This window comes from Calonectris borealis, chromosome 4 (assembly GCF_964195595.1).
Source record: "Calonectris borealis chromosome 4, bCalBor7.hap1.2, whole genome shotgun sequence".
Lineage (NCBI taxonomy): Eukaryota > Metazoa > Chordata > Aves > Procellariiformes > Procellariidae > Calonectris > Calonectris borealis.
In genome coordinates this window covers 49,904,546-49,976,109 of record NC_134315.1, presented here as the reverse complement: position 1 = coordinate 49,976,109, position 71,564 = coordinate 49,904,546, and the positions used below count along the sequence as shown (strand labels likewise).

The 71,564-nt window shown below is 39.2% G+C and overlaps 3 protein-coding genes across 15 annotated transcripts in view; 1 reads left to right on the top strand and 2 right to left on the bottom strand.

Moving 5' to 3' along the window:
• Positions 1 to 4,455, bottom strand: part of TMEM154 (transmembrane protein 154) — a 19,283-nt gene extending 14,828 nt beyond the window's left edge. Inside the window, exon 1 of one of the 2 annotated variants that reach the window (XM_075149495.1) lies at positions 3,906 to 4,455. In XM_075149495.1, the coding sequence (XP_075005596.1) occupies positions 3,906 to 3,972 (67 nt within the window). In that variant the 5' untranslated portion in view covers positions 3,973 to 4,455. The remainder of the gene's footprint in view (positions 1 to 3,905) is intronic. The other variant, XM_075149496.1, reaches the window with a different exon arrangement.
• An 18,129-nt stretch (positions 4,456 to 22,584) lies between these two features.
• On the bottom strand, positions 22,585 to 24,271 carry TIGD4 (tigger transposable element derived 4). Its single transcript, XM_075150585.1, has one exon. The coding sequence runs from the start codon at positions 24,150 to 24,152 to the stop codon at positions 22,614 to 22,616; it is 1,539 nt and encodes a 512-aa protein (XP_075006686.1). The 5' UTR covers positions 24,153 to 24,271; the 3' UTR covers positions 22,585 to 22,613.
• A 550-nt stretch (positions 24,272 to 24,821) lies between these two features.
• ARFIP1 (ARF interacting protein 1) lies at positions 24,822 to 69,336 on the top strand. 12 transcript variants are annotated; one of them, XR_012673546.1, is made up of 11 exons: positions 24,822 to 25,038; positions 29,483 to 29,562; positions 34,409 to 34,510; positions 44,084 to 44,198; positions 46,933 to 47,028; positions 48,479 to 48,588; positions 52,440 to 52,661; positions 56,110 to 56,267; positions 59,271 to 59,445; positions 67,238 to 67,404; positions 67,735 to 67,818. XR_012673546.1 is itself a non-coding variant. In XM_075149492.1 (11 exons), the coding sequence occupies exons 2-10, from the start codon at positions 29,485 to 29,487 to the stop codon at positions 67,283 to 67,285; spliced, it is 1,104 nt and encodes a 367-aa protein (XP_075005593.1). In that variant the 5' UTR covers positions 24,822 to 25,038; positions 29,483 to 29,484; the 3' UTR covers positions 67,286 to 67,290; positions 67,735 to 67,794. The 12 variants fall into 12 exon arrangements, 11 of the variants coding, with proteins under 11 accessions (XP_075005593.1, XP_075005589.1, XP_075005587.1 ...); XM_075149492.1 differs by having other exon boundaries at positions 67,238 to 67,290; positions 67,735 to 67,794; XM_075149488.1 differs by lacking the exon at positions 67,238 to 67,404 and having other exon boundaries at positions 44,084 to 44,192; positions 46,933 to 47,004; positions 67,735 to 69,336.
• The last annotated feature ends 2,228 nt before the right edge of the window (positions 69,337 to 71,564 follow it).

The window sequence follows — 71,564 nt, the reverse complement described above, 5'->3', positions numbered from 1 at the left end:
ACGAGAGAGTAACGAAACAAGAAAAGGCTGTAAAGCTGTGTATGCTGGAGCAAAGTTACCATATCTTATATCACTCTGTTCCATACACACATTCCTTCGGGTGGTATAGTCATACGACTCCACGTGGTCCGTGCGATCCTCTCTCCTATTGCTTGACTCATCCCTGTTCTGTTCCTCTCCCTGCATTTCACGTTGCTGTACGAAGGGCCGTTCCTTGCCACGGCCAGGGCTTGCCCAGCTGCCTGTTGCGGCAGGTCCCGCCTGTCAGTCTGGCTGGAAGAGGAATCCTTAAAAGCCTGCAGGCTAGCTGTCGTGTGCATACGCTCTTGATGAGGGAGCACAAACGTTTCGGGACGGCTAATCTGTAGACAAGATCCTATTAAAACGGGGTGCTTAGAAAGTGTTATCTAGGTATAACCTGAAAGAGGAAACAACTGTTTAAGTTCATTTCTAGACGATGGAAACGGCTTTCTCCTCACTGTACTTCCATCCAGCTGAAGTGCCAATGTGGCAAATTCAGTCACGCGTCTTAAAGCCAAACTGCAAACCTGCAGCTTCATTTCTCACCCCCAGTACTAAAGGTTTTCCGGACCAATTTATGCATTTAGTTGCATCTACTTAATCTCGTGGCCTTCCAGCTCTGCGTCAGCAACACCCGTGCGACCTCACTGCGATGCAAATCTCTTGGTGCTCCTTGCTGTCAGGAGGACCCTGAAATTAAAGATTCAAAAGCTCCGAGGGCTCTCCAGCTGTCATAAAATCTCTTGAGGGAAAATAGACTGGGGTCACTGACGGAAATTTCATATACAATCTTGCTGATGTAAAGGAGAGATTTTCTGAAATACCCCTGAAGCACTTGAATAAAACACAGTGGAAGTTTGCATGTGGGGATAAAAGGGATGAATAGGAGTAAATATGTACAAGGAATTGATGTATTCAGTAGAAAGGGTTTTTCATCCGCTTTTTAGGGAGCTGCACTTTGGAAAGAGAGGATGTAGCAAATCCTCATTTCTTATATCGTTGCTTTGCTAGAAAATTGTAACAGGTGACTCTGATGGGTTCAAACCCATTCCCGGGTTCATCACTGTAGGGGGAAGAGGTCAAAAATATCACTCCCTTAGAGAGCTTGGCCTTGTAGGGGACTTTACCTAAAAGGCACTTCTCTGCCAAAGAAGGAGCTGCTGCCTGTGCTCACAGCACAAGCTGCTGAATATCTGTATCTCTGATAGCAACGTTTCTTTGAGTGACAGCTCAAAACAATAAGGCAGAGAGACAGCCAAAACAAAGCACTACCTGCAACCATCCCAGCTCTTCCACTTAACGACCTTACGCGCTTTACTGCTGCTGGCCCTCACGCACTTTCTTCTCCCCACGTCAGACCGCTTCTGCTGCCATTTCCCGCGTGTTTCACGGTGCACGGAGGGAGACGGCCTACCCTGGGAAATGCCCATAGGGTCAGAGCCTTTTCCTATATGCTATAGTAAGGGCCTTAATACTTGTTCCTAGGGACAGGTCTCTAGGGCTGCTGCGAGGCTGAGCGGCGACCACCATCACCAGAGCAGGGAGGGCCACTGCTGGCCCTCAGCAGGTCACCAGTGGGGGCTTTCTGCCTGCGTAAAGCAAGGGGATGGGCAAGGGAGAGGGGACTGGTGCAAACGCCGATGCCCCCTCAGTGGGGAGCTGGGAGAGGGCCAGCACCCAGAGCTGAGACCTCAGGCACGCTCTCAGAGCTACCGGCTTAGAGTAATTGTAGCATAGCTGGGAGAAAACCGCCTGTTAATCATAACCCAAACGGCAAGGCTAGGGTTTTACAAGGCTCCAGCAAGGTATGGGAACAGGACTTACAAAGGCTTCAATCTGTCTATGCTGCAAGATTTAATCATGCTCTTATTGCCTATTTTGTAAATGGTTTCTAGACAGTAGAGGTGAGATCTGGGAGATCCCCAAGAGCTTCTGCCCCCCTTCTCCAGCAGACCACTTCAAAGGTGAGGACTGTGTCTGGGACTGGAGGAAAAAGGAAAAAAGCTCCTGCCCTGTTGATCTGTGAGCAAGCAGGGGTGAGAGCAAAGGATGCCCCCGGCAGGCTGCCCTCAGCAGCGGGGCTCCCGCCCCACCACTGCCTGTGGGGTATATGAGCCCCTACACAAACTCTTCCCCCTCCAGTTCAATTTCAACCCCAAGACCCACGTTCACAACTTTGCCCCTCCCGCCCTTGCAGTCAGAGGAAGCCCCAGGTACATTTTGGGGCTGGTTGCACAAACAAAAACTGCCTTTGTGTGGGGAGCAAGGGTCCCTGTCTTCTCTGGGCGGTGCTCTCCTCCCCTTGCCCAGCAGTGGGGGGCTGGCTCAGGAGAGCCGGGGCTGACAGGGGCCAGGCAGAGCTCTGCCACGACTGACTCACTCCCATGGAGGAACCGTTCCAAAATCAACCGAGGTTTAAAAGTGGACCTACCGGGAGGAAGCCTCTAAAGGCAGTGGGGAGAGGGTTGGGGCACCTGCTATGTGACATCTGCCTGGTGCTTTGTGCAGCCTTTAATGCCTACCGCGAAGATGGGCACGGGGGCGCCCAGCCGTGGGCTGGGAGGGTGGGGGACTAAGGCGTCCCTCCGCCCTGTGGAGATGGTGATGAAATGCTAGCCATCAGTACACTGCAAATGAGCTAAAGAACCCGGAGCCTGATCACTCTGCGTTGCTTGCGTCATGCCCCTCCGTTTCCCTGGGACCTCTGTTTTGCTCTGTCCATGGCGGGATTTTTTCCTCTGACTGCTTTGATTCTGAGCGACGTTCACACTTGCAGCATATTTTCCTATTGTGTCTGTAACGCAGCAGGGCAGTAGTAACGCAGACAAGACCAAACCATTTTATACCTCGCTTAGCTCACTCTTACAGCTAAGCAAGACTCCTAACCACGAGCAGCTCGACAGCACGCTGGGAGGCAGCAGCCCAATTTTACACCCTGCTTGTAGTACTGGTTTTCAGGGAAAAAAATACCCATACCAAACCACCTATTTCACCAATGCATTTTAAAACCTGAATAGAAGAAGCCCAGTGATAGCTGAGAGTGACCATCCTCTCCCCCTGCTTTCTGGAGAGCTCCCACTCACTACAGCAGCACAGAGGCAGCAAACACTTCTAGTCCATACTGAGGCACTTCGGCACTGATTTGTTTGACACCAAAAGGCATATAAGTACCGCCTGGCAAGGTTTTGCTAAAAGAGCTGCCTGTCTCGCGCAGTCGCTGGCTGCCAAACTACCAGTGGAACAAACTACCCCCTGCGAACGGGTGAGAGCCTCTGCAACAACACCCCAACGCTTCAGCATTTTGTCACAAGCAGCTTTTCCACTCACGGTTCTTCCCTTCACAAGGTCAGGACCTAAATCCACAGTGCCGATCACTTTGTTCTGCAGCTAAGAATTCAAAATATTTGTCTCCGGAACCGGCTGTTCTTTTGTTAAACCGGTTTCAATGCACCAGGACTACGGAAATCGGTAGTCGGCTTTTGAATGGAAGCAGTGCCCCGTCTTTAACTTTACTATTAAATGCTGATAGTATGGGTGTGGGGTTAAAAAAGTACAACAAATAATTGAAATTAGAACCAAAATGCCTGGTGGGCCAGCATGGAAACTTCGGTTCCCTACACACCTGCAATTTAGGAAATGTAGGAATTGTAGGATTCGGTTGCTGCTGTTCAGGGTTAGGTCTAAAGAAAAAAAGTCAAAGCTTTGAAAAAGTCAGGCAGCTGCAAACAGAGAGGGTAAACAGAGCTAAAAGAAGCAGAGAGCAAGTCCCCACAGATCTTCTCCTAGCGCTCAGTTCAGAGGGTGTTGCCCTCCGACTCGGTCCCACCGCTGCAGGCACGAAACGCGGTCCCACCTCGGAAGGCGAAAGGTGCTTTCTTACTCACCGTTCCCGACAGATCCTCCGGCCAGCGACAGGGCAGAAAGCAGCGCGATGAGGTTTTGCTTTCGCATGTTACCTTGGCGGTGCTCCCACCCGAGGGGTGCTCGGGCTGGCTCCCTGCTTCACCCGAACATTTACATTTCCTGTTTCCTGCCGGGGTGCATCTGAGCCGCATTTCTGCAGGAGATGGACTCTCTTTGATGGGTTTTAGGAAGTGATGTAATTCCGTCTGGGCCTGTCAAGCGAGCAATGATTGCAAAAGAAAGAAGAAAAAAAAAAAAAAAGAAGTTGCTCTTCAAGCACTACCTCGGCTGAAGCACCTTTATGCTGTAGGTGAGCACGCTCCTACTCTCCTCTGCTTTTTTGACTCCTGACGTTACTACCATCTGTCTTCAACTACCTGCAGTGTCATGGGATGGACATCACACAAATACAAACCTGACACAAAAGATCATTTATGTGTGTTAGCAGGAAGGTTTTAGGTTGCTTTTCAGGGTGGTTGAGCAAGCAGATTTCAATAATGCCTCCCCCCTTGCTTTGGTTTTCAAGCTGTAATTCTCGCCCCAGCACGGTGGGACACTGCGTGCATTTCTGATCCCAAAAGGCAACCCCCAAGCGGGGCTGTCTCCAGTAAACAGGAAAAGTGGCTGGTTCACTTGGCAGCCTGTAACTAAGTATTTTGGGCTGGTTTGAGCTCGAGAAGAGGAAAAAGCAGAAAACCACTTCATTTTTTGTTAGGAGCAGGTGGTTTAGCTGGAAAGCACTCAGACACCAGTGTGAAGACAGCTGTAGTTGATGGGGGACAGAAGGTCTCGAGCCCCACCAGGATGCAGTGCCTGGCGTGGGGGTCCACGGTGCCACGGTTGACGGAGGTGGCAGGTAACTCCTGCCTCCCTTCCCCCCTCCCCCTGATTTTCGCTCCCCCCCCAGCGGTCTCTGGCTGGGTGTGCGGACCATGGGGCATGGCTGCGCCCCCCCCCCGCTGCCCCGTCCTCAGCGCCCACCGCCCCACCACCGCCCGCTCACTCAGAAACACGCGAGGGTTGACCAGGGGCTTCCACGTATCGCCTGTTGCTGGGTAAGAGCAACGGCGGAGCTCAACATTAAAAGCAGTATTTTCAATCTTCTTGCTATATGGGCTCAGAATTTGGACCTGGATCTAAACCATACCTGTCCCCAAGCAGGCCGGGTGGTTGGACCGTAGGTTTGGTTTGTTCCAATGTACGAATAAGTGCTAGGTCTAAAATTCATCCCTCTGAGTCCAAGAGAGTCTGCACCCCAGATTTTCCTCTAGAGCATCCCAGGTTTGAGCCATTTTAAATACTTGCATAAAATTTTCCAATAATAAACTAAGGAAGAAGAGACGTATGCTGCCAGTGTAGCAGCTTCATGGTACTCCCCCTAGACATCAGCCTGCGTCAAAATGTGATTTCTGGTGAATTAACTGAAGCTGGCAATGGTGAAACTTTGTGTTTAGATTGGTGGGAGCCACTGAAGTGATCGATTGTTGCTCTCCTCCTGCAGCTAATAATTTCTTTTAACACACTGATGCTTTTATAGGTCATCAGTTATAGTTTCTTAGCTTGAGCAGCTAAGAACTAGGTCAGTGATTCATTTAATGACCAGCTTGTTAATAGATTTAAAACACTTGAATGATTTAGTTAACTAAAAAACTGGTTGCTTAGTATTGGCAATGTATGTTTATGCACTTCATCATAGAACAGCGGGGGAAAAAAGCAAAGCAAAGTTACAACATTGCAGCTACAAGAAGATAAGGAGGAGCTCTGAGTTATGAAACTGCTGAGTAACTAATTAAATATTTCTATGAGATATTCTTTAATATGATGTCATAGCCATACATGATAATACTTACCAGACAGAAGTGTTAGAAGTGAGACTTGCAAATTCTTTTAAGATTTTCCTGTTAAGAAATGACAGAAGTTCCAAGTATTAGTAATAGAGTCTAGTTGATATAGATACTTTCAATTATGAAAGTCCAGAAATTGAGGCTACCCAGGCATCTCCTATGCGCTCAGAGGTGCCGTGGCTTTGTCTAGTCCGGCGATAGGAAAACCGATTATCAGCCATTGGGGCAGCACGGGCAAGGAGGGTCTGTGTTTTCATAGGCCCTAAGGCTATTACTATTGTCCAGGCTCAGCTTTTCTTAGCTTTAGTCAATAGCAGGCAAAGAAGACATGCTTTTTAACAGTATTTTTATCTGTCATTGATTTCTGCATAAAAGATGTGTTACCTTCCTTGCTAAACTACTATCCATCGTATTTGAGAAGTCGTGGCAGGCCAGTGAAGTTCCCACTGACTTTTTAGCAGGGCCTGTTGCGACAGGACAAGGGGGAATGGTTTTAAACTAAAAGAGGGGAGATTCAGACTAGATATAAGGAAGAAATTTTTTACAATGAGGGTGGTGAAACACTGGCACAGGTTGCCCAGAGATGTGGTAGATGCCCCATCCCTGGGAACATTCAAGGTCAGGTTGGATGGGGCTCTGAGCAACCTGATCTAGTTGAAGATGTCCCTGCCCACGGCAGGGGGGTTGGACTAGATGACCTTTAAAGGTCCCTTCAACCCAAACTATTCTATGATTCTATGATTCTATTCTTCCCCATCTCCTTCACGAGTTTGCCACTCTCAGCCTTTCTAATACCACATGGGCTGCAAACATGTTCTCTCAGTTTATCCTGGTTTTGGCTATTTTGCCCCATTCTGTAGACGTAGCCCAACTCACTCATCCCTTACTAAAACATAAGCTTAGACAGAAAGACTGGAAGGGAAAAGAGAAAAGGACTTCTTGTTGGTTTTGTATCTTTGCTGCATTTTTATCTCCTATCTCTAATGTACAAGACTATATCCTTTCCTCTTTTCCCTTCCAGTCTTTCTCTATAGGTTGTAGCATTTCCCACTCGTATTCCCATCAACTATTTTTGACACACGTTCCGCTAACAACTCATCACTGCCCCTTGAGAGCAAAATACACACCCACACTGGTGTGTACCAAATTAATGATTTCTAAGGCAAATTAAAGTCACAACGTGACTTTGTGCCACATAACATTTTAGTTAAGACTTTAGAGTGATACAAAGGCAGCCTGGCAAGCATTTGACTATTTTAATTTAAAAAAAAAAAAATTGTAGAGAAAGAGGAACAAGATATTTTGGATGCTGAAGAGCTGGACTGTCAGAGAAGGGCAGTTACCTCGGTCCATCCCCACCACTGCTGCGATCGTGCTCCCCCTGAAGCGCTCCCAGCGGGCTCCCTTTCGCCTGCCTGGGAAGCCAGGTTAGTATCTTTGCCTGAGTCATCTTCCTCAGCCGCATGCTTCTCTCTTCACAGTAGAAATACGGAAAACAAGAGCTATAGTGACAACCTTGCTGCAAAACAAACTTGTGCATTTGGAAATCCAGGTGGCTTCAGTCACAGATGATTTTTGTAAGAGGGGTAGATTGTATCTGATAATTTCATAGGCCTTAGTGTATTTACTAGGATCCACAATGCACCTTAGCACAAAGAAATGTCTTTTCACAGGTGAGGCAACTAAGTTTCCTGGGTGTTTTCAGCATATGTTACCCAGCTGGAAACATCTGCGCATGCTTTTGGTACTGTTTCATTGATTTTTATGTTATAAAGGGCATTTCTGACCACCTAGCTAGGCTGTTTGCTAATGTTCTTCCCTAATCAGAGAAAGGTTTGCATCACTGAGATTACAGGATGTCATCAGTGCGACATTTTCAGAAAAACAGAAGTGTTTTGTAATGCTGCAGCCACTTGACTCACACTCTTCTTGTTCCTTTTTCCTACGAAAACTCCAACAACAACAACAACATCAGCTGAACTTTTGAGAGTGATGGAGCAAGTTGCTGGTTAGTTATAGGGTTTATATTATAAACTCCTGCTAGTGCAGCTTGTCTGACGCAGATGTCAGCAGCTAATCTGCCTGCTCTGAAGTGCAGGCAGGGGCTAGCGCCAATCAAGTTCTGCTAGTCCCTAAATGACTTACTTCTGCCTCTGACATATGTTGGGAAAGGAGAGAGAAAATTTTCCCACAAGTCACCATGAAAGAGCGGGAAATTGCACTGTACTGCAATTCACTGCAGCATAAAAAAAAAAACCAAATCCCCAAAGCAAAGGAGGGTGTGCAAAGCCCACGGGGATCTTCTGAAGCCAGCCCAAGCGCTGGCTGCAGTGGTGCTTCTGCGGGCTGCAGAGATAAGTAAGACTTGCAGAATCAAGACTAAAATCTACAGCATCCTTGTGTAGAAACCTCACGTGGATCTGGAACCGCATCCACAGTTGTACTTGTTTCAGAGCAAGCTTTGCCTGCGTGAGTTGCAGAGTCTCCAGCAAACTCTCTCAATTCTGGATTATATGAAAAACAAGTTACATTTTATTTCAGCTGCAGAGGTGCTCAAGAAAAAGATTTATACCTTTCTGAAACCAATGCCACCAGTATAAATTAGAACAACACTTAGAACAATGAGATATTCACCCTAACTGGGTATCGTAAAACAACAAAACTAAAATTAGAGTCATACTAAAAGCATAAACCCAAATACCTGCCTGTTTTAAGCACCTCTCTGCTTGAGAGGGCTTGTAAATTTCTGCTTTCTTTTATTGTCTTTTTCTTTATTTTCTTCCTACACGCAACACAGGCCATTAAATCATGGCTGTAACATTTTGGAGACTTCAATAGGAACAGAAAGAAAATACAAAACTATACTTGAAAATATCCGGACATTTGTATTAAGTTTCCTTTAACAAAATGAAAAATGGATTCAAAGAGAGACTTCTAACATTGAAAAACTCCTCTGAAATGAAAAAGACTGCAGGGTGCAGCTAGGGCACTGGCAGACTTTTGTCCAAGTATAGCTGGACACTTCGTTTCTGCTCTTTTTTTGGACAGCGGTACATGGTTTTTAAATTTTGCACGTGACAAAAGCTCCCTAAGTTGTTTGTAACTTGTGTAAAATCCTAAAATAGATGATGCCTGTATTACTTTGTAGTACTGACTGTGTTTTGAAATACGCTTCCTCCTGGGGGCTCAGCTTTACTTTGGGCAAAACCCACAGCTGAAGACTGCACTTCTGAAAGGACGACGTCTGGCCAGCAAAGGCATCTTGTTATTTGGCCGCTAGCGAAACACAGCCTCGTATGTGATGCAGGTAGTCCCAAGCAGTGCCTCCGTATAGACTAGTGCGGGGTTTGCCCCTGAAATCCTTCACCCGCGATCTTCCAAGACTCCTACCATTGAAATCTAGGTCTATCTTTGTCTCAGTGCGGGCTGGATAAAGGTGGGATGAACCCCCCAAAGTACAGCTTCAGGGTTTGTTTTTGGGGAAAGCCTGTGCTTATCTCAGCGCTACCAGGTTCATGTTCCCTTCAGCAACTAAATAGTAAGGGCTCTGTCCCACCTTTGCAAGGTCTGAGGGCTCCCGAGCTCTGGCAGCAGCTGTGCACCCCCACCGCCACCTTCTTCTGACCCCAAAACTGTCTGGTTTAACATGGAAAATGTAGGCAGTCGGGCCAGGAGGCTGTGCCCCACTTTATTTCAAAACTGTGCAGAGCACCCTCTGAAGCCATGAGCATCTCGGACCAGCAACCAAGGTCTGCCTAATGCAATTCTGAGAATCGAGTTTTCAGGCAGTTCTATGAATTCTGACAATACTGCTATCGTGACAGAAACTTACAATTCATTAATCTTATCTATTTTGATCCTTCGAGGCCAGTGATGGAATGAAACTGAAATAAAAGGCATCAGTTTTCAAAAGGACTTGGGTCACTTTCCTGATCTTTTATGTATGAATAGAGCAGGGTTTCACTTCTTTGTGGAGCAGCACAGGGGTTTATTAGTTAAAGGTTTGTCTCATTCTTTGAAAATAATTATGTAAATGATGTATTACAATGCTTAGGGCCTAAGCTGGAATTAGAGACTGAGTGCTTTAAATATAAATTTTCTGCAGGGTTGCAATGTATCCCAAACACCTTTGGTATGAACAATCCAAGGTAAACTAGTTTAAGGAACAAATGGCTCATCAGGGAATTGCAATTCTGTTGGCAGGGAAGGTCCCCTTCCACTCCCCGCCAGAGGTTTGGGAAGACGCCTGACCAGAAGTGGACCCCAAAACTAGAGGTGCATGTGTATGGACGTAATAAGCCACGTCTTGTGCTCAAATGCCAGTTCGGAACAGGAGCTGACTGTAGTCTCCAGTATCAGGAATAAAGTCGTCTTGTATGGAAATGACTGCGTAGGCACAGGAGGGGAGCAGACCTCGCAGTACAGACAGATACAGGATGGACAATAAAATTGTAATGCTAAAAAGAGTAGCTCTGCAATTTGGAAAAACACTTCAGAGAATGGAAATTTTCTGTGACTGCTCCTGGGAGCAAAAGCAGAAACGCTGCCCGGGTATCCAGCGCAAGGATCAGAGCCCTGTCTGGCCACGGGCTTTCATGTGCCAGCTCAGTTAATAGATGCACAGTCAGCCACCTAAAGGGGGAAGAAGCCGTCGGCCGGTGAATTATCTTTACATGAAACGTCAGCACTGCGTGTCTTACACGGAGGTGCCTACTCATTAGCTGTCACTTTCAAGTCAGTGGTAGCTTAAGATTTGTCTTCAAAAAAAACCCACAGTGCTCTATAGAAATTGAAACATTTTTCTTAAAGGGATAATAAAAAGCGAGATTGATGAAGAAAAGGATTGAAAAAACAAACATAAATCTGCCTTGGGTGTATTCATTGGTGAATTTAGTAAAATGAAGCTAGAGAAACAAGGTACTTGAGGGAAAGTAAACTAGATGTTTTTAAACCCTTCTTATTTTTATTTCTAGGGTGCTTCAACTGACTGACCGAAGGTTATTTTCTCAGCTGTGAATGATTCATAAGAGAATAAAATCTGAAAAGCACATTCTTGCAGTAATACCCTACCATAAAAAACCACACAAGCACATCCAAACTGTAATGTGAGTACTAAGATTTTTCCAGCCACACCTTGAGTATCTGAGGACAAACTTTGATGTCCTAAAATAATGCTGCTTAAATGTTGCTTAACACTTTTTTGGGCTGTGGCAGCTCTCATTTGATCCTCCCGTCTAAGTCCCTTTCTCTATTCTTGAATTAAAATGTTCTTTACTTTTTCCTTTGCATATTTTCACTGTAATTACTGAACTTTACTTCACAAATAGCTAATATAAAGTCCAGGCTAGAAAGAAACATTAAAGACGAGCTTTTTTAAAGCTACTTAGATATCTAAAGATGCAAATAAGCACTAACTACTTTCAAGAATATGGATATCTGATCTGGGGCAAGTTTGGTTCCTAGATACTTTGAAAAAGTGTATTTTCCTAGTTGATCATTTAAATATCTTTAAAAGATTTAACCCAAGTGCCCAGTTCTAGTCTAGTGTTATGAGTCGCCCTTTAAAATCATGGAGGCAGCCTCCAGTCCTGTCTTAGTCCAGCTCTGCAAAATTGTGCACGTATTTAAGCATGTAAATAGTCCCAGTGGAATCAAAGAGACGACATCCGGCAGAAGACCAGACAGATGTTAAAGGGAAAAAGCGTGATAGTCTATAAAGAGATTGTATTTATAACGCGTATACAAGCAAGAGGCTAAATTAAGGCTGTGTGGATGGCTTTCAGCCTGCGTTTCGAGCGTGTGCTTTTTTAACTTTAGGCCCCTGTACGGAGAAGTGTCGATGCTCCTGAAGGCATTTTTGCCCGCTCTTCTATGCCAGTGGAAACTAGGCCTGAAGCAATGAAGCATAGGTGGCTATTTTAAAATGGACCTAAGTATATTTTTGAAACACGTTTTTTAAAAAAAAATGCAATTAAAGTATTTTCTGTGGCACTATATTTTTAATACTAGTTTGACCATCACAGGTGCTAGTACGTGATACGTCCCTTTGTCAGTGTGATCGTATTAAGCACACAGATTGCTAACTACGCGTTTTCTACAGTCTTTGCAATGCCAAGGACGCTATTTCAGGAATTTGTAAACTTCTGCATGGTATCTGAAATCCGGAAAGTCACGTACTTGCACCCTCATTTTCAGTAGGCAATGCGAGTAGTATCTTGCCTACAATTCTTATTTCTCTGAAAACAGTGCCCTGTCCCAACACCCGGCCTATTTAATCACTGACCAGCTCTTCATGCAGGTGATAATATTTTTTTTGGTGGTATTTTACTCATCCAAAATGCCATCAGTCACAACCCAGGGAGGGATATGCTGAGTGCAGTAATGGCAGAAAGCACCACTTCTCAGCACCCTGTGTTTAAATCTAACTTTCAGTTCAGTATAGCTGACTACAGTGCTGCAAAAATAAATCAGAAATTTTGCCTTGTCTTTTCTGCTACTTTATTTTTGTTTCTTTCTCTCTGAGATATGCTTTTCTTCATTCCCCATGAGAAACTATGCCTGTTTATTACATGGTTAAAGTAAGTTTATGTGTTTATTCACTTCATTTTGTCTGAATATACAGAATGGCTTCATATTTAAGTTGCAATATAGCTGTCACTTAGTGAAAACTTAAGAATTTGATTAAGTTGTGCAAGTGCTGAGCTTATCAAAATGTCACTTCATGAAACCTCATGAATTTGTATAAATTGTAGAAACACTGAGTTTGCCAAAATACAAGCAGCTGCCTATGGCCCCCTCCTCCTGCTTGAGTCTGGTAGGGAGAGAAATCCTTTCCAAACAGCTGGCTTGGATGTGCTGTATTAAATGCGTGTTATTTTCAGGTAGATCCGTGTTTGGACTGGTATCTGTGACAGCAGTGCAAGTCGGCACACCTTCATTAGATATTTTTGGTTGCTGTAGAGAGCTGTGACAGTGAAATATACTTCAGTATGGGCTAGCAGCCCAATTACGTACCCTAATGGCACTATACAAACCAATACCCTTTGACTCTTATGGCTCCTTTTGGATGTACCTATCCATGCCAACATCACACCTCCATGCCAAATGTAGGCGCACCAAGTGTGGTGTGAAGCGAGAAGTTCCTGCATCTGACAGGCTGCTACCTGGCCTATATGCTGCTCTCTGAAGATTGATCTCCTGTCAGAAGGTACCATTTTTATACTTGGGTGTACCCTGTGTACGAGGTAAGCAATATTAAAATTCTGCGAGAATTGGCATTCGTCTAGTTACAGGCAGCTGCATCAAAGAGGTCAATGCTAATGGCTGGTAATGAAACCCATGACGGAGAGAATCGTAGATATGGTCCTGTAGGAAACAGAGGCTTCCTGGAAGCAAATGTATAATTCCTCTGTTAATGCATTTTGATTCTGACTACTTAATTGTGAAGTTTTACGTCTCCTACCTTGTCTGCAAAGGTCAATCCACACATAGCCCGAGTCTACAACCCCCTTGAAATCGGTAAGGGCAGATCTCCGCCTGCTATAAATTCTTATAATCGTATCTCCACACGGAGAGAGGAACGTGGAGTGCATTTGAGGGCCGCAACTCATTCTTTTCCCATTAGAGCTGGAAATGCTTTTAGAGAATGCAAATATCTGGCACTCAAAAAAAGCAAAAAGATGCCCGCCAAATATAGGAGCTATATTTAAAACCAGTAAATCAGGCGGGTGGATGGAATGGAACTATCTCAGGTTTCCAAACTGGGGGACTGATCGGATTGGGGAGGCAGCTGACGGGGAATTCTAAATCTCCGAGGAGCTGGAATGGCAGACAGGAAGAAGAGTGCAGGGTGAATGATGAAAAGCAAACCAGTACCTGTGTCGTGGTTTAACCCCAGCCAGCAACTAAGCACCATGCAGCCGCTCGCTCACTCCCCCTCAGTGGGATGGGGGAGAGAATCAGAAGCGTAAAAGTGAGAAAACTCATGGGTTGAGATAAAGACAGTTTAGTAAGTAAAACAAAAGCCATGCACGCAAGCAAAGCCAAACAAGGAATTCATTCACTGCTTCCCACCGGCAGGCAGGTGTTCAGCCATCGCCAGGACAGCAGGGCTCCATCACGCGTAATGGTTACTTGGGAAGACAAACGCCATCACTCCGAACATCGTCCCTTCCTTCTTCTTCCCCCAGCTTTATATGCTGAGCATGACGTCATATGGTATGGAATACCCCTTTGGTCAGTTGGGGTCAGCTGTCCCAGCTGTGTCCCCTTCCCAACTTCTTGTGCACCCCCAACCTCCTCGCTGGTGGGGTGGGGTGAGGAGCAGAAAAGGCCTTGACTCTGTGTAAGCACTGCTCAGCACTAACGAAAACGTCCCTGTGTTATCAACACTGTTTCCAGCACAAATCCAAAACACAGCCCCATACTAGCTACTAGGAAGAAAATTAACTCTATCCCAGCCAAAACCAGCACAACCTGCATTTCTGCTTTCTGAAGATGTAATCTCACAAATATGTGTCTTGCCTGAGGAGTCGGCATCCTCGTAAGAGGCTGGCTCAACCCACTCGGGAGGCAGAGCAGCAGTTACACCTCCCGCTGGCTGGAGCCTAAGGGCTGTTTTCTGTACATTGCAGCATTTCCTCCTAATTCTTGCAGACTAATATGCTGGCAGAGCACTAGCCGAGCTCCCCACAAAGAAGGCCATTCAAAATGATCATGCTACCCGCTGTGAGACTGCACCAGTGCAAGCCACTGGGTTCTCCCCTCTTTGAGATGAGGTGAGAAGATGAAGAAATCCAAAGGAAGTTTTAAATTCATAAAGCTCCCTAATCCCCATTCTAAATAATCCCTTAGGAAGCTTACGTTAATGTAAATTCCATATAATCCCATTGTCCAGGATGGTATCTGCCATCCCAGTATTAGCCCTTGACAGATCAACATTGGCATTTAAATAGGAATATGGATTTGGAGTTGCACATGTGCATTAAGGCTGGCTATAGATAATGGTGTAGGTATTGTTAGGGAATTATCAAGTCCTGTTATTTTCTTAAAGCCTCTTAGTTGCTATTTAGCCATGAATATTTGAGATGCAATCGCAAGAGGGTTTCTAACCATCCAAGCATTAAGTTTGCCAAATGCTCTCCTGTTAGCAGTAGTGGGCAAGTTGCTGGCATTAAATTAGATTTTGACAAATCTTTGAAAGTGCTGTCTGATTTAGGGGACTGTACAGGTGGCCCCTTGTAGTAATGCTGCTAACTCCACATGGGCTGAGTAAAGGCCAGGTAAGAACGTATGGGCTGAGTAAAGGCCAGGTAAGAACGTGACATAAGAACCTACAAACTTCATTGTGCATTTACTTCAGCTTTACCTTTTGTAGTTCTGGTTTCTGCAGCCAACTTCTACGTGCTACAAGGGTATGAAGCACGACATTGCCAAATTGGCAAGAAATTATCAAATCTTAAATCTGTTTCAGTCCATAAGAGGATTTCCTTTGCTTTTTGAAAAAAATTGGGTGGGTAATGGGGCATGTAGGGAAAGCACTTCTGATGGGGCATAGGATGGCTCTTTACAGTCATTCAACAAGCGGAGCCGAGAGCCTGTAGCTCTGTCTGCCTGTACTTGTCTTTTCTGTCTTGCTGTTGCATGTCTACAGCGTATGCCATGTCTGCTCCTGCTTCTCTTCAGACGCTCACCATATATGCACTGCGTCTGGTCACCCTCAGCTCTCATGGGGAATTGAGGGTCTGTCTCTGCTAGAATTTGAATTGTAATGTTTGTCTCTGCCATGCGTTGAACGTACATGTAACGCTCTTTGCCACATTTTCTCAGAGCTGTAAAATTGATATCCATCAAGCCAGCTTTTCAAAAATAGTTCAGTAGTTGTTGGGAACTGCATGTAATAAGAATCTCTTTAACTCAGAGATCCCAAGTCCATATTACAAAGTGTCTCTCAGCAACTTCTGAAATGCCATGCCAATTTTCAAGCTCATCTGACTCTTCCTGCAACTTCTAGGCTATACAGAAATACTGCTCTTCCACAGAAATGCTGTTTCAGCCTTGCTTTGCCTCTAAGCAAATTTCTATTTGCTTACTGAACGTAGGTGAGCCCTGGGCAGTGCAGTGACATAGATCATGTCTCCTTAGCTCTGGGAAAAAAAAACCCTGTGGCAATTAATTTTGAAATGGAGCTGAATTATGGGTGGCCATTTCTTGCCATCCTAAATTCAGACAACCTGTGGTGTTATCGCTCGTATCAATTTTTGTGGTTAATTTGCGTATGGATGTGGACTTTCAGAGGACTCTGGATATTGATTTTGAATAAAAAGTTCTGCTTAACTTGAGCTACAAGTTCTCCTCAAATTCCTGCAGGGGAATCTCAATGGACCAGGATCTCGCCTTTTAACTCCTCCTTTTTTATGATGTACCTGCTTTTCTCCACGATCTCAGGCCATATGGGCTGGCTACAAATATGTATGTATTTGTATGTATATATATGTGTGTATATGTATGTATATGTACAAAAAAGCTATGTAAAGAAATAGCCCCAAACTCTTTCTCTGTGCAGGTTTTGTTTGTGGGTTTATTTTTTTTACAAGCTTAAAAAATGAATCAAATTCATGCTAGTGATCAGGGATGCAAAAGAAAGGCTCAAGCAAAGGAAAGACTTGAAAGTGCTAGGAATAAAGAATGGGAGAAAATGCAAAAAGGTAAATTTAGAGAAAATAATATACTTTTAATCAATACATAATCTTTGATCTAAGGGTATCATGAAGACGCACCAAGTAAAATAGAAAGTAAAAAACTGGTTGTCTCCAGAAAGAGTTAAATATTTGTTTTTGGAGAAGAGAAATACACATCGAATCATGTAAAGGAGGAAAAGGGAGTCTGAAATGTAATTTAAACATTAGATGGGACCAATAAAAGAGGAGGGAAGAAAGATCCAAAGGGCTGAGGTTAGAGGTATGATATTTAGAAACGGAAATGTAAAAGTGAACTGTGGCAAGGATGCTATACAGGCAGATAAGGGTTAGAGATGAAAGAGAAAAGGGAATGGTTTAGACGAAGATACTAAATGTCAAATGGAGAATCTCAAAAGTACAGGTCAGAAGGGACCACTGACAGAAGATAAAATGGAGACACCTAAAAGGAGAGAAAGATTACGTGTTTTATTACCAATTCTCTCAGACATCCCAGGTGACTGCTGGAAAAAGCACTGCTCACCCTCCTCTACAAAAAGAAAAGACAAAAGCAAAATAGACATACTAAATATTCTCGGCTAAATGAAGCAAGGACTTGGGAAGGCCACTAAATACAGCAATGGAGAAATTAGGACCCGAGATCACGAGCATGGGTGCCGACAGGGTGATACTAGCTGACACATGAGATGATTCAAAAATACCACCTGCAAAAGATAATGTTAGAAATAGGGAGAGTAAGGAGAAAAGCAGCCTGCCAGAAGGTTGTGCCAACGATCTGAGAACTAGAATCCTAACGCTAGAATTAGCAGGATATCAATGAATATGAAATGATAGAAGGCAAAGGATGAAAAAAGGTGGAAGAGGAAAGAAATACAATTTTGATTAGCAACATATCATATTGTATCATTTATATAGCTTAGAGGTATGAGGCACCAACTCCACTGGAAGAAAAGCAGTGGTTTCAGCAGGTTGTCTCCTTGTATGCACAATACAGTGGCAGCCCCTACAGCACACGTCTGAGAAGTGGATGACTTCAGATGAGAAATCCAGCAACTAGTTATCACACGCCAAAGTGATCCTTCTTGAATAGCGAGTGTTTGGCAAGAACTTCTCCAGAGAGTAGAGCTCTTCAGCTTTGCTACTGAGCAGGGGCAGGACAGCTGAGACCTCTTACCACCCTCCTGGAATGTCTCTATCGGCAGTCCCGCGTCCCACAGAATTTTCAAAGAGCCGATCAATATATTATGCCAAATGTTTCATTTGGCATTTGGGGTGAGGTTGCACCATCCCATCAGACCACAACTTTCTCAGACAGATGAGTCACTACCCCAGTGATTATAACCAAGCGCTCGCACAGGCACACAAAAGAACACAAATGCAGGAGAAGTGGAGGATGCAAACCAGCTCTGGAGCTCACCTCCCCGATGACGTGGCCAACGACCTGTGCGCGGGCTGACAATTCGCACGGATTGTAGCTACGTGTGCGGTGAGGTGATTGACCTGTTCCCCTTGGTGCTATTCACACACAAGGCTGGGAAGTTGCACCAGGGGTAGGATGGCATGAAAGCTTAGGTAGAACGTGGCTTTCAGCTGAAACGTTGTAAAACACAGTAAGGCATTTTAAAAATTGTTGTAAATATGGCATCTTCTCACTCAGCAGATCTGGTAATTCAGTTCACTTTACTGATCACAGTAACTTGTAATTTACACTTTTCCATTCCGCTGAAGGAGCGGAGGTGACACAGCCATGAAAAAAAGTTAGCAAGACACTACTGGTTTTCCCACTCTGCCTTAACCCAGAGGTTGCATGGTTTAACTAGACTGACACAGTTAAACAGCTACAGTTGTAAAAGAGAAAATACATCTCCAATGGAGTAACTGACTAGCAAGACGGGCGATGAGCTATGCTTGAATTAGTAATCTCATGTAACAATGATGTGATTATACCACAGCTGGTTGTATCAGTAAAAGGGTATCACATTTCTATACATCACCGCTTTAGCAATACAAAAGCTGTGTATTGGCTGTCAGACATAAAATTGTTGTCTTTTCATCTGTTGCAAAGATTTTTCTGTTGTTAATGATTGTATCAATATCACTCATCACTGTATCACTGTCACTCATCAAATCGCAAAAATTTCAATTAGAAGAGAGCTGTTTGCTTATGAATTGACTGATTTTGGTTCTGATTTTCAAGAAAGGAACCCCCAAAATAGTCATATTAAAACATCTAGATACAAATACTGACTTCCTTGCTTAAATATAAAATCTCTTCTCTGGCAATAGCCCCAATAAGAACTTTGCAAAGTCTTCCTTTAACGATTGCCTCCCAAAAATAGGAAGCACTAACTTTTATTGATATTAAAGGAAGAAAAAAATGTGAAATGCTGTCATTGGATGCCATGGTTGCCCGGTCACCACATGTTTTAGTTAGCTGTTGAGTAGGCCAATATTCATTCTACCATTTCAGTGAACACAACCACCAAAAAATCTTGGAAGGTATTTTACTAATACTTTACTGTTATAACTTGATTGACATTTATGAAATTGTTGCAGTTAAATTTGACTAAATCGGTTCCTACTGTTCATTGAAAAATTGGTTGCCTACCTGAGCCAACATACTTTCCAGAGTGGTAGAGAGAACAAAGAAAAATTATCTGAAATTAACTGAAATTAATACTTGCATATGATTGCTGTTCTCTACTGCGAGAATGCTAGCTAACAAAGTAGTACGGCATTTCTAAAATTTAAAATCACTAAAGATTCTGTGTGTTTGAGACTATCATTCTCAAGCTTTACATAATAAATGAGAAACCATCTATGTATTTACTCCCTGCAGATTATTTAGGTATCAAAATGTCACGGATCTTGATTGCTTTCCTATAAATCCCTGACTGCCCCCTCTCGTCTGTTTTTGCCTAAGGCGCAAAAACTTGTTTATTTCCTTTTACCTTTAGAGGTAACGTTCCTTTGAGTAACAATTTTAAAAGGAGATGTAGTTTTAAGGATCTGAAAGGTATCCAGAACCACACACAACAGTAACTCACACAAAAATCAGAAATAGTGTAATATTTATTAAAATTTTCAAATGCAGTTATATTTTGAAAAGCATCCTTAATTTTACATATTACTTGTCTAAAGAATGACTCTGACGATGCTTTTGCCTATATCAAATATATATTCCAATTTTTTTTTCTATTTTGGCGTTGTTTGGAAGTTACGTATATTCTTAAAACTTCCTATTTTCAGTTCACACTTCTGGAAGTAAGTTTGGGTTACTTAAAGTGACCAAAGCACATAATTCTTATCTAACCATAGGATGAAGTAGAAAAGCATGCAGGAAAAAGTATATAGTTGTCCAAACTAATATCTGAAGTATTAGAGCAAATGACAGCCTTAGTAATCTGCCTTTTGTAGAAAAGGTTCTTATTTTTAAACATGGTGCAGTCTAAAGCAATATTCTTCCTCTCCTTCCAAAAGATACCACCCCAGGCATAAGAAGCCACTGTCCTGGTGGTTTACCTAGACAATGTAGAAAAATCTCTAGCTCAAACTGTGCACACAGGCTGAAATGACTAACATTTACATAGCGTTCCACTTCCTTTTTCACTGCTAGCATTTCGGATCTGAGTCGTCTGCATTTCCCCATGAACAAACACCTGCAATAGCAAATAGCTTCAAAATGGATTTCACGTTCTCTGTTCGACTATAAATGTGACCAAAATCCAAGTGAAAAGAAATATTTGGGCTCCTAAATAATTTTGAACGCTATAGTGTTAGAATATAAAATGTCTGACCTAAAAAAAATAGTTTCAGTGAGTGCTTTAGCTTGGCTTCTCCCAATGAACTAGGAGGCTAGGAAAAAGTAATATATTTTCTAAAGATACGGGATTTCGATGGGTTGTATGTTTCTTAAAGCAAGTTCCACAATTCACCTTCAAAGTCCAGGCCAAATTAGTAAATTCTTCCTGTTCTCTTCATGAGGGAGTATGACAGCACTCAGTAATTTACCTCCTTTGTCATCAGGTAACGACGTTATTTCCCATCGCCTGATTTTCTAAGCCTCATCTTGCAAAGACTACACTTCTCGTAGATCGCACCCTTGTTTAGCCAAGATTTGCTGCTTACTTACACAAGTCTTTCTCACTCAGATCCAACACCTCACACTCAGAATTCTCTTAGAAGGAAACAGAGAGTCTCCTTACTGGATCCTGGGCTGATGAGGTCCACATGGTGTTGAATTTTGAAAAATATACAAATTTACTATATGCATAACAGAAACTTTTTCCTAAACTTGCCTTTAGCAGAAGCTGTTGCAAAGAAAACCATGGATTTTAAATCAAAAGATTACTATAGGAAAATTATCCATAGGGCTCTGTGAGATCTATACAAACTTCAAATAAGCTTAGCCAAAATAAAAAGTACTTTTCATAAGCTTGTTCTTAAGTATTTAAGCAAGCAAAATTTGTTGATTTATTTGACAGAGCTTCCAAACTGAAAAGACTTTGCATCTGTATTTCAACAAAATAAACACTTAAGAGAGATAATACAAAGCGGTACCTCTTTCACAGAATCTATAAATCTCTGTGTGGGACTTTATTTATTGGAATTTCAACAGAAATTTCTTATTTCATCAGAATATCCTCTGCATGGAGTTATGCAGATATTGCATAATAAGAAACCAGAAGTTAGTGGGGTTTTTTTTGTAGGAGTTCTAGTAAAACATTCATACAGTTTAGCCATAGGCATTTTCTCACCCCCGCCTCCCCATATTTTCACTGTCTTCCAACAATTTGATACATTGTCTGAAATGCTTTTAGAAATGGATAAACTGTCCTCCACCAGAAAGAACAGTAAACAAAGCTTTAGCCAAACTATTTATTGAAAACTGAAGACTTGAGTAAGCAAGAGATTGTTTCTCATGGTTTAATTATAGGCACCATAATATATTCTTTAATACATAGGTTTCCTAAAGGGTTTCCATAAAATATTTTATTCTTCCTCTAAAATAGAAAAATTACTATCTCTAACTTTTGAAAAAATTAAAATTGGTAGATAAGGAAAATATTTAAAACAGGTTTTGAAAAAAGTCACAAACATTATGTCTCAAACAAATTGAGATTTTTGGCTCTGGTATGATTACATTGCTTGAACCCCATACTCGAAGATGTGTAAATGTGCTGTGATCTACTCGACTTCACACGGCATGCATGCAAACAGCACCCCTGTTAATGGCACCTGTAATAGTGAACTGCATTGGTGAATTGACTCCTGCAACAAAGCCTTCAAGCGTAGTAAATAAAACAAGAGTTCAGTAACGTTTTGAGTGCAGATACTGCATAAGCTGATTTTTTTCTGTATTCACTGTAGAAATACATGGAGTTGCACAGAAGAACCTACATCAAATCCAAATACCAATAAGGCTGAAAGGGAGAGAATGACCTTCCTTTTTGACCTCCTCAAAGACCATATAAAGGTTTGTCTTTTGACTCTCGGATAAATGATTATGCCATTCGTGTATCCATCGTGTATCCACACATGAGCAGCTTTAAGAAAACAACACATATCCAAAGCTGCTAACTTTCTGCTGTTCATCATCTATGGCCAGAATTCCTGAACATGGAGAAAAAAATTTTATTTAGAAACCCCTTAGTTCTCAGAACTTAGAACATGTATTTTCTGCGTTATTCAATTTTTTGTTTAAGTATCAAAAGCACCGAGCTGATAAATATTTACTGTTCCGCTGTCAACAATACCAAAGACACCGGTGAAATTATTGATGTGAAGAAGTGCTAATCTCTTCCTGAAGAAAGAATTCCAAGTGGGCACCTGTTCATCCTGAGTGCACCAAACTGCTCAAAGAATTGCTTTTGCCTCCATTGTACTTACTACAGTTATCATTTTAAACGTTCAACTTATTTCCTCTCTTCACCTCAAATTTTGTGTTCTTTCCTCCTGATTTTGTGGAAAAGTTCAGTTCACAGCTCTTTTTCATAATTTCAGATTTCTTTCATTATGTACAAGTAGGCACCTGAGCAAGACAACACTAGAGAACATTGCCGCAACACTTGTTATTAAACTGCCTATTTTTGTTTACTTATATAATTCCTTTTCTTCAATTACATGCTTTCACACTTTGCTAAAATATTTATTTACATGCTACATGTTGAATAAAATTCTCCAGGTCAGCTAGGGAATCACAAAGAGAATCATTCGTGTCTTGATTTCTGAGAAACTTTCGAAGGGTATCTAAAGCACTCAAAGCCTCATTTTTTGATGGTGAAGGCTGTTCAGCTCCCTGAAATCGATCACCTTCATTCTCATCTTCATCACCAAGAAATGTCCCAGCTTTATCGGATGCGCTTTCTTTGGCACACATCCTTTCATTATTTGTGGGCATTTCGCAAGTTACCAAGCCATCATCTAGAGCTGCATATTCCTCCAAAGATAAACCTTCCGGAAACTCCACTCCAGCTGCCTGTGCATGTGCAATCAAATCAAAATCACTTTCAACCTCTGTGTCGTTACCATTTGCCTTGGTTTCTAATTTGAATCCTGCTTCATTATAACTTTTTACAATAGTCTCTGGTGTTACTTTCCCCCAGCACAGGTGCAACATCTCAATTGCATCAAGAAGAGTCAGCATAAACTCTTTATTACCTTCTACACAGTCAACAAATCTCTTAATAAGACAGCGCCTGTATTTAACCTTCAGACTTCTGATAGCCCCTTGTTTCGTAGCTATACATGAAGAAGAGTCTGGAGGAGAGAACACTAATTTGACAGACTTCAGGTTCTTTACTTCTGTATGAGCTGGGAGAGAATCAACAAGAATAACTACTCGTCGTTGCTGTGCTTGAAATCTGTCATCAAGTTTATGCATCCACTGTTCAAACACTTCCGAAGTCATCCACGCCATATCATTTGCTTCATAATCCACAGGTAGCAACTTCACATCTTTGAAACAGCGTGGACTTTTGTTTTTTCCTATAACGAGCAAAGGAAGTTTCTCGGAGCCATCCATATTTGTACCCACCACTACAGTTATTCTCTCTTTGCTTAGTTTACCTACAGAACAAGTTTCCCCTTTAAATGCAAATGTGTTATGCGGTAACATCTGATACAACAATCCAGTCTCCTGTATATAAAACACGTTTTTTGGCTGATAATCATTTAAATAATAAGGAAGAACATTTTGGTACCAAAGAGTTGGAGCACCCACTGTAGTGCTAGCAGCTGCTTCGACAGGCTGAGCTCTGAAAACTAAGCCATACCTTGACTTGAAACGATCGAGCCAGCCATTACTGCATTTAAAGTCACTATGTCCAAGCTTCTGGGCAAAATCATTAGCCTTGAGTCGCAACATAGGACCATTTACCGGCACATTCAAGCACTGAGCAATTCTGTACCACTTCACCAATGCCTCCTCCAGGTCGGTATAAAAAGCAGTCCTTAGTCTTTTTCTTTTAGGATCAAATCGTAAAGATTCAAAGGCTTCCAAAACTTTTTCTTTATTCTTCATAATTGAAGACAAGGAATTCTTCTTTATGCCATACTTGGCTGCGATGTCTGTCTTTTTCTTGCCACTCTCCACAGCACTTATGATGTCAATTTTTTCCTCAATAGATATGCTTTTTTTCCTCCTCACTATGGGTTCGGGCAGAGGACTTCCCGAAGCCTCTGCCATGGTACCGAGCGCCGTCTTGCAGGCACGCACACCCACAGGCGTGCAGGCACGCTCCTGCTCTGCCGCTTTCGGCTGTGGGCGCCTCCGATGAGGCCGGTTTTCAAGAGCGCACTCTGATCTCACGGGCATGGCACTTGGCAGAGGCTGGCGCACACAGGCCGTCGCCGCAAAGCTTAATTCTGCGGACGCCTTGGCTGGGGAGCAGGCTCCACAGCCTCGGGCCGCCGCCAGCGCTGAGCAGCAGGTCCGGAGGCGCACCTCAGGCCTGAGGAGGAGAGACCCCGCCCGTACACACGCCGAGGGCTGGATGCGGCCGCCACCACCGCAGCGACCAGCGTACCCTCAGCCTCCCCTCAGAGGAGCCGCCGCCTCCCGCCGCGCCGCCAGCGGAGGGGGGTGAGAAGCCCCGCGCCGCCGCCTCCCCGCCTCTGGGCACCCCCTCGGCCCCCCTGAGCCGGGCCGCCCTTCCAGAGGCCTCTGCCGGGCGGTAGTAAAATACAAGCGCCGGCAGGAAAGGCGGAGCGGGAAGGGCAGCGCAGGGCGGAGCGGGCAGGGCGGGCGCCGCTGCCGGCGGGTGAGGCGCGGCGGCCCCGGCTCTGGTTGCTATGGCTACGTCTCGGCCGGGCAGCGACCATAGACACGCGCGCCGCAGCCTAGAGAGGCCGCTGCCCGCCGCGCCTCCCCGGCGAGGCCGCCGTCAGCCGCCTTTCCGGCCAAGCGCTTCCGGCTCCCGCTGGTACCGGAGAAGGAAGAAAATAAAACTGGAGAGGGGGCGCCGGCGCTGCCCTGCCCGGCTTCCTCCTCCCCCCCTCTTTCCCTCCCTCCGTCCCGTCCTCCCTCCCCCCTCAGCACGACGCCTCCGGGGCGGCAGCAGCGCCGCCGGCAGGTGAGGGACGGGCCGGGGAGGGCTGTTGGGCCCCGGGTTCGGGTCGGGCCCGGCCCGGCTCGGCTCGGCCCGGCCCGGCCCGGTGCGAGGGTCGCTGCAGCAGGGCGGGGGGCGCACCTCCCCTCCCCTCCCCTTCCGTCCCGTCCCGTCCCGTCCTACGTGTCGCACGACGGGAGCGGCCTCCGCTTCCCCGGCCTCCCCAGCAGCCCGTGGTGCGGGCAGCGGGCGGCTGGGCCTGTCGGCGACGTGGGGGGGAGCCCGCAGCCCCTCGCGGGGCCCACCCGGGGGCTGCCAGCGCCCGCTTCGTCCTGGCCGCCGCCCCAGATGCCGGCGGCTGGGCGGGTGCTCTTGCCCTAGGGAGTGGGGTGTTGGTTGGGGTCTGCGCGTCTCCTTGCCTGTCTGCGGCGTTCACGGCGGGCTCCCCGCTCCGTGGGGTGATGGGCACCCGGAGAGGGCGGCCAGAGCCTGAGCTTGGTAGAAACTGGGTTTCACGAGAGAGAAAGGGAACCTGTTTGTTGGTGGAGGAAGAAAACTCTAGATGCTGCATGGATTTCGTGCCCCTGGGACTTATTCCACACCCTGACAATTATTGTTTTAAGTGTTCCAATTTGTCTTTTGCAGCTGGCTTACTATTCTTAAAACACGGAAACACTGTGGTGTTGTGTGACAAGCAGGTGTTGCATCTGGTATTGTTTACAAACTATAAGCAATTCTTCTAGTGTTGCTTATAGTACATCTCTGATCTATCATTTTTAACCGAAAACCCCTCATAGCTTTTCATCTTGCATCCCCTGAACTGGATGTAGTTTCAGTGTCTACATGTGCTTTTTATGCTTGGTGGAACGGGTTACAAGGAGTTAGCACTTGCAGTCAGTGACTTTGTTGTCTAGGTGTTGATCCTCTAGAAAAGATAACAGGAGGGTTCTTTTGCAGGGCTGGAGAAAGCTGTGATTTGATCAGTACAACTCCAAAACCAAACGGCTGTCTGAATCATAAATATGTTTATGTATATATGTATGTACACACACACAGTTAAAATGTAAGGAACAAGTAATACAGGAGAACATTAGATTGGAAAAATTGGAAGCTGAGGCAATATCTTGATCAGCTGCTTCTTTCTGTTTTGGTAGAAGATGAAACCATAATGGGAGCCTGTGCCTTAGCTAATTTGGAGACGAACAGAGCGTTAAAGCGCTTACGGGCAGGTTGACCTAGAGTAGGGAGTGTGGAAGTTAGTGGCAGCCCTGTTCTCCAGTCCTTATCTCCATCATGTCTTGTCACTTTCAAGTATAATTAGATCTTGCAAGAGGAGCAGCCAGGGACTTCAAGAGCATAAAGAGGAAACTATGGTGTGATTGCAGCAGGAAGTGTTTAATACAGTTCTTAAAATTCTTTTTAAAAAGCAATTATTCTTGATTTTGACAAGAATTAGTGATAGTGTTCTTAGTTAGAAATTGAAATTAAGAAAATACACGTTAAATCATTATTTTCCACCAGCACTTGCATTTCCTGCAGTGTTACAAAAACTTTTATTGCTTATCTATGCAGTGGAGTAATAAAACAACAATAAAAGTGTGTAATAGACTTTATTTGGACAGAAGATATCTGGCTTTTACCTCGTTGGCAATTAATTTAAGAGAAAAACTTAAGCGATGGAGCCAGTGTATCCTGCTTAGAAGGGCAGATGTAATTGTTGAGAATCCCACGGTTCTCATTTCTGAGACCATAAGTCATTTACGTAAGTAATGTAACTATGTTAAGGATAAACCCCTTATTCAAAACAACTTTATTGTTGGTGACATTTAATTCATATTTGCATGAATAAGCAAATACGAATTTGCCTTTTTTATGAAAAGTCCACAAGTGTGCTCTTACAACCACTAATTATAATCAGTTAAATGGCTCTGAAGTCTTCATCCTAGAAGAAGCTTAGTATGTTGTTTATAAGTTTTTGCTTTGCTTTTTACTTTGCCAGTTGAAGAAATGATATATAAATCCCCAGGACTTAAAAATTGTGCAGTTTTATTTATGGTAAGCAGAACTTAAAATGTGTTTGTAATCTGGTATGCATTTAAGGTGTCTTTGCCACAGGGGGAAGATTCTCAGTCTATTCTGTCTCCTCTGGTGCAGTATTTGTGTGGATTTGCAGAATTGATTGGGGGGGGGGGGGGGGGCGCGGAAGAGAAAATCCAGAGAGGCAGGAGTGATGAGGCCAGGGTTTCGGGCTTAAATTCATGTCAGAATATAGATTAGGCATGTTTTTTCCAAGTAGAACATCTCTGAGGTATAATTGCAGCCGATGGTAACTAATGTCCTGGTACACTGAACAATCACCTAGCATATTCTAAAGTCGTGGCTGCTGTAGTGAAAATACAATCAATAATGCAGAATTCATACTGTACTGAAGATTAGCAAGCTCTTATAAAGAATGGCCCTTTCTCTGACACCTGCAAGAGAAAACTAGGAACTGAGATACAAAAGTCTCTATGCATTTCTGTAATGGAAGCTTAAATGTAAGTAATGTATGTATGTAGATGCCATGTTTGCCACAATTTCACATGAACGTCTTAACTTCTGAATCTTTGCAAACATGTAGAAAGTTTTTGTCCTTACATCCAGCATTTGATGTTTACATCCCCATTTTTTGCTATAGAAGCTGTCATCAGGGACTTCTGTAGCTAAACTAGAACGTACAGTTAAACTTTTTACAAAAGTAATCTACAGTTTTCCCCTTCTCATGTTTTAAATTTGGTCAGTGTGATTCTGCAGAGCTGTGTTGAAAGTGTTGATACTGCTTGCAGGAAAAGAATACTATGCAAAAAACTGGGGCGGGGGGAAGATTGTAACACAAACAGTGAATTAATTTGGATTTTAAAAAACAAATTATTTATCTTTACGCAGTGTCTTCTACATGGATTTGTGAGATGGTTGATGCCTCTAGATTAGGTTATTAAGAGTTCTTAAAGCTATCAAGAAAGTATTTTTGCTGCTTATAGCATTTAATAGTTTTAAACAGCATTACCATGGTATGTAAGTTTGTATGTGAGGTACAAACATAACTCCAGGATCACTAAATGTGGTAAAACTGAGGTACAGATTGTCTTAACCAAGACTGCACTACAAGATGAATTTAGCTTCTTGTTTAATCAGCAGAGCAAAGAAATCACGCTTATTCTTCTAGTCCATAATGGAAATTTTTTATCTACTCAGAAATAAGCTGTTAAGCATGGAGGTTGTTTTCAACTACAAGCAGAGTTTGGACAGGACTGTGTGGGAAAGCAGCACCTCTGTTGTATGGTCTTTCATATTTAAAAGAATTTGAGAAAAGTAAGAAAGATACATAAAGAAGTTATATGTAATTACTTAATTGCTTTGAAAGGAATTTTGTATTGGTCGGGGAAAAATCCAACTTCATTCAGTGATAGCCCTGAATGAATTGTTTTTCTGGAAAAAATCTCTTATTTTATGTGTTTGGTTTTCCAAAGTAAAATTAAATAGATTATCCAGTGTAATATGATCTAGATGGTTCAGTTTCTCCCTTGTCATGCAAGCTGCTTACCCTATTAATTATTTGCTTTCATTAAAATGTTTTATAGCTTGGGAAATTGAAATACAATATAAACATAAATAGTGATCTCTCTGTAGTTTTTCTTAATCTGGTATGTGGCTGAACATGTATAAAATGGTGCAAGACTCAATGAACTGAAGTCATGTGTGATTAGACTAAATATTGACAGACTTTGTTTAATTTTTAATGATTGGTTGTCTCGTTCTTTCAAACAGCTGACTGAGTTGCAGTGTCACCTGTAGTTACGAGCTATTTGAAATCAAATTTAGATACTTTTCTTATTTAAGCTGTATTAGGCAGGTGACTTACCTTTCATGATCACTCTACTCATAGAGTTCATTTCTTGCGCGTGTGCTCAGTGTCACCGACTTTCTTTCCCTCTGTAGGTGAGATTTTGTTGAGAATAAAATGAAAGGGATTCTGTTTCTTGTTAGGCATAACAGACTCAACAGTTTACTGGGTTCCAGTGGCTTAGCATCAATGTAAACTTGCAACACTTGGATAAATCTCACTTCTTAATAAAATTGTGATCTTTGCCATGGTAGGATACAGTCAGTGTATTGTTGCGGCTGAGAGTAAATATCAGCTGAAGAACCTTGTTTGACTTCCTGTGTTTTATGTTGCAAGCTTAGCCGTCTGCACGGGGAAGGTTGCTTTGGCCATGGGAGCTTATGCTAGACTATATTCCTAGTCTAGATTAGACTTTGGGGAGCTAAAGATCTGGTCATCATCAAAAGAAGGAGGTTTCGGTTTCTCTTTGCTTTAGCAGAACGTGTAAAAGAAATGTTTTCTGAAAGCCTGCTTCTGTTTCTGTAAGGTGCAACATCCAGCTCCTTTCACATCAATTAATGCATGCCAAACCTATTTTATTTTCAGGTATGTCAGAACACAGCAATGAATCCACAACACTTGATGAATCTCACCCATCTGCAGAAGAGGTCCAGTCTGACTCTGAGGTGATTGGGTGATAGTTATATTAGTGTAAAATCAACCAATCCCAGCAACAGTTTCAGACTGCCAAAGATTCTGATATACAGAGAACGGTGAAGTTAGTATGGGGGTATGAGCTCATGCACATTATCTTGAATGGGTGGGTTTGGTTTTGAGACACTATTAAGAACAATCCAATTCAACAAAGCATTACTTCAATCAGTAGTCTTTTGCTGTGCTGCAGTATTTGTTTTGCAAGCTGAATAGATGTAGGTGGGGCAGATGCTGCAGGAAGAAAGGGTTGGTGCTTAAAAAGCAGCAGTCTTTGTATAATCTCATTATAAAAAGGCATTCTATCTGCTGCTGGAGTGGTGAATCTTTTTTTCTTGGGAGCAGATACAGCTTGCACCTTCATTGTGGAGAAGTCTGTGACTTTTTAAAATAATGAACAAATTCCTAAGGTTCTCGGTAACGTTTAGCCAATCAGATGTGTTTGGGAGGCTGTTTCAGAAAGGTGAAGAGTAAACGTTTCCCTGGCTGCTTTAGAGTGAGAATGAAAAGAGATGATGCTGACTTTATCGCTGTTAGAGTTTCAGTACCAGTGAATTGTTTTTAAACTTTTTATAAAAACAGAGTAGTGATTCCATAGGTATTTAGTATATCTCCAAATCTGATATTTGCAAACAGAGATGTGCTAAGAAAGAAGTTACTAAAGGATTAATATGTTTTTCTAAATAAAATATCCAGCTCAAACGTCATGATTTTCCATAGTGCTTATTTCATTCATGCCTAATACATCAATGCAAATTTAGGAACTGCTTTATATTTGCTTTAGACTCTTCCTACATATGATAAATTTCCTTCTGAGGATGCAGTTTCTTTATATACTTAATTTAAATCAGCTGTGGGCTGCACTTGCCAAAGGGACACTTCATTCAGCAATCATATTCACTGTTTTAACAGAAATACCATTGTGATTTGGTAGTTCAGTTTTGTCTCAGATCAGTAAGCTTACCAAGATTTTGTGAGGTTGCAGGAACATGCACCCAGAGGTAAAGAGAAATGGCCACTGCTTTTGGCAGTAGTCTACAATTAAAGTATTTTGAGATACTGCACTGCTGAAATAAGCTGGTGCTGTGGCCGAGAGCAGTCCTTCATTCTTAGTAGTGTTTTATTGCGTTATTACCCCCTCTGTTTTGTAGGTACAAGTGTTGGAGCTGTGTGATGAACAGTTTTGGAGAACCGATTGGAGTGGAAAAATCCCCTTTTTGGGCATAGGTCACCTTCTTTTAACCTGCGGTGTTTCCGCGATCTTGTTTGCTGTACAAATACATTGTTCTGGCCCAGGGAAGAGGTGGGGGAATGGAGGAAGCTGATGGGGGGGGAAGAGTTATGGGTAAAGGGAAAAAAAAAAGGGGAGGGGCGGGGGGCAAGGACTTGTTCTTGGCAGCAGTGCTAGCTTAGAGTGACTAAAATGCAGGTGGTGATTTCTTGTTATGGCTGAGCCAAACTAGCAGTTTATCCCACTTCCCTTTTTCAGCTGCTCATTTCATGTCTTTGTTGCTTGTCTGACCTCATTGCAAACTGATTCAACTCACTGAAACTGCAGAAAATTAACCTGGTGAAAAGGTCTATTGTCAGGCTAGTGAGTTGAGTCTGTTCACTGTGCAGTCAGGTGAGTGGCAGGCATGTGTTGTGGTTGGGAGATGGGACACTGTGGCTCATAGTAGGGACTGGAAAAGGGGAGTAGTGAAATGTCCTCCTTTCAGCAATGGAAGATGGTGTTTTAGTTCAGACATAACATGAAACTGAAGTTAGCAAGTAATTTTTTGCTTTCTCTGGAGCAAAAGATAGGTTTGATAACTTAGGTTTGCCTCAAGTAGAAACACCTAAGGAAACCTGTGAATTGCTTCTAGGCCTTTTTAGATTTCATAAGTTTTTCCAGAGAAGCTGATGATTTTTTTGTTTTCTCATGTATGTATTTGAGACATGTATGCATATGCGTGAGGTGTATATCTGAAAAAAATGCATAAACATGTATCAATGTACAATATTAGCAAAATGATTTGAGATTCTTGATGAAAAGCAGCCAAGCTAAGTATTTGTTTTGCCTTTAATTAAATTTGGAGATGCAATTTTCTTTGTGATTCCTGCCAAATGAATTGTATCCCCTGTCAGTACAGGACTTCCCCTTGACACTGTGTTTTCTGACGATTTGCAGAAAGAAGAACAAAAATATCTATGTTAGCCTATGCAAATGTTCCAGTATTGTGCAGGTAGCTGTGACAGGCTAAGCATTTTGAAAAATACCTCACTTTACTGTGTCAAGTAGAAGTATAGCTCCTAGCAGTCTTGGAATTTAAGCAGATGTGAGATTTAGAGCGAGCTTAAGAAGCTTGAGCTATTGGACAGATTTCCGAAATTAAAATCTAACGTGGCAGGTAACTGGAGCATTCGACCTAATAGTGTTGTATAGCAACTCCCTGCAAGGAGCAGAGAGTTGGACTCGATGATCCTTATGGGTCCCTTCCAACTCGAGATGCTCTATGCTCTATGAAATGAAACAAATTACTGTTTTAAAAGTACTTACAAAATAAACATAGACCTTTTGGTGTGCTTCAATATTTTCATTTACTTAAAGGCTATGAGTTTTTAGTTTGTTCTGTTGTATGAAGAATGACCCAAAAAACAGCTGTTCTGTGTTCTAGTTGTGAAGACTGGAATATATAGAGAATTTGGTATGCTAGGGCAATGTGAATATATGGCATGCGAGCTATTCCTTCCCAGTGTCGAAAGAAGGCACTTACTGCATCCTAAATGAGAGGGACTGATGGGGTAAGTTAGCGTGGTATAAAGTCACATTTTCTTGAATTTATAGCACACTGACTTTTTCTTAAACGATTTGAAATCTGTTCTCTGTGTATTTAAAATTTTTTCAAAAGTTGTGCCTAAATGTTTAGCTTCTCATTTTAGGGAAGTGTTTCATAAAGCATTATTTTTGAAAGAGTAGCTTTCAGTTCAATTTTGCGAAGTTAGTTGTAGAGAAAATCTTGATCCCCAAAAGAGGAAAATGTATCACCTCAAATGGTATTTTATGAGGGTGCATCCTGCATTGTAGTTCATATGTATGGTTCTTCGAGTGGCTTTTCCTTGGCCTGTTTCTTTCTCTTTTCTGTGTGGGTAAAAGGCAGCATTTACTCAGAACTCGACGGACTTCAGTCTCCTTGCTTTTTTTTTTTTTTTTTTGTGATGGTGTTTTATGCTGCTAATTGAAGAAGCTTACTACACGTTGAGAAATGTAAATCAGATTTTGTAGATACCAAATAAAGTTTGTGTAGTGAGCTCTGCTTCAAAAGACCAACAGAGGTGAAGTCTCAGTAATTTACAGTCTGTGGAAGAAGTTATGGTAACATAGCTTTGAAAGCGATCTGGAGTTAGAGGAGCATGTTTATTGGAGCCCACAGACAGTGACTAGTTAGAAAAAAAGCTTGGGAGGCCTCAAAGCTTACTAAGGAAATAAAGCTTACTAAGGAAATAAAGCTTACTAAGGAAATAAAGCTTACTAAGGAAATAAAGCTTACTAATGTAAATGAAGTGGTGATAGGTGAAAGTGGGGGAAATACTAGCAATGGGGTATGACAGAAGATGTTGCCAATTAAGAATGACGCAAGTGATCCTACGTAAGTACTGGTAAAATCTTTGTGTTACATGGATATCCTGTAAAAGCTTCATGTGTGGTTGGAGAAGCTGCTGGTACTTCAGCCTGCTCTGAGACTGGGTCTCTTCCTGACCCTTTGACTGAAAAGAGCTGGTTCAGTTTGATGATTTAGGAGCTTTAAGGCAAGAAAGCACCTATTCTTAAGTTGATGGTGTACCACGTCTTGCCAGTCTTGCGCAAGTGCATGGGCTGGTTTGAAGACTTCAGGCTCTTTGATATAAGTAATTGAACAAACACTGCTTTGGTTGTGTGTTGATTTTTCTACTGTTTACACTTTAGTTGACTAACGAAGCTGTCTTGCAGAGTTAGGGATAGCTTTTTGAGAGGGCTGAAATCTTCATTTTTTCTTAGTTTTGGAGAATGTCAGGGTGCTAGTCCGTCTTCAGGTGCTTGTAAAAGGTGTGCATTTCTTCTGGGAATATTTCTTCTAGGTTATACCTTAGGGCATTCTTGAAAGCCGTAGTTTCACAGCTGCTGTTACTGTTCATAATGCAGCTGCGTTTTGAAACTAACTTTGATTCTTGAATTGCATTGGTGCTTTTAAGTTCTTGTTTCTGCATTTCAGTTTAGATTTACTGCTGTTGACTGAATGAGAGTTGCATACCAACAGTTTAGTCAGAACGTGGCACTATGTTATGATAAAATAGGAAGCAAGTTAAACTATTTTAAAGTTTGGAATCATTACTTTTCTTTTTGTAACATGTGATTAAACTCATTGCACTTCTCTCATATTTCTTGCTTATCATTAGCTAGTACAATTTTTTTTTTTTTTAGCCAAGCTCACCTTTTTTATAGTTTGAGATACATAGACTACTGTAAGGGTCAAGTGTGCATAAAAATATTTGTCTGGCCCCACATGTCTCATTTCTGTCTGACAGCGCCCCATCCCCCATATCAATGGGTTAAAAATTTTAGTGTTTCTTTTCTCTGAGAACTTGAAGCTTTAAATTACTTCTGTCTGAGCTGTGCTAGCATATTAATGAGATTTGGGTACGTGATTAAATGAATGTATATAGACCTGGTATATCAGAATATTACCCATTGGAGTTTGAAATAAAATCAAATGTTACGAAACCTATACATCAAATGTTTTCATATAGATCACTCACTGGAAATTTAAGACAAATGCTAACCTGTTTCTTCTTATACTATAGGAAGGTGCAATGGCTCAAGAGTCTCCCAAAAATTCAGCAGCAGAAATTCCTGTGACTAGCAATGGACAGCTGGAAGATTCTCACGAGCACAGCTTTAACAGGGTAAGAACTTGCTTTGCTGTCTAACAATGTGCTGCTATCAGAAATGTTAAAGTTACAATGCAATGCATAGCGGACTTCACTTGACAGAGTTTTTTAGAGATTTAATGGAAAAACTCCTTTGAAGCTCGTAAATTACTGTTAAAGTTCACATAATGTAATGGGATTGTGCATTGCAAAACCTTTTTTGTATAAAAGGCATCTTAGTAGTGGCAAATATTTCTGAACATGAAACAGTGTAAAGAATTGGGTGCTCTGTAATGCACAATCAAGTGTATATGCTTCTACATTCTTGTCTCTGATTGTTGAGGGTACTGATTCTTAATCTGACAATTTTATTCATAAAACAGGACGACAGGCTTTTTAAAAATGTGACACTTAACAGGTCCTGTGAATTCAGGCTACCAAATCCTAAATTTTTTATGAAGAAGTATCAAATTGTTCGAGGCAAGCTACTTCTAAGGGGTATTAAGTTTGGAGTCAACATGCCTAAAACTAAAGATAGTCACGTTCTGATTTGAAGTTGTAAATGGGAGAGAAGTAACTTTTCTGGTGTTGTAACTGAAAAATTACTGCTGTATGCTGTATAGATGAGATGTATCAGAATCCATCTTGTTTGTTGTATGTTGAAAAGAAGTTACACTTCCATAATCATCTGTATGCAATTTTGAGTTCTTTCCCTTAACCTTGATGTATTTTACTATCAGTTCTTGTGCTTGGCTGCCCAGCAGAGGGTGCTATGGTATAGTTTATGGAGTTTGCGGTTGGTTTTCTTTACTTTTATTTTTATTTTGCTTTTCACTTGGAAATACGAAGGCTAGTTAATTATCCACATTTATTTGATACCTGTTGAGACTTAGATTTTAAGGAAATCTCTAAGCTTCAACAGTCGCATGCTGACTTGCAGTGCAGGATTATTTCTGAAAGAAATACTGAGCAGAACTTCAACACTTTATTCTGTCCTACTAAAATGCTGATTAGAGCAGGGAACCTCCATAAGTTTAAAAACCTGAATACTAGTAAAATAAGCATCTGCCTAATTTTGTCTTCTAGTTTTAACTTTAATGGAAAAACTCTTTCAAAGCTGATAAACTATTGTTAAAGTTGACTAAAAAAATGAAGCGGATACTGCACATTGCAATAACTTTTTTGTATGAAAGGTATATTAGTAGTGGCAATTTTTTTCTGAATGTTAAAATAGCGTGAAGTATTATGTGCTCTGTAATGCACGATCAAGTGTATACATTTCTAATTATTGACTCTAAGCCTTGAGGATACTGATTTTTAATCCAGCAATTTTATTCATAAAACAGGAAAACAAGCATTTAAATATATATTAAAAGTATAGTTTTAAACATGTATTTATTATATTAGCATTATAATTAAAAATGTTACTTAAATATGTAAAAGTATGTTTTTTAAAAAATAAAATACATCCTGAAAACAACATCTAAGACCATTTGACTATGGTTGCAGGGTAGCTATATAGTGAGCATGGCTGTAAAAAAGGTATAAAGCTTCATGAGATGGTAATGCATCCATACTGGAGCTCTTATTAAAAAATACTGCACTTATTACTGGGCATTTTTTTGACTTCTGCTGAATGGGCCATGATGTTTTTTTATGAATAGCACTGCAATGAGGGAAGGCTTGTGTTTCTTAAGATTTGTCATTCAACTAAGATCTACCAGTAACATAATGTAAAAATTAGGATGATGTTTAATGAAATAAAGTTAAAACTAACTTCTGATAAAGATGTACCTATGTTTAGGGGGGCAACAAAAATACACCTTGAAGTGGTAATGAATTTGCGTTCACCTGAAAGTAGAGAAACAGATTTACTATTTTTAAGCCTGATGACCTTGATGCTGCTGTAACTTGACTGCTAAGTTATCTTTTCCTTATGTAATAATTGCTTTTTCAGTGTAGTGCATCCAATACTTATTTATTAGTTACAGTAAATGGAACTTGCACTCTTGTTGACAAGTCAGAGCCCTTGTTCAGTCAAAATATAATCACCATTTTCTGTGGAAAGTTGAAATGTTGATGTAGTTTTCGTCTATGGCCACATATAAAAGTTGAAGTAGGTTTTTGCTGGCATGCTAATTATTTTGCTGGCTTGGAGTTAACTATATTTTGAAACTTGCACTTCCACAAAAATGGGTCAAATATTTCGTCAAGTTTCAGGAAATTTATACTATGCAAGTGTAGTTGCATTTGCCGCTGTAATTGTTTTCACAATGCTTATTCTGAGATCAGTGAAGATGAAGTGCACTTCAAATATTTTTTTGAACTGTCTTGTACAAGTTAACACCTGCACGTGTGACCTAAACTCAGAATATGTGATAATCGGGGCTTCTTATAAGCAAAACAAAGAAAACAAACTTCTTGGAATTAACATCTAGGTCTGTTTACTAATCTGTTAGTCTCAAATTCTAATATTTAGCTTCTATTCATCTTGGTTTGTGTTTGTTATTTATAATGCTTAATGCTACACTTTCTCTTTTTTTCCTTGCCAGGTAATTTTTTGTTTTAACCGGGAGCAATAAGCATTGCACCACAAGATTTCTGTGCCAAGTTTTCAGGGGTCTTTTTTCCTATTGACTTACGGAAATGACAAGCCAAGTACTGATTTTTAGGAGGTCACTTAAGAAAGGGGAAAGAAACCATTACCACTTTTAAGTTGTACTGTTACCACAGTGCTCAGTAAGAGTATGTGACTGCAGTAGAATTTAGAGCACTCAAACTCCAATATACTGATTTCAATTACACCTTCTTGGGAAGCTGGGGATCAAGGTTATTTTAGTTTCTTGTTTTCTTACCGTTATGATCAGGGAGCCGTTCATATAGATGTTGTACAATTCCGATGTAAACAATAAAACATCATTTATCCTGTATTTTTTATTTGGTCTTCTACAGCTATTTTGCAACAAACACTTGAGCAGCTTTGATTGTATGTTTTTGATAGACTGAGTAAAGAGGTAGTTGTACAACCTTTTCTTCAGGGTTCTTTAATTACAAACCTAAACTTTCTTCTAGCCTCGCGTTCTATTTAGCACTTCCATCAGACCTAATCCATAAGCTGCTCAGGCATGAAAATGCACATTTATTTTCTACCAAATGCAGTATTTGTATGTACTCAAGCATGAGAAGTACTTCATTTTGCAAGGCAATGCCGTGCAAATGTATTTACATGGAAATGGCAAGTAGGGTTGCTCCTTCTTTGAAGAAAAATGCCATTAGTTGTGCAGAACATCAGACAGCTTAGGTTGCCATAATGTCATTTCAGAAGGAAGGGTATTAGTTTCAGTCTTGTGGGATATAGCACTGCTTGATGCATCTTTGTGGTTCCTTACGTTTAAGAAAAAGAATCAAAAGCATATTTATAAGGTAACTTAAATAAGTGTTTGCCTAACTGTAAAGTTTCATTCAGGAATATGCTGCTACATTCTAATTCTGTCTTGTTGGTAATAATAAGAGATGCCTGTGGAATTCTGACAAGTTTTGTCCTGCCTGTATGATGGATGGAAACTTTTTTTTTAACTAAAAAAGCCTGTAGCTTCAGTTGTCATTGGATGAAATGTCTAATGTCCTTTCATTACGAAAAAGCTTGACCCAGTGCTTTTCAGCTCTCCAAGCTCTGTTGGAACTCACTTAAACTTTAAAAACTTGTGTATAGAACTGTTTGCTAATGTTTGGATGTTTGTTAGTCTGTCTTAAAAACAGAGGACTTAAGCATTTCCTAATCAAACATGCTTTTCTTACTACTTCGTAGAAGAAAACCGAAAAAAAAAGAAGTCTTGCTGGTTTATATTCTTCACTGGTTCATTTCACTTATCCCTGACTTCTAGAACACAGTTTTCCTCCCATGCTATTATAATTATGTGATTAGAATTAGTGGTGTTTTAATGTCATTGAGGGGATTGGGAGCTGAGGACTGTGGGAAGGAGTGAGGAAGTATATTATTCCTAATTCAGTAACATGCCATATAGTGTGAAAGTTGCATAGGAATAAATTAAATTAATCAAAAAACTGTTTGGTCTGCCTGTAAAGGTATTCAGGCAGCTGTAACATAACATAACATTTGTTATGTTTAAACTATTGTACAAAATCTACATAAAGTTCTTATCAGTCTGAGTCTCTGAAATTGTTGTTCCAATTGTTTCCTTTCATTTTCAGTATAGACTCTCTTCTCCTGGCACTTTTTGTACTCTTACAGGGACAAAAACGTTATTATACATGTATATAATACCAGTAATAAGCTTTAGGCTGCAAAAGATAAATTAACTTTGTTGTGAGTCTTCAATTTATCTTATTAGAATTACGAAATAAGCTCTGGGATCTGATGAATCTGAGTGCATGTGTTCAGTATCTTGTTCTGTAATTTTATTGCCAGACTGCACAAGTAGATAAGGTCAATTCTTTTTTGCCTTCCGCTTTCTGAAAAAACGCCAGCCTTTTCACTCACATTCTACCTGAAACATCTGAGTTAATCTCTTCGGTTTTGCTATGTTGACTGGCATAGTTAGATTTTACTTTGGGCAATTATATTTTAATTAATGTAGACTGATTTAAAATATATTGCTGTGTGTCAGTTCTAGAAAGCTGGGTTTAGGACATGAAACAAAAAAGACCAGTCTTTCTTTTTGTTGGCAAGTGGTCTGCTTCATACAGTCTTAAAACCCCAAAATATTAATGTTAATGTAGAAGGGAAACTAATTTAAAACTGGATTGTAGTATGACATTAGGTAAGTCAAAAGGGATGTAGTAGAAGAAGGGGTCTTCTGAGTGAAGAGCAATATATTGGAGAATAGAACAAATGTGTCAGTCCATTGTTTGCCACTTCAGCATAGATTAAAGCCTTCAGCTCTCCTCCCATTTATTTTTATGCTTGAATTTATACTGATGTGAGGATCTAGTGGCTTAATTCATGGAAGAGAGGAATGAGAGATATAATAGGGCAAAGAGAAGAAGAAAATGCTGGATATGTGCAAGGAGATACACGTGCACACGAATTAGGGTAACAAGTGAAAGTTAAGAGCCAGTTATCTTACTGCATAGATGTTATGTCTATCTACGTAACATTTTGTTTCATGGGACTTGTAATCTTTAAAACTTTAAACTGTGAACTTTACAATAAGATGTGTTGCAAATTTTTCCTAAAGGTAACTTAAGTAGTTTTATTTAAAATATCATCCATCATTAAAAAATAAATGAGCATATAATTGTTCCCAGTTTAGTTGCTCCACTTTTCAAGGACTCCTTGAACTAGCTAGCGCTGTGGGGTTTTTAAAATACCTTTATTCAAGGTAGTAAAGGCAAGTAAAACCATATCTTTTAAACTTTGATACTAAGCAAAAGATAATGCTTAGTCATGCATTAGTAATAGACTGACATAACTGAGAAATTAATACAATGTTGTTTGCTTACTTGTTTCTTAGTTTCTGGTAAGTTTGGACTTACCAGGTAAGTAGGTAAGTTTGGACTAGCTAAGTAGGTAAGTTTGGACTAGCTAAGTAGGTAAGTTTGGACTAGGTAAGTAGGTAAGCTTCAACTGAGCGACTAAGCTCTTAGTAAGCTTTGACTAAGGAAGCTCGTAGTAAGCTTTGACTGCACTTTTGCTAAGCCAGCTGCTGCTAACCTCGTACTGAGCACCTACTAACCTCGTACTGAGCATCTACTAAGCTTCGGCTAGGCTAGCTTCAGCTAGGCTAGCTTCAGCTAAGCTAGTTTCTGCTGGTGGAGAAACAATACAGTTCTGGTATCTTTCCCTTCTTCATTATAGATTATTGTGGAGAGCATGGATAAGAAGTATCTTTCTGGAAATAGTCATGTAATTCAGCCAACATTCCTTCATGAACGTGCATTCTGAGCGACTTCTTTGCTGTATCTGCTGTCTCAACAGGATTGATATGTCAGAAATTCATACTGGTTCATCTAGATGATCTGTATAATAAACTGATGAATATCCCTATTAGTCACGTATATCAGGCTAACCTTACTAAAATACATTTAGTTTAATGTGGTGATTTGAACTAATTAAAATGGAATCTTAACAATGGGTTAAAGTGGTTTATACAATATAGGTTTGCACCATCTTGACTAGACCAAATTAAGGTCGTGCAGCTGTTCTGTGTACCTAATTTCGTGCTTTTGCTTCTTTGAGCCTTTAGCATGCTAAATGGCTGAGAATGGGATAGGTAATCCAGCCGTTTGACTTCTTGGGAATTTTCTGAGTTGTAGGGTTTTTATACCTCTAGCTCTGGGTCTCAGTGAAGTTACAATATTAAAATACTTTTGCTAGCGTGCAATGGTTTTCAGCCTCATAGAATTGAAAATTATGAATGAAGCATCTTTTTTTTGTGTGTGATGGTTAACAGATTTGTGGTTTTGAAATGTATCAACAAATTTTGATGAATTCTAAAGACTTTAATACCCTTTTACGAAGAAGGGAGAAAATCACTTACGAGTTTGAAAGCAGATCTTCTAATCATCATCCTCTTAGCTAGAAGAACAATACATAGTCAAAATATTATCATCTTATTGTAGTAAGGTAATCTGTCCTATAACAGTAAACCTACATTTATAACAGAAATTTTACTACAACAAAATAATAACAGCAAACCTACATTTGGTGGGAACAAAAAAGAAAGCTATTTACGTTGCCTTCTTACCACTCTGAAATCTGCTTAAGTACTGTCATACCTTCTCTTAAATGTGAAGTTTTGTGCACGTCTTTTCTTACTCTAAGGCCGTTTCTAAATTATCCTTCTTTGTAAATTATTGAAGGGATAAATTGCTTTGTCAGAATGATTACAAATTTTCAGGTAGCTTTTTTGTTTTATTTATACTTCTGAAGAAAAAAAAAAAAGCAAGCCCAATCAGTTGCAAGAATGACATGTTAAAAATTGAAGTTTACATGTAGAAGCATGTCTCCACTGAACAGCAACTTGCATGTTTATAAACAATAAAAAGGTAGTGTATTGATGATCACTGACTTTTTGATGACAATTCTGGTCATGTATAAATCAACAAATGGTAAGTCTTTCTTTTCAATTCATATGCAAGGATATCTTTCTTCAGCAGGGTATATTTCAACTGGTTAATATAGGAGTTTAAAAACAGGTTTGATTGCAGTTCTTTACATGTAACTTTGCCTTTTTGCCAATGAAAAAGGTGTAGATCTCTCCAAACAAATATGTGTTTGCATACATATACATACATATGTATATATATTTATGTAAAAAACCCTGATGTGTGTATATACACAATTGTAGATCTTAATAATTTTCATGATTCAAATGTCAGTTTTTTATTTAAGAGAAGGATGTGTTGTAATATTCTGATTTCTTAAACTCTGTAGTTTGTTCAGCCTATGTTTAGCTTCAAATTAGAATTAGGTTGAATGTACAGAAGTAGTAAAATTTCTTAAGTTTAGATATAAACTTCTGTCTTTACAAAGCAGATGTTCTGCATTTTAACCTTAAATACAGATGATTGCTTAGATTCCTATTGCGAACATGCTTAAGCAGGTTCGCTGTCTACATTTCCTTGGCTACAGATTTAGATATTTCTGAAAACTATACAATGTGCCAAGGTGCCTTCAGGAAAAAAAAATTGATGCCATGTCCTTTTTGTTAAATCAGTGCATCTTCTCCTCTGCAATCTGGTTATCCTTTTTCAAGTCTCTGTTTTTTCAGCTCCTAGTGACCTGCTACGTTTTGAGTTAAATGGATTCTGTCTATTAGCTAAACTAAGTTGAAGCAAAGGCTTTCTAGCATACTGCCAACTGTGAGTACTTAAATGGAAGCACCAGTGTTATGTAAGTTGTGAAGATTGAAAACAGTATGTATCCGATGTTGTGATATGCTTAATTAGTGAGATCAGGTTCTACATGTGACTACTATTTGTTGTTCATGCTGTTTATTTTTGCTTTTTTTTTTTTTGTATAATGCTTCAGATACACAAATATAGCATAATCTATTATTAAACAGCCAGTTCACGTGAGTGATAGTATGGCTATAAGAATTGGTTACTCTGATTGCAATAACATCCTGGGATTTTGATGTCAACAAGAATTCTATTCTGCTGGAATTCATATGTTTGTAGCTCTTCCTTTTTTCCTCCTCCTAGGAGTTTGTCTTAAACTAAAGACAACTAACTAAATCTGTGGGGATGTGATCCAAAGCCACTTCTTGACAGTCTGAGCCTCTAGGCAGTATCATTCTTATGCACTAGCTTGCTTCTGGTTTGTGGATCGAGCGGCTACAGTAATATGTCAAACATGGATTGGATTTTAAAGGTTGTGTTTTCTTTGTAATTAGAAGCACTGCATATATCATAAATAGTTACTGCACATGTCCAGACACTGACATCTTAAAGCTATGTATAGTTTTTCTCTGCAAATTTCACTATTGCTCCTCTATACTTTTTCGTCTTTTTTGCCTCTGTATGAAAGCAGAGGGGATGCAAAAGAGTACCTGACTCCAGAAACTGCCAGTTTTCCAATTTCCTGATGCTTAATTTTTTGTTACTGTATTTTACCTTTTTGCTTTCACTTCTAGAAGTGTAGTAGCTGTTCACTCAATTTTACTTTCACGAATTAGTGGTTTCAAGTTGCTTTGAATACCTGAACTTTTTTAAAGCACTAAGTGTATTCCATAACACCAGAGCCTTAAACTTCAGTCAGATGGCTGGAAATGTAGTCCAGGAAACCTTTGGGAGCTATTTGTAGAGGTGGGTAAGATAGCAAAAATGGGCAATAGGATGGTATGCAAATTATGTATATGAATTCATAGTTATGAATAGGCCTACATTGGGTTTCTGTGAATATTTCAGTTGCCTGATGAAAGTTGGTTGTAGTAGTTAATCTAGCTCTCAAAAGTTAAACAAGGTGCTCTCAGGCAATTTTAAGTCAACGAGGTTCAAAAGCAAACAGAAGTAAATGGCGACTTTGTGCTGTGAGCGCTTGTGATGTAGAGTAGGTGCTCAGAAGGAAGCTATTGAAGTGATGCCTTTCTGGATGTTTCTCCTATGTCAAATATTAGATTTCATGTGCTATTTGTAGAAATTAAGGATGCTGTGAAATTAAGGATGCTGTGAATTTTAAAGCTATTTCTTGCTTAGAGTGATTTTTTTTTTATCTTTAACATTATGATAGTTGCTTCCACATTTTTGGTTTGTAAAATGTTGTCTGCTCTTAGTCTTAGGTCATTCTGCACCCTTATCAGTTTTTAACTGGAAACATTATTAAACTCATATGATTGGTTGGACCAGCTTCAGACCACATAACATGATGTTGCAGGCCACGTTTTTGGTAACCGCTGCTCTACGAGAAGGCATTCTAGTAGTTCGTCAATATGACAAAAAAAATTCTGGAATAAATACACAGGCTATACTTAGTGTTTCTCATTCATTTATGTTTTATTTGTGCATCGCAGTAGAATGCTGTGACACCAGCGAAGACATTCCAGGCTGAAGGCAGAATTGCCTATCTGAAATTGCATTATAATACTTTTGAGTCACTTTTATCTTTTTTTAAACATTAACTTTCCATTTTCTTCAAATATTTCCAAGGATTTGAAACGTTCGTTACCAGTTGGACTTGGACTTTCTGAAACCAAAATAACATCTCATGGCTTTGACAGCACCAAAGAGGGAGTCGTTGAGACAGGACCATTTCCAGGTAAAGGTAACTACTTTTTTGTCTTTATTTCTCAATTTAAAACCTTTAGGCATATTTTCCTATTGTCAGGAATACAATGTTCTGTAGCTGTTTTGAGCATTTTGGTGTAAATGTACACCAAATGTAAATGAGATGTGCATTAGTGACAACCTGTTTAACTTCTCTGGTAGCTGGGTTGTTAAAATAGAGAATATATGCTACACTTGTAGTATCTGTCAAGGGACTAGTGGAAACTACTTAGTGTTAAATTGATCTGCATTTACAGGAAGGGAAGTCCTTGAGCGTCTTGAAATGGTGTCAGACTGAAGAATTTTGCTATTACATTGCATTGAAGTTTTCTTTAAATGTTGCAGGTATTGTTCTGATTTGAAAAGTAACGGGAGAGTTAATTTCTTGATACACAGTTCACTTACCTGGAGCAGATTAACGAGTGGAATTCTTCTTTGTTGCCCCTGAGACTTGTCTCTCCTTTTTTTGTTATAGTGCCTATATTACTTTAACGTATTGTTTGTTAGGAGTGATAATGCTTTGGGCCTCTTTTTCCAGGGAGTACCTAATGAAAAAGTGTCTGTTCTCATATTTTCTCAGCACAGAGTTGCAGTTGTTTATAGCAGAAGGATTTTAGTTTATTAATATTTAATTTACTATGCAAGAATTAATGTATGTTTTAGAGAATCTAAGCTAGTATTAAACAATGAGAAATGCAAAGTGATAAACAAGCCAGTAATGTCAGTGTTTCCCATCTGTCTAAAAACAATAGAGTGCCATGATATAGTATGTGAAAGTGATATTTTAATAAATTATGTAGCTTTGACAATTTCTGAATTTGAAAGGTTTGAAATGATCTCAAATGAGCAGCTGTGAAAATAAGTCTCTTTGTTGTCATAGATTTAATTTACATTTTGCTTCACTTCCTGTTTGGTAAAATGCTGTGCATATGAAAACAGTGATTTACATGCTGTACTTTACATATATTGCAAAGCGAATACTGTGGTTTCTTTAAGTCTTTGAAATTAGCAAAATATCTGGCTAAAAACTGGGCAGATGGCAAACTGCTCACCATTCTTGCCTTTTTGTATTCTATTAGCAGGATAACTGTTGCAGCTGTTAAGTGCATTAGCCTGTAAAGGGAAAAGTGTCCAAGATGTGTTTCAAGCTACACTAATATGTTTGAAATCCAAATATTCCGTAATAAGTTACGTACACAAATGATGAGCTTTGGACATGTAATTTTTAACACTTTAGATATCACAGTTTTCCTCCAAGGATAATGTCTTCAGTTTTTTCCTAATGCTCTAACCAAATCAGAGAGAGAGAAGTGGTAGAAAGTAAGGCTTCTTATGAAACTATGGATAAAAGTGGAATGATTGTATTTCTAAAAATTCTATTTTCTGTTTGAGTGTCCTTATCAGAGCTTCATTTTTGCATGCAAAGTAGACAATACTAGAGGGGAAGGGCTTTTAGAATTTGGGGGATGTTGTATGATGAAGCATGCATAAGGCTGCATTAATAGTCTGTCAAATGGTAAGGATTTTTTAACTGCTTGTCTTAGCTCGCTTGCTGAAAGTGATTCAGTCTTTAGGCCTTTAGCAGGATCTTGCAGTCAAACTTTTATGCCTGGATGAATCCAGTTGCAGCTCTTATGCAATGTATCGCTACAGAAGGACACAACAAGAGAGCTATCTTTCATCTTTTCTGTGCAATTGGATTCAAATAATTGGGTTAATTGTACCTCATGTTAGTAGTGCTCTATGGTATGTTTAAAAGACAAAAGCTGATTGTTGATTCGGTTAATTTGAGTGATATTTTTGGTGTTACTGATAACTAAATTTTGTTGAAACTGCTAAAGTTTAGGTTTGATTTCCTTTTCCTCCAGAACACTGTCAGCCCTGAAGCATCTCAGAATTTCTCAGCAAAAGCAATGAAAGCTCCCCCCCAATATCATGATTACTTATCACTACAGAGAAGAAGCTAGTTTGTTTGTTTGGTTTTTAAATCCTGAAAACTTCTTAAGAATGCCACTTCACATTTATGTGATGTGAAAGAGTTGCAAAGCTCTGAAAATCATAATCCTAAAACAGCTTAGAGAACACACATGGTACAGGTCATTTGAAGTTGGGTTTGTTTTTTTTTAAAGAGAACAAGCAAGTGCGGTAAAATCTTTCTTTTGGGAAGGAGATTACACACCTTAACAGCTAATGGCTCGTATGATCTTCAGCATAGCTTATTGCTGTGTGTTTACACAGACTTAGGAGCAGATGTTAATCAAGTATATCTGAAATTGGCACAGATTTCAGAGCTTACTTCACCCCTTAATGCTGTGAGTACCATTCAGTGACAGTGCAGAGTGAAATCTACCTAGACCTTAAAAAGGAGGTTTCAGCTGTGGAAGCTATATATAACAATCTTTCATGGAATTTTCTGTTGATAGTATATACTTTACTGATGAAGCTGTTAGTTGTATTTTGATTACTCTTACAACAAACCAAAAGTTTGGCATCATGACCTAGGGAAAAAGATTAAATCATGAAAACTTGGAGTGGTTCACATGAACAGCTGCACCACTTAAAAAGCATTTCCATCAGAAATTCCAGCAACTTTTCTGTGAATGCTTCTATTTAGTGTGTTGCTGAAGCAAATGTTTCTTTGTTTTGAAAGAAAAACCTATCTCTGTAAAAGTGCGCATTGCCTTCTAAGGGAAGATGATGGATTTTCATGGTTAAATATGTCCCCTTTTCAGGTTCCTCAGCATCACCCAAATCATCTGTTATATCTCCTAGCAGTGCAGCAGCTAGCAGACTGGCTGGACAAGGTTGTGATTTAATTATTCCCACAGGTATCATAGCACTGAATGGATAACGCCCTTGTCTCTGCTGACACTGTACTAACTCCTCTGTGTCTCTAATAATTTGATTTACTGTTAGTTGGAAATAAAACTTCCGGGATTTTTGGTGGCTCTCATTTCTGGCTTTTAACAGTTCACAAAGTAACCTCTGCTTTCCTTTCTGTATGCTGCTTTTTGCTCTATAAAATTTAAAAAATAGTTACTAAATATTAATAATAACAAACAGTAGCTAAAATGGGAGTAACCAAATTTTTTTGTTTAGGTTAAAGCTGAAACTTGGCATTTTTTGCCAAAATGATCATATATTCCAGTAGAATAGAGTATGAGGTGGCCATTAGGAATTCACAACTCCCAAACTAGGCTTTGCCACTTGACTCATTTTGTGCCTATGGGCAAATTACTTAACATCTTTGTCTGTTTCCTCCTATATAAAAGGAGAAAACCTATTCAGTTACCTCATAAGGGTGTTGAGAGGATTAATTACTTAATGTTTGCACAGCATTTTGAAGACGTAAAGAACATTGTAGAGCTTGATGCTAAAGGAGTATCTTGAGGCATCTGTATAGGCTTTTTTCCAAACTCTTATTTAGCCTGGCAAGGCTAAGGTGATGTAATAGCAGTCGGGATTAGAGGCAGGAGTAGTCAAAATTGTACATTAATAAATAAAAATGTTGCTTAAAAAGTAGTGCTTTGCAGTTCTTACTATCTAGGACACTAGGAAATATTTTTTTAATTTTAAAACTTAGCATCCACGTGATATACCATACTAGCTTGGAAATGCTAAGTATTGGCAATTAATGTGTGGTGATTGGCCCTAGATATTTTAATTTGTTGCTTTAAATCTTTTCTTTTTTGCTGTTTGTATACTGGTGGTATGTAGAATTAATTATTCTTAATACAATGAGCTAATAAAGCTGAAATAAATCAGTTAAAATATTGGCTGAACACATCTTCTGGAAAGGATGATGTTCATTGGAAAAGATAAAAAAATCTCTTTTGAAATTTATTAGTTGTACTCTGTGACAACAGTTTTTATATACCGATAATTTTCATTTAATGATCTGCAAGTTGTAAACAGACTTTTAGATTGGCTAAATCCAAGAGGGTGTTCAACTGTTGGAATTTTAAAACATAGATTAAGTAATAAACATGTCTCAAAAGCTGTTTTAAGGTTGGTTAGTAAAAGTCCGTGCATTCAGGTAAGTTTTATTCAGCCTATTACTACATGAAATACTGAGATATACATGCTTTATATCAGTTTTAAAATAATTATTTCTTTCTGGAATTGATTTTGAAAATCTGCATATGCGTCTTAAGTTCTTACTGTCACCTTGCTCTGCTTTTGCATGTGCAATTGCACAAATCTTCCATATCTGCTATTAATCCCTTAAAACAAAAAAAAAACAAAAGGCCTTGAAGATTTGCTTTGTGTCTGACATAGGGGGCAGAGCTCAGCAGAAAAGTGGACCTGTTGTGTTAGCAGATGAAGTAAAGAATCCAGCGATGGAGAAATTGGAATTAGTGAGAAAGTGGAGCCTAAACACTTACAAGGTATGCAGACATATATTTGTGTGTGTGTATGTATGTATTCTAGAAATGAGTTTGCTACTAGATCAGACTAAACCTTTCAAAATATTGTACTGCTATGTGAAAGTAATGTTGTTGCAGTGAGCATAAGCAAGAATGCATAGGGAAGGCTTAGTTTTCTTCCAATTGTAGCATTCTTTGTAAGCCTTTGTAAATCCCTGGTTTTAAGTCGAAAATCTTTCATAGGTATTATTGATTTAACAAGGTAAAGAATGTTCTGTTTCTAATGTCCCCTTCAACATCCAGAATGTACGGATTTCAGCACTAATGCTTGTAATTAAATCTTTTTGCTATCTTTTAGTTGATTGCTGATTCAATAAAATTTTAGCTGATGGGAAGAAGTCAGGCCCATCTACAAGGTCCATACTTGTTAATCACTGTTCTGATGTTTTTGTTCTGTCTTGGCTGATTGTTTTTTCTTAGTGTTGGAATTGTTGGTTCAATTCATGTGTGTTTTACTCTTGTGTGGTGCTTCTTTGTGATCAGTTGGGATTTGATGAAATTAAAATAATAACAAAAGAATAAAGAAAAAGTGCTTAAAGCACACCAGTTTGCCAGAAGTGACGCTCATTAAAAAGCCATAAGGTAAGGAACAATTGTCAGGGAATACATCACTATCAGGAGTTTTAAACAAAGACCAGTTTTGAAAAATAGCTTTTTGTTATGCCTGCAACTTGAACAACAGAGTTGTGGACAGATGCGTTGTGCGTCAGTGGGATCTACATCAAACCATGAAGAAATGAAGAATCTGTGGAAAAAATTCCCTTGTAAAATACAGGTTTGAATCCCTCCAGTGTTCTTAAGTCCAGATAAGGACTTCCTCCACAGTGAGGATGGGAAGCAGGGTTGGAGACATTCTACCCACTAGTAAATGCTTATGCTGGTCTTTGTGTTAGAATCAGAAGTTTGCATCTTTTTTATGTCTAATTAAATGGCTTTTAGAATTTCTACTTTTATTGTAATCTAAATTTTGTAGCAACTGCAGAAGTCTGTCAGCTACTCCTGGAGCATGCTATGGTCCACTCAGAATACATGCTATTTATGTGAAGCTGTTCTTTAAAATTCTCTGTCTAAGAAACATTGACTCCTAAGTTTGAATCTGCTATACCACAACGAAATAGGAGAGGGCTTGACCTTATTCTCTCTTTTTGGTGCCTTGGTTTAGAAAACAAAACCAAAAAAATCCCCATGTCTCAATTGCAGAGTGATTGCAAACCCACTTATGTGAAGCAATAGCCAGAGGACTAGTGAAAAATACTAGGAAAAGTGGTCTCAGATCCTTGTTTAGAACATTATTTCTCTGGCTGTAGTCTCTGCAAAGTCTTGATTTTTAGATTTCTTTCTTGGCTGAAACCTCCTGCTCCCTGAAATCCAGAATCCCACCAGTTACGGCATAGCAAACAAAGGCTAGCATTTTCAGAAAACTAAATGAATCTGTTTTCTTGAAATCTATAAGCTTGAAGTTGTTTCCCAAGTATGCCTAAGGAGATAGGTCAATTATGATCTTTCTAGAATCCCATACTGACTTGTTGTACGACTTTTTTGGAGAAGTAGGATTGTTCAGAGAGAGCTTATTAATTCATTCTAAGATGAGGGAGCATTATGCAAATGTCCCTGGAGATGGCATACACTTGAAAACACTTTATATATAGGCTACATACAAAAAACACATTTGATTTGATTAAGGACAGTATTTCAGTTTGTGGACATACTGGCTTACTTTCCTTCCCTTTAGGAAGGTCGTGGGAAGAAGCCTCCTCCTTATCTCGTAATAGCTAACTGATCATAGGTTAGAAGATGCAGAAGCAAAGGGCAGGAGTAAATGGTTAGTGGAGGCAAGTCAGCAGCTGAACCCCTCTGAGCTGAAAGCCGTGCCATTCAATGTACCAGACATTAATCTGCAAGTGGAGTTAGTGGTGAAACTTGCTGTTAGGAAGTTCTGTAGGGATCTGACTTTATCTTTAGCTACATCTCAGTTTAAAAAAGTACACGGTATAAGTCTTTCAAAGTACTAGTTTTTCTCACTTGGCAGTGCTGGGTTTTTTAGGTGTTTTGCTGTAACTTCTGAAGTAAATACTCCCTGGCTGAAAATAATTCCTTCCTTCGTAATTTATTCTTGCTTCCAAAAATTTTGCCTTCCATGATTCAGATTTTTTTCTTGCATTTCCATAGGTGTGTGTTTGTGTCTCAGCTTTTTTGGAAAACACCCCAAATTTGTCCATCAGTTCCATAGTTCCTAGTGAAATGCTTATTTATTCTCTGATCACACTCATTGCTAAGCTGTATTTTGCAATTTCTGTTGCAGACTTTGGTAGTAAAGTTGTATTCTGTGTTGATATGATTTGTTATGCTCTCCCAAATTTCTGATTCTTGACAGACAAATGTCTCTTAGATTAGCTGTGCTCTTTCTTGTTAATTGGTTGAATCTAATGAAGTAGCCCAAATAGCTGGTACCTTCCAATCTAAAGCTTATGAGTTATGACCAAGTCGCTCTGCCTGATCATTCTTGAGTCTTTCCTGTGTTTGTCTATTAAGTTTCGAAAGGACATAAAAGTTCTAGCAGGTTAAAAGTGTATCTCCTTTGGACGTAAGTAAAGACTGGATTAAACTAAAGTCCTTGAATTTGGAAACCCTGGGAAATCCAGTGATGTAATTTATTTGGGGAATGTGATGTAAGATAAGTTTGAGCATTATTTCACCTAACCACATAGCAGCTTTGCACTTAGATTACGTCCCTTCAGAGTAGTTGTGGCCTTGACTACTAACTAGGTTTGCTTGTAATTCTGTTTCTAGCAGTAATTCTTCATGTGTGTAACTTGGTTGTCTCTTCACCTCTTGGGACCACAGATTAACTTCAAGTAACTTACTTTAACAGTAAATAATTCCTGCTTTCCATAGAGAAATTGTATGGCTTTGCTACACATCTGCTTTGCAAATGGCTTCTCCTATGTCGCAGCCAAGGGAAACCCCAATGTGCGTCTTGTGAGGCTCACTGCCAAGTTGGGCTCAAGTGTCTGGCAGAGAAGGTGTCACAGATAAGTGGAATGTGGTAGCAGCCTCAGCTGTCACAGCCATTTGCTGGGTGAAAGTGTCTACAGCCTTGTAAGAGCACGTTTTCTGCTCACTGTGTTAATGAACTGCAAATCTGTTAAGAATTTGACTTGTGACAGGAAAGAAATAGTAATTCTTTCTGAGACAATCAGCTCCATTTTATAAATGTCTAAATAATGAGAAATGCATTTTAATAGTTTTACATATTTCTCAGTCGGAGTTCCCAGTTTCCCAGTCAGCTTTTAAAAAAACATGCTGAAAACCACCACCTCCTTACCTCCCCCCCAAATAAACCCCAAAAATAACATTTTTGGAAAACATAACGTGGATGATCCGGAATTGGATGATTGGTAAACGAAGCCCAAAAGATCACTAACTAGATATTTTTACGCAGAACTAGTAATACTCCCATTAACTGACTTTAATGCAGTGGTCTAAGTTGCTTCTTTTAACTTAATGAGATTCACCAAACCTAAAAAGAGATAAGAGTTCTTTTACTTGAGAAACAATTAGTTACTCTCTTGATTTGTTAACTTGAATATTCATCTTAGTAGGAGTTGAGACTTGTCCAACTGTTCTTGCTGAGTCCTGATAAACTTCTAAAGACTGTGTTGTTTTTTCAGTTTGTTGTGCAAACTTATATTGGGAGGGGTGATTGTGAAAGAATTGTGTGTAATTATATGTCCCTTGAAGCTGAAAATGGGTGTATGCTGTGTTGTCTTGAATATACTTGATTCTTTATAATTTAATTTTTTTTTCCCCAGTGTACACGTCAGATCATCTCTGAAAAATTGGGTCGTGGCTCAAGAACAGTAGATCTGGAACTAGAAGCTCAGATAGATATATTGAGAGATAACAAAAAAAAATATGAAAATATCTTGAGACTGGCACAGACGCTGTCCACACAACTCTTCCAGATGGTACATACCCAAAGGCAACTTGGAGATGCATTTGCTGACCTGAGTTTGAAATCATTGGAACTTCATGTAAGACTTTTATAGTGTTAAAAAATAAAATGGCAGAGATGAAGATGAGCCTAATTGACTCGTGCAGGGTATATAGTAGTTAGCAGCTATTTTTCTAAACAGTGTAGTTAACAATACATTATATGCTGTGTTAAAAGCTTATGTAATTCACTTAAAACTATAGGAAATTACTGAAATTACTGTAGTTCTTTATTGTTTCTTAAATGTTTGCCTTTAGTTAATGGTTGGACTCAAGATCTGACAACTTTCCTTTGCATAGAAAATGCATTTTACTATTCATTTTCCTTCTAATGAAATGTCATCAAAGTGTTCTAGAGTGTTACGTCATTTCAATTACAGGATGCCTTTGGGGAATATGCCTGGGACTTAAGTAGAATAGGGCACATTACTTCACCTGTGCACATTGAATGCGAGTAAATTATTTTTCTGTAGCATATTCAAGCATTGAGATTTCATCTCAAAGTCCTTTTTTAATCAGAATTTTGCTACTAATAGGACTAACCTGTATTCTTACAGATTGCTTGGAGTTTCTGAGCAAGAGAGGCAATCTTTAGATATCTGGATTTGGGTTGTTATGATTCCTTGGTTTAGAAGTTTATGTAACACTGATGCTTTTTGTTGCTGACAATAAAACTGTCTGCTGTAAGGAGAGAGAAGGTAGATGTTGTGTACAAAACATAGTAGCTGGCCGCCTTCTACATTGATTGTTGTGTACTCTGAAGTTAAAGCAATTTGATACTGCTACTGATCCTTTGGAAAACCAGTATTAAGGGGCTTAATGATTCCCTAAAACATAGCTGCTGAAACAGCACAAATTACCTTTGTGATTATTAAACTTAAAACCTCTGTCTGTTTATTTTTCCCTTTTCATGATAGTCTATTCCCATTGAGTTTCAAGGGAGGAGGTGGAGTTCATGCTTGCACAGAGGAACCTTAACTGATAGCTAGCTGAAAAAATTTGAGGCTCTTGCACTGGAGTACAGGAATTTTTAATATTACAGCTTGACAGATGAAAATCTGTGAAAGCAGAGCACTTCTAGCAGCTAAGAAATTAAATAATCTGCTAAAAGAAATTGTTCTTAATAATCAGTTTACTTTTGACACAAATACGGGCATGTGGTTTGTGGCAGAACGTAGTGATTGTTATGAAGTATGTGCTGAAGCTGGATGTTTCTTTGAAACTTGGATTAAATCTGGCATCATGCTCATGTTTAATGAATGTTTTTTTTTCCATGAATAGCTCGTAACTTCTAATAGGAATACTGTTCTTCTAGGTTCTTTCAGCGTCTTGTACTGGTCTTGGAATTTGTTTCAGTCATTCATCTCTTGTGTAGATTATTGAATGGGGCTGTTGATGCAAATCAAATCAAGGTTTCTGCTGCTGTAATAAAAGTTATCTAACCTTTGCCTCTTGGAGACTTGCCTGATGTTTGTCTCTTTCCTTTTTGTGTTTCCCTTTGTTTACTCTGTACTGTATTACCATCTGTAGCCTGGTCTGTTCTTCTTGGATGTTTGGATAGCATTGTTGCCTCTAAAACTTGTACAAGACTAAAAGTAAAATTTCTGAACAGTTAGTCTTTAATGTTTAACGTGATAACAGTATATAAGTTTAAAAGAACAAAAACAAACCCCTCACCACTTCTTAAGGTAATATTTCTTATTTTATACATGTTAACAAAATGAGATCTTAATGTGGTATCTGCAGAGGTATTACTTAATGTGAATGTTTTGCTGTTTCTGTTTTGGATACAAAGATAACTCCTGGTTCCAGGCTCATGTGCCTTTAATTATATAGACAGATGAATTCCAATTTTAATTGACCTATGCATAGAGTATGAACTGAGTGTAAACTCTTGATACAGAAAGGATTTCCTGTCTCTTTCATAAGAGGTATCTGCAGAGGTCATGGATGAAACTCAAAAGTTTTTATATGAAACTGTATGAACCAGTAGAAGGATGGTTTTGGTGGCTAGCATGTTTCTTAGTACTGCAGTCCCATCCTTCTTACCCCCCTCCTTTGATTTGGTAGTGTTGCTCATTTGGGTCTGTGATGATCTGGGTCAGAGGACCAACTGGAAAACTAATTGTAGTCTTGCCTGCAGGAGGGAGAAGAGATGGGACTAAACACTGCTGAAAGGGGCAGTCCTACTGCTGTTGTCTCTGCATGTATGCTTCTACTTCTTCCCTGTGCTAGCGCTTGTGTTACTGTGTAGCTGGCAATGTTAGGGCAAAACCAGCTGAAAAAGACTATTTTTTGATTTCAGCAAGATCTGTAGTGATTTGGCAGACTGCTTTTGCCACCCAAGCAGCTGTGCAAAGCAAAGGCAACAGATCTTTAGCCGTGTTTACAGGGCTTAGCTCATGAAAACTTTCCCTAAGTTTTCTTCCTCTTTTCTTCTCCTTCAAATTGCTCGCTTCCACTGCACCTCCTTTTCTAGAGGATTCTTCCCCTACCATTGCCCATTAGCCTTACCCTCATGAAGTCGTTAATATGAAATATCATTTGACTTTGGTGTTCATGTTCTAGATAGATGAAACTGGGAGAATACAGCACTTCTGAGTCAGTTGTTGGCAGTGTGCAAGCTTAAAAAGACCAAGTTCCAAATATGAACCTAGTGTGTTTTACAGCCATTACAACCAGAGATTATACTCTTTTTGTGAGAAGTCCCATCTGCAGAATATGAAGATGCCATATGGATGACATAAATATAATAATTGGACTCGTTTGGCATCCGTGCATTAGGAAAATCTTTGCAGTGCTGATCAGGACTTACACTGCTGTTAACAAAAAGACATGAACAAACATATATCCAAATGTGACTGAAATGCCTTGGAAATAATTTTGCCCTGTCTCTTTAAAATTTATGGCCCAGCCACATTATAATTTTTATTTACTATCCATTATAATGCTCTGCTCTTCAATTATTTATAGCCTATTAAATTGTGATAGATGTTGGGGTTTTTTGCAGTGCTCTTTTCCAGAATGTAAGAATAAAACCTAATAGCTAATTAATGCTGTGTGCCCTTGTGAATTTAGTTATATTACTGTATTTAATGTAGTGGTGTCACTGTTGGTATTAAAGCATTACCTAGACAACCACATGAGAGATGCTGGATTAAAACTCTGCTGAATGACAATGTAAAGATTACATTAGCACTTACTTTTAAGTAACATTCAAGGCTTCCGAGTGCAGAAAAATCACATTATAAAATAGGATTTAACATCACGCGTGGTAATGAAATTGTGTTTTACTGATGCTACAGAGATTTCATAAAAACTGTGAACTGAATATTGTATTGAAATAATATCTGTTTAATCATAACCATACCCAAGCAGAAGTGACAGAACTTCTACATCTGTGTGTTTGTATTTTTTTTATGTAATTGTTGATCAATGTTATGATTTTAAATGATCTACAATTTTGGTTTCTCTGCTTTTTGTTTATAGGAGGAGTTTGGCTACAATGCAGATACGCAGAAACTTCTAGCTAAAAATGGAGAAACTCTTCTTGGGGCTATTAACTTTTTTATTGCCAGTGTGAATACATTGGTGAATAAAACAATTGAGGATACATTATTGACTGTGAAACAGTATGAAAGTGCCAGGTAGCTATTATATGTTTAGTTATTTTCATTACAAACTAATCTTTAGGAAACAGACTTTGTATCAGTTTAGTCCTTGTATTTGAGTGACTAACCTGTCAGATAAAAACCTTATAACACAGCTATCATATAATTAGGATTTACAGTTAACTGCCTCATTGCCTGTATCTTCAAATGTTTTGTAAATTTTCTGTTTTACTTGTTAGCTCTATATCTAAGAGTAATTATAGCTATTTTTTCCTGCCTGCTAGATTAAGGTGGCTTTCTAAACAGCATAACAGTGCAAGATCAATCCTTTTATCTAGCTACATTGTAATAGGTGAAATAATTTCTTTGACTGAAAAACATTTAATCTTGTGCTTCTGTTGATGCACACTGTGTTCAATTCACACTTCAATTTTTATGCAGAAGTTGCAGGCTAGATAGGAACGGGGAAAATAAAGAAATTTCTTAGTGAGTGGATAATGTCTAGCAGTAGATAATGGGTTTCCTGCCCTGGAGAGTGTTACTTTTGGATATGGCTTAGTACTCTAAAGCCAGGTTCCCTTCTCCTGCCAGGGTTTGGACTTGTGGTCCTTTCTGATGCTTAATAGAATAAAGTATGTTTCTTTTAATTTGCCAAAGGATGTAGTTTATGCATATTATTTTTTGTGATTTTTTTTTTAGGCCAAAAATTGCAAACTGCTTGAGTTTTGAAGTTCTTTCTCCCCGCCCCCCCCCTTTTTTTTTTCATTGTTCTGTTCTAATGCTTTATTTATAAGCAAAATCATAAGTTATTATTTAGATATTTAGGTAAACTTTCAAAAGGCATGAAAGGCAGAATTAACCAAATGTGAAGTATTGCTTTATTTTTTACATTGAAGTATTAAAGAAAAAATTGGTTCACAACATTTTCCAGGTATCCCCTTGAAAACCTATACAAAATACATCTGCTAAGATTGTTTTTGCCAGTCATTTTCAATATATGGCTCTTCCCTCCTGAAATACCTTCGTTACTTTCCCTTTCTGTTCACTAAAGACATCAAGTATTTTGCCATTTCAATAAGGCAAATAAATGACAAAGGTTCTTCACTTACATAGCCAGTCTTATTTTGCGACGTGAAAATAGATCACATTTATTTTTGTACCTCTTCTTCCCTGTCCCGAGTTGCACTTCAGCATTCATCTGTTCCCCTCTTCTATCAACTCTGTACTGGTTTGTTTCCTTTCTGGAATTAAGTCATAAATTATTTAAATAAAGCCTGAATCATAGTGGCAATGAGAATCAGAAAAAGCCCTGTGAATATTGTAACTTCTTTTACCTCTGAAAATGTTGTATTTTATTTTGGAGCAGTTATACCAACTGAAAAGTTGTTTTTTATAACCAGTTTTTAATTCTGATTTGTATCCAGTTTTAGAAATGTCTGTTTGTGAGAAAGCGTATTTGAAAAGCTGGTTGGTTTGTTCCGTTAAAATTGGCATCTATCACATGCTGATATGCTAGGTTCCGTTACGTGAAAGCTACAAAGAAGTATGGAAGGAAGAGTGAGGCTTTGGGCAGGGCTCCCGTGACCCTGGAGTGATTTCTGGCTATTGCCTGTTGCTTTACCTGGTCAAGTACTAGAGGGCTGTGAACAAAGGAGCACACGTTGCATGAGAGGAGGAAGAAAAAGTTAGAGGTTGTACTACCTTTGTCTCATCCACTTAAAATAATGTTTTAAAATATAAAAATAGTTTATCTGGCAAGGGTCCAGTGTTTGGTAGACTTGTATGTAACACTGGAAAGCAGAAGATTAATTTAGTGATACAATCTTTAAACTACTAACATTCCATAGGTGCTTTTCCCACTTATAAATGCTATACGTTGATGAATAGAAAGCTTAACTTTAAATAAACTTTCTTGAAAAAAAATTATTTAATGTTTTTGAAGACAAAACTAAATATTCAAACTTACTTCTGTATTAAAAAATACTTCTAAGACATTTTGATTTTTTCCATTAAAATGAGAAAGAAGGTATGACTGGTTCATCTCTATTCATGTAATAAAATGATACAGTCTAATATGGAAGGATATCAAGGAGGTTTATAACTTTTTTTTTTAATAAATAGTGGTATATGAAGACTAGCTCATTCAATTAAAACATCGTCAGGTATCTGCAGGCAAGAGCCTATACCATAACATCAATTCTGTTTTTGTTAGCAGTATCCAGAACGAATAATTTGGAGAGAGTGAGTAAATTAGAAAATACTTTTCATCTCTCTTACCTAGAAGTGGGATATATACATTTGGTGCAGAGTTAGCTTAAATACTTGCCTGGCTGTTAGTCTTAACCTTCAGTCTTTCTCTTCCCCTATCTCCTTCAGTGATGGTATTGATCCAGAGAGTCTGACTTCCCTAGGAAAATAAGATAGGCCCTCAGTAGAGTATAAATAGTGCATCATCTTTTTGCAGCCTGATTATCCATAGGGCAGACAAGTTGTCACAAAACTATTTGTGGAAGAACTATAAAGCTGTTCCAATTAATGCATACAGAGAAGCCCAGAGCAGAGTAAGTCTTGGGACAGAGTTTGGTAGAAGTGAGCCGTTGCTCAAACATCTGCTTAAAGGAGATGTCCTGCTCTTGGTGCTTCTCTTGCTCTCAACACAAACTCTTCACTGAACTGATTCAACAGCAGAAGAATAACCTGAAAAAAAATTCACTAGCTTTATCTGGGTTAGTAAGCTGAGATGTCCCAGGAAAGGCTCTGAACACTGAAGCCAGCACAAAACAGGGGGTTGGGAGCATGTGGCTGAGACAGGAACAGAAAAGGGAGGGTACTTGTTGAGGCAGCTTTATACAATCTACTTAAGGGTGGTTTTGCTTGATGAATAGGAAGAGGGGGGGAAAAATACTTGCCTGGGTTTTTTTTATTTTTTCCGTACTTGACTGTTTTGTTCATCTTCTATTGTACTTGGCCCTGTATGTGAGGTCTGTTTTGAGACACTTTGCCTTTAGATTTTTTTTTCCTCCTCCTCTTTCTTCTCAGGATTGAATATGATGCCTATCGAACAGACCTAGAAGAGCTGAATCTTGGCCCTCGTGATGCAAACACTTTGCCAAAGATTGAGCAATCGCAACAACTATTTCAAGTGCATAAAGAGAAATACGACAAAATGCGTAATGATGTATCTATCAAATTGAAATTTTTGGAAGAAAATAAGGTAAGCTTCTGATGTTATATTTAGGAATTTTGTCCTGTAAGTTTCTGCTTTGCTAGAAATACCTTAGTTGTTAGATCTTAAAATATGTCTCAATTTAAAAGTAGAGCGAGCAAAGAAAATAAGCTGAATTTTCTGAGTTCTTGCTGTATCGCTGGAGGACACACTTTTAGAGCAGGCAACCTTAAAAGTCCCTAATCAAGCTGCTGCAGCTACAAATGGCGAACATTAGGGCAGTAAGTTTCATGTTGATATGGGTGGTTTCAATTTTGGAAAAGCCTTACTTTTCCAGTTTATCGCATTTAATGGTTAAATGAGTCATATAACTACTGATTTAAGATTCAAAGTAATACTTATGTTTGACAACACTGTCATGGAGGATACGCACAAAGAAAGCAAGAGAACTGTGGAAAGGCCTCTTCAAAATTAAGCTTTCCGTAAACTAATAATTTGAACTGAGAAATACAGCTTTCTATAATTAATACCCTTACAGTTTCTTAATTCTAAACAGGGCTCTTGAACTGTTGGTTTGGAGGTTTTTTCCCCCATATGTGTTTATTCCAACCATACCTTTTCATCTTATACCCTCTTAATGATGGGATTCTTACCTCTCTTATTCTGTCTACCAGGCAAAAATTGAATTGCCATACAGAATGCACTTTTAAACTGTGCTTTCTTTGATAAACAAGTCCTTCTAAATTGTTTCTAATTTTTTAGGTGTAAAAATGATAGTCTTTCAAGAACTGATTTTTGTTCATACTCATAGGAAATGAAATGGTTATAATAATCTATGACTATATTTTCTGTGTCTTAAGAGGGAGGAAAATATGATAAAAACTTACATAAAAGATAGTAGTTTGTCAGTTTGTCCATATCTAGCAGTGGATTAACATTTTCGGTACGGGTTAACTCATGTATTTTAAAGACCTGAATTCTCTGCCTGTCAGAGAATACAGGAGAGGCCCCAAATGACAACAGTAGCAAACTATGCTCCTTCCATGGAAGGAGGAAACATTAGGGGAAACATCATGGGGACAAGCTAAACAATTAAAACTGATTATTATTCTGAATTCTTGAATATATTCATCACATACACAGTTGCATCAGCTATTTAGAATAAAGATGGAAGACAGGGAAGAAACATGAACCATCAACAGATGAGAAGAAAAAAGTGGAGAAAATCAACAAACCTTTTGGTTTCCAAAAGAATATATGCTAAAAATGTAGCTCCTGAGCACTGCTACTTCATATAGGTATTTGCATTAGGACCAGGGATCTGGAATCACATAGCCATTTAGCATGTTAAGAGTTGATGAACCAGATTATCAGATGATTAAAAACTGGTATTGCCCTGACTTTCTTTTGTTGTTCTTGCTGAACTTGTAGCCCATTAACTTTCAAATGGAAAAAATCTATATTGAAATTAATTTTCTTGAACAAGCTGAAGTCTAATCTAAATGCTGATACTTATGCTTAAATTAGAAGATACTCATGAGAACTGAGTTTTAAAACTATGCTAGGTTGAAAATGGGTATACTGAAGGTGTCTTCCCCCCCCGCTTTGTTTTCATCTTCTAGTAAGTAGTTTGCTACTAATATAATGTAGAAATTCTGCTGAAATTGTTTGATCCTTCCATGTCATGTCTGTACAGGAATTCTGATGCTTAAGTTCAAATTGGTTGAAAATAGCACTTAGCCTGCTTCCTCTTAGCTTGCGTTAACTATATAGCGGACTGATCAATTTATGTATATACAGATAGGAAAGCTTCAGAGTGAAAACATTTTATTTCCATCTTGTACAAAAAAGTTTCCATATTTTTTAAAAAACTAAATTAGATAATTTAGGGAACACTAATGAAGCTGGCTTCCTAGTGGCAGTCTTGAATTAGATCAAGCATCCTGTTAGCAGTCACAGCCTACAAATTTTGTTTCTGAAAGAGATTGTTTTTTCCTTCCTGCCTTTTCCTTTAGATTAATATGGAGGGACTTTCACATGCTTAAGCCTTTTTATCACTGGTTGACACTTCTCAGTTTTGACATTAGAGATGTCAAAATATTTACTGAAGGGTGTATGTAATTTTGTTCCCAAATAAGCCATAGAAAGGACTTCCTTTACAGTCAAATATTGGCTTAAATATAATTATGTACTGAGAGCTTTACTCAGGTAAGCTTTACTTTGGTGTTTTCTATTTATTGTATAGGATTCTCCATAGTTAAACTATATGTAATCTTAATCCTGATCCTAAATTTTCATTTCAGGAGCACTTTTTTTTCCAGCTTGCATCTGCCTCTGACAGTTTTTGTTCTTTTGTTGCCCAGAATGTTTCCTGAGGTGTCGTGGGAGGCAGTGGTTATCTAAGAGATGATGTTCTTACCAATCTGAGATCTTTATTCCTTTTTCTGGTGTCAACCTTTTTTTTTTTTTTTTTTTAATAATGTCAATGGAGGGGAGCTCCTGTTAGACCTCGTACTTGTCCTGCAGCTAGTATTAAGAAATTAGAATGCACAATTGATTTGCCAGACAACTATATAACCTTTTTAATTTTTTATTTTTAATTTTCAGCCACGTACAAAGTGTATGTGACTGCTCTTAAGTCAATTACTTTTTATATTTTAAAGGATTATTAACTCAAAGTATAGGATCAGTGAGTATAGGAACTAGATTTTAATTTCAGTTAGATTTAATAATCTCAGATGTTCTACTTTTTCCAAAGGTACATGATAACAATTGCTATGATCCATCATAATTTAAACATCTATAAATACAGCATGTGCCTAACAGGAAGGAGAAGAAAGAAAGGAGGAAGAGCACAATGCGTACAGCTGTATGAGTGTGTCTCTAACACAGCTGCTTCAGTTGTGGGACTAGTGCACTGTTTAGGAGATGGCTTAAACTGAAGACCATATATGAAGTGGGCGATTTTGATATTGTTAAGCTGTTACAGTAGTCCCGGGGAGGCAATTTTACTGGTTATACTGATACTATATCCTTAGTAACAGGAACTTCCCATTTTGTGTGTCTATCCCCAGGGCCATGTTGGTACCCATTTGATAGAATGGGAGATCAAAATAAAGGAAGATCAGACAGACAAAATACTGGTTTTACTCAGTCTCTCACAAAGGGCCTTTTTGTAGCCTGTTTTAGAAAGCCTGTGTTGTTGCAGGCTTATTGCATACAAGGCAAATGAGGGTTAGGAATTGAGCCGCTATATCAAGGCATGGCCTAGCCAGACTCGTGTTACGATATACTAGAACATGCAAATCTCTGATCATCAACTTTGTTAATATGTATTGTCATGGTGCTGAATCCAGATGTGAATTAATACTTGTTCTGAGTCTAATTAGAGAAGCCTTTTTAGATAAGAAGATGGTATGGTACCCATACAATTTTTCTATTGTAGATTGTAAACCTTTCGGCTTCAGGTCTCGTATACATTGAGTCTCATATATATTGATACAGGATGTAGTACAGTGTAGTCTCAAGCTTAGTTGTTATTATCACTTCTGTGTTGAAAACGGAATTGTGTAATGAAACCTTGCCATAGCAAAGCAATTAAGCAATTTAGGGTTTAATTTTAGATTAGATGAATCAGTTCATGATCATCTCCCAATAAGTATGTTTTTACAGTCTGACCGATATTAAACACATAAAATAAATTGTGTATTTTTGCCTGACAAATTAATGTCAAAACAGAATCCTAGATGTTCTTTTGTAAATGTACCCTCCACTAGATGCACTCAGTTATGTTCCCACTCAAAAGTTTTGACCCATATTTGGTTAAGCATGACATATGAGGAGAGCAGGGAAAACTGGGAGGTGATTCAAGCTGTCACTGCAAAGGAACTATAAAGCCAGTTTAACTGGCTGGTGGGCTCCGGTTGGTCTGTGTTGCTGCAAACGTCACCAAACAGCCATCATCTAGCTGGCCGTACGTTTAGGGGAAGAAAGGCATCACATGGTTGCAGTCTCTTTGTGCTTGTTCTCCTGGGTTCATATGTTAATATTTCAATTAAAAGCCTCCAAAGGTTCAGATAACTGAATTACAGTAAAGCTGGGATTGCAAGTTTCTGCTATACAAGATTCCTGTTCACTTTCATTATAGCATTTGATCTCGAAGTTAGAACTGATTTTTTTTTTTTAATGTTGCTGCAAAGTTGTATTGGTGCTATCCCCAGCTGGCAGAGTTCTGTAGAAGTTCGTGGCATTGGGTAATGAATATAAGAATAGCTGCAATCAAAATCTGTAGCTTACAAATAGTTAATCTTTTGGTTTTTTTAATAAGGATGGTGGCCTGTTCTTAGCTTCAAGATTTCTGCCACCAAAAATTTTTCGAAAAGCCGTTGTCTTTTTGAGAAAGGAAAAACTGTTATTCACGTATGCACTTGAGAAATGTCAAATCGTTCTGTGTAAAGAAAGAAATTGAATGCACTTCTGTGAGTTGTACTTCAGGAGTCTGATGTTTAAATGCTTGCTTCTACAAATGAAAGCAATATGTGATCTAATGGAAACCCAAATGACATAACTGTTTAGACCAAATAACTTCAAATAAACATAGCTAGGGGAAAGGATTATGGTAGTTGTGAGGAGGTACAAACTGACAGAAAGATTAGAATGGGGGTAGTCTTTTTGGTTGTTGAGGTGGCTGAAACAGTCTGAATGAGGAGGATGTAAAGAAAACTGTACTTACTGTGCCACAGAAAATATGGTGTTCAGAGGGAGGTGGGGGGAAGAGGACAACATTTAAAAAGAAATGAAATGTTAAGAGCATCCAGAGGAAATGTGAAAACTCAAATCCAACCTACAATATCTTCTGTATATGAAACTTAAGCCTTCTGTTCAGGGCATGCCCATTTTTCATGCTTATCCACAAAATTCAGTTTTGTTTTGAGACTTAAGTTTGCCAAGTCTATTATGGAGTGCTTACTCTGCTCGTAATTAGGAACAAATAGGTGTATGTAGTTAATTAACAAGGAACAATGATTTTAAATTATGTTCAACTGTAAAACGTGATGACGTTTTGACAGGCATGCTAGTCATACACTGGAACATGTATTTTAGCAGCGTACCATTAACATTCTCTTATTGAAAGGCAAATCTTCAAATGCTCTTTCACTGGAATAGGTGCTACAGAGAGAGTTGGCCTTTAGGGCTGTAGTCTGACAGTCACCTCGCGGCAAAAAAAAAAGTGGTCCCTTCATCCTCTATCCCCCTTCCCCCACATTGCCTTCTCTGTTGTGCTTACAAAAGTGTTTTTGCAGCTGTGCAGAGAATCAGATTGGGGAACTGATCCAGGTTAAAGCAAATATGTTGTTGTCTGGTTAGTTTTAATCTAGATCTGTTCCCTGATCCAACTGACTACATAACTGCATGGATGTTTTGCCAACAGAGGGCTAAGGTGAAACACAGTAGGAATCAATGGCTGGATATGGGAATGGGCAAGACTGAGATTCTTTCAAGGGAAAACTGGTTAGGTTTGAACTTGGCTTTAAGTGAATACTTGTCACAGTTCTTAGCTGTGATTGCAGGTGTTTTTGCAGTGGACATGAGGTGATTTGAGATGTTACAGCTTTTTTCTCTTAGCTGGCTGCTGCTTCATAGTAGAGCTTCTTTGTACAGTGTCAGACAGTTTAAGTGGTCTTTTTCTAGAAATTTAATCTTAAAGTTACCTGAATGAAGCTATGGATAAGAAGAGCCCACTATCACTTTTGAGATTCATTTAGCAATCAGCTTCTGAAGGAGGAGAGCAGAAATTGTAACATTTGAACCTCTGCAACCAGTTTGATAACGATCACAAAGTTTACACCACAGTGAGGTAGCTCTGGCTTGGGGATAGAACCTCATACAATGAGGTAGCTCTGGTAGTTCAAAAAACCCCACCAAAACAGAACATATTTTTTCAGTCCAAATCATCTGCTTCTACATTGTCAATTCCTGCCTCTCTGTGCGTGTGCAGCATACTTGAGCCAAGGCCTGACTGAATTTATGAAATTATCAGAAGACTTCAGGGCAGTTCACAAAAGCTTTGTGTTAAAAACCACCCTAATGAAGTACTAAATTTGGCCTCAAACTGATGAACTTGGGCTGGGAGGGTGTATTAATTACCCTTGTTTTATTTGAGTTCCTGTAAACAGTATGAATAAAACTCTTGTAGCATTTTAATAATGTGCTAGAACTAGCTTGGGCTGTGTGAAACCTTGCATGTCAAACATGAACAAATCTGCTCAAGAAAAAAAAACTGTACTTGCTAAATTTTTTGCTCTGACTTTTAAAAGCAAAACTCTTGATGTTGTTGTGACATTTTCCACTTGTATGACTTAATATTTTTGGGGTGAAAATACAGATTTTTATAGATACAAAAAATACGTGTATTCATATACTTCTATTCCCACACAAACTGAAAGAGGCCATCTTTTCTGACTCTGAAAAGCTGAACTGTTTGTTGAACAAGTGTAGTTAGCTATATTCTACATCTCCTAAATATTAAAATGTCTGTACCTCATGAATTTGAAGTCTTCTATTGTAAATGAAAAAACATTGTCCCAAGATGTGATGTGCACTTGCAGACTCCTTTCTAACCATACCCGCCTCTCTCATATTTCTTTTTGGAGAGTCTTTTGGTGGAAGAACCTACCATTTTACACCATTAATGAGGCAAAAAGCCTGTTATTTCACATGTATTAAGTTTAAATTAGCCTGAATTATTAGGGGAGAAAACACAGGAATAGCAGTTTTCAAATTGTCAGAGCAATTTAGACCAAAATTTGCGTCACCAGAGAGAAGTTATCACTTAAGTAGGATACTAAGGTCTGTATAGTTGTCAGTTTATGGGCAAAACTTAATTTGTGAAATGGGGACTATTCAGTAAAAGAAATAAATTGTTGTATACGCATAAAAGAAATTTCAACTTTTACTGCTGAAACTTTTATATACACCTGTGTGCATGTGTGCACACTCAGCCCTTTTTTCTCAAAGTATCTTATTTTAAAAGCGTATTATTACATTTCTGTGTAATAGTGTGTTACACTCTTCTAGTGTAATAGCATGTCTAATGCGTGTTGTTTTTTTTAATTTGAGAACCTTTCTTAAATTAAGGCAATAAAGTATCTCTGTATTGAGTCGCATGCATTTCAGAAAAGCATGTTGGCCAAATAACCTGTTAAAACAGGCATGGCCAACAGGTAGGCATAGGCCAAAACTGGCCCAAGGACAGTTTTGCTTCCTAGCATGACAGGAGTAGACTTTCCTTGTGGATTGTGCTGACAGACAGGGCAGTGATCCAAAATTTGAGTAGAGAAAACTAAATCTGATGCCTACCCCATCCTCCCTTTGGGTTCAGTCAGCCACCCTGTTCCTCTGTTCTCTTCTAAGTTGGCTAAATGCTATTGGGCTCAAGGTCTTGTAGGCTGAAAACAGGCACAGGGCCACCACCTTAGGGATTCAGGCTCTGACACAAGAGTACGGTTGTGCTGGGCTGAGAGTACACTCAAGAACAAAAAGGACAGGTTTTGGCTGCAGGAGAAACTGGATAGATGCCTTTTCCAGCATACTACTGTTCATCATCCACAACTTCAGGTTTACTGGTGTGCTAGGGTGAAAATGTAACATTTGTTCAACTTTGACTTCATCAGGGCTATAGGTTGTCGTCATAGACTAGACCTGAAGAGAAAAACAGTGGTGCCCTCCAGCTGCTCTTGTGCTCTTCTCCCCAAGTTTTGATTACTGCTATGACCTGTGTGTTTCATGACTACTTTGCACAAGATACTGACCAAGTGCTGTAAATAATCCTGTGTTACAGGAGATGGGCAAGAAATACTGCTGGGAAAAGAACATCAATTTCATTTGACTTAGGTATACGTGAGCTGGAAAACAGCAACTCTCTGCAAGGGGGGCAAATAAATGAACGGTATACTTACATAATGCATTTGTCATGTACTGTCTTAGGGAAGTCCATTTGGCCTGCAGGTAGGTATCTTAAGCAGAGGTTTGGCATCTAATTTCAAGGAATCAATACTTGTAATCAAGTGTTTGATAACATTATGCTGTTTAGTGAATTGCTTTTGGTCCATGCATACTGAGTTAGTATTGACTGTTAAGCATACTTTATGAAAACTCTAAATCGCTTTAATGTTAAAGAATTTTGTATTTGCATGTGGTATTTGTATTTTTAAAGTTTTATTAAATAAACCTGTATGAAGCCTGAGCATCTCAAATACACCTCTTTTTTTATAACTGACCTGTGATGTTGTTAACATCTGCCTCCTCCTCTTAACCTATCTCTATCCTTGCCTGCAGGTTAAGGTATTGCACAATCAGCTTGTTCTGTTCCACAATGCCATTGCAGCATACTTTGCTGGGAATCAAAAGCAGCTTGAACAGACACTTAAACAGTTCCACATCAAATTGAAAACTCCTGGAGCAGATGCCCCATCCTGGCTCGAAGAACAGTAATCGGATCAGAGGAGAGGACCCAATGTTAATCTAAAATCTTTAAATCTGATAATAATTAAGGGTTGGGGTTGAAGGACTGTTGTAGTGATTCTTGCACAGACAGCTTTAATTTTTTTTTCCCTTTTATAATACTGTAAAACTGAATTTGGTGGGAAAGTGAGTGACTTTAAGGTAATTGAACATAATTTCTGTCATTTCAAATATAGAGCACTCCTTTTGTATGTGAAGGTTGGTTGTTATTTCTGTAACTGGGATGGGGGAGGGAGGGAGGGAAGGGAAAGAAAACTATTATAGATTTGCACTGACAAATGATGTTTGTGATTTCTGGTCATTTTGGTGGCTAGTCAAAATATTTCCAAATGGAGGTTTACATGATTTGTACCAACATCTGGTATTTTATAGATGAATATAGAAAACATCTTTAGTAATTTTCATATGACTTTTAAAAAAGGAGAGAGTTAAAAGAATATTTTGCAGATTAATAATATAAGGCCTATATGCGATATCTGCATATAAGGCAACAGTAGCAGATGGCTCATTGACTAGTGGAATTGCAGCAAATGCCTTTTTAAAAGACGTACCTTTCCATCATAGGTTCAAAAAAAAAAAAGAAAAACACTAAAGCAAGAATCACTCAGTCTGAGGCTTCTAAGCACACGTTTTTGCTTTGCACCAAGTGGTTTGCTGAATGAGGCCAACCATGCAATGTACTAATTTCATTTAAAATTTTACTTTCTCTATGAAAAAAATACCGTACTAGCCTTAAATCACAGGTATGTGCCTTTTTATAAGATAATATTTTCCACCAGTGTATATAATGCAAAAACCCTTTCGCGTAATGGTTTGTCAATTCCCAACAAAGGGAAGGAGACTGTGTAAATGCCGTTACATTTTACACTTAGAGCAAGTTAAAGCTTTAGTTAACCTTCATGGACTGGTATGATTTTGAGAAAGGAAATCAGGCCAGTATGGTTTTTCTATTTAATTGGAAAGCATACTTTGGTAATGGGAGTAACACGGAGGATACTTTTTAAATTTCTCCATCAATCGTGTAGTCCTTAAATGTAAAAATCTATGTCAATTTTATCATAGACATTTTAAATGCTATATATTGGAGTCCTCATTTGCACATGTTACATTGCTTTGTGTTCTATTAAGTAAAATGAAATCCTTCAAATATGTTATTTACAACGGTGTGGATTGTATGATTTATGTACTGTATGTTCAAATGCCTTTCAGCTGACGTTCTTAGATTTCAGTGCTTAACACAACTGTAATGTAACTGTAAATCAAACTTTTTAATCATTCCTCATTAAATTCTTGGCCTGACAGAGCCTTCTTTATGTTTTTGTTCTGTCAGAATCTCTTGTAATAGTTCATTTACGTTCCCCAGAATGTATATCCTATGTGAATTTTGTATTCATATTAAAGGTGTTTGCAGTCAAACTTCTTGACTTGTGATGGTTAAGGGTCAAACCCAGCTTCTGCAGTGAAAGCTTAGTCCTGTTTTTCTGAGTTGCCACCCCTGCCCAAGAATTTCTGGTAAAGCAGTACTAGGTGGTAACACTGCTGTTTTATTTCAGGGTGATTTAATACTGTGCATGTTCAACTTGAATGTAAACTCATAGTGAAACAAATCTTGCAGTATATGTAATTCTTGACTTAAACTTTTAAAGGAAATTTCATTACATTTATGACTCCTATGAAGCCGTTGACTTCCATTGTCTCTGAATCTTGGCACACGTATGGTATGATGGTGCAAGAAAGAAGTTAGCTGTATAACTGTACAGTTGAGCTAGGAAGTGCAGGTAGCAGCATTATAGTAGGGATGAAGAATGCAAACCTACTGACTACAACTGAAATACCAGCTTTCAGACCACTATAGGAAAAGGATACATATGGAACAAGTGCCGTTGGTTTCTATCTCAGATTCACATGCCTCCTGCTGAGGATAGTCCCTGCCCAGAACAAACTGATCTGTCAGAAGCGGTGAGAGTGAACTTGAATCTGAAATTGCCTTATGCAGGAATGACCCATGTGGCATTGTGTAACCCTCAAACTTTTGCAATGGCTTAAAACTGCTAGAGTCTCTTCACCTGGAAGAAGAGGTTGGACAAAACGCTAAAATCTGTGTATTGTTTAATACCAGGGAGAAGGAAGAATGACTTCTATTTTGCTCACTGAAGCACTTGTTCTAATTGATAGCCTCAGTGAGGAGGGTTCTGTGCTCAGCTGATCGATAGGATCACTGATTGCCTTTTGTAGTACTTTAACTTTCTTTCTTTGCCCCCATTTGCATATATGTGCTTATGAAATAAGTCAAGCTCATGTCTTGTATTCAAAGTTAACTCTTCAGATCTAACCGAATTTAGAAACTTTTGCTTCTGGAGATCATATGAGGAAGAAAATTCTGAAGTTTCTAATGGGAAGTAATTACGGTTGTAAGCTTTTCTGATACTAACAAAAAAGCTGTATAAATATCTTAAGATTGTAATGCTGGCATTTATCTGGATAGACAGTTGTCAGGGTGGATTTTTTTTTGTGTTTGACAAGGGGGCCATACTCACCTAGTAGTCTTGTCTGTGAAGGATTTCATCTCTGTTACAAGTTACCTCATTAGCGCTTCTAGCGCTATTGGGTGAGGTTTCTCAGGAAGAAGAATTTAAAGCAGTTAATAGCGTTCCAGATACAATGTTGTAGCTGCTCTACCAAACAGGGGCCCAGGGAGCTGTTTCGTTTCTCAGTGACCATACTGTAAGTTATCTGCACTCCTGGCTTGTTTGAAACTTGTAGCTCCTGTTATTTTGTTTGTATGAACTCTACAAACAGCTCTTCTGCTCTAAAAATGCTCTTTGGCATACTTCATGCTTTGTCAAGCCCTTACAAAGAACCTTTCTGGTTATAAAATGTATCTATAGTTATATTTGAAGAGAGGTCTGTGCAAGTAGAGTAGAGTAACATGCCAGTATCATTAAAGTAACAGCTTGATTTCAATCTTCTGTCAACTGGTTTTCCCAGCAACTTTATCTCTGTTCTGTCTCTGCTTCAAAAAAATGATCAAAGTAATATAAAAGGAAAGCTAAATGTTCCCCTCAACTCTGTTTTGAACTGAACTGGGGGCATGTTCAGTTTGTATCCTCTGCTTATCTGCTCTTGTTCCTTATTGTGGTGTTACAAGAATAATAAGGTATTATAATTATTTAGCATTCCTCATTGGCAATTATCTTTAGGGGTTTTTTTTAGTCTGGTTATCTTTTCTACGCTGCATGCTTGATGCGGAGGTTGTACTAGTCACAGATTTTTTAATTAGTCATTGATCTTTTCATATTTTGTGATTGCCCCCGCTCCAAACTTATCCAACTGCTGGCAGCTAAGTTGTGTCAAATTGAAACCTTATTTTTTTAATGAGAAGATCCACAGAGGAGTTGACTGTTCCTTGGCTTATATTTGTTTGTTCTCCTTGTTACTTGTTGTTGTTAGTAGCTCTTTGACATCTTTGTGTTCTTTCAGGTGTTGCAGTGTTAAAGCTGGTGGTGCATGGAAAGCCCATTTCTGTGTCTGTGACAGTGGGCTCATTCACCTCCCTGCACCTGTTTTCACCAAGGTCCTGTCTCTTAATTCCCGTCAGTCCTACATAGGAACCAAGTGGCCAGGTAGATGGGGTGTGTCACCAT

Coding starts and splice junctions, on each gene's coding strand:
- TIGD4 (XM_075150585.1), bottom strand. CDS start 24,152: ATGGCAGAGGCTTCGGGAAGTCCTCTGCCCGAACCCATAGTGAGGAGG.
- ARFIP1 (XM_075149482.1), top strand. CDS start 29,455: ATGCATGCCAAACCTATTTTATTTTCAGGTATGTCAGAACACAGCAAT. Junction 48,589..52,439: donor GGAGCCTAAACACTTACAAG/GTATGCAGACAT, acceptor TTTTTTCCCCAG/TGTACACGTCAGATCATCTC. Junction 52,662..56,109: donor TGAAATCATTGGAACTTCAT/GTAAGACTTTTA, acceptor TTTTGTTTATAG/GAGGAGTTTGGCTACAATGC.